This window comes from Pomacea canaliculata, linkage group LG13, assembly GCF_003073045.1.
Source record: "Pomacea canaliculata isolate SZHN2017 linkage group LG13, ASM307304v1, whole genome shotgun sequence".
Classification (NCBI taxonomy): Eukaryota; Metazoa; Mollusca; class Gastropoda; order Architaenioglossa; family Ampullariidae; genus Pomacea; species Pomacea canaliculata.
Window position 1 is genome coordinate 9,743,576 of NC_037602.1, and position 71,500 is coordinate 9,815,075.

General features: G+C 37.8%; 6 protein-coding genes across 11 annotated transcripts; 1 reads left to right on the forward strand and 5 right to left on the reverse strand.

Annotated features, from left to right (window-relative positions):
* The first annotated feature begins 10 nt into the window (after positions 1-10).
* Positions 11-4,621, forward strand: LOC112553872 (hepatoma-derived growth factor-related protein 2-like). Its single transcript, XM_025221344.1, has 4 exons — positions 11-571; positions 1,566-1,726; positions 2,674-2,797; positions 3,627-4,621. Exons 1-4 carry the CDS (start codon positions 437-439, stop codon positions 3,990-3,992), a joined length of 786 nt encoding a protein of 261 aa, XP_025077129.1. The 5' UTR covers positions 11-436; the 3' UTR covers positions 3,993-4,621.
* Positions 4,622-5,981: 1,360 nt separating this feature from the next.
* Positions 5,982-12,313, reverse strand: LOC112553870 (15-hydroxyprostaglandin dehydrogenase [NAD(+)]-like). Its single transcript, XM_025221343.1, has 7 exons — positions 12,152-12,313; positions 9,613-9,736; positions 9,388-9,494; positions 8,771-8,867; positions 7,297-7,373; positions 6,767-6,912; positions 5,982-6,579 (listed from the first exon to the last, which is right to left on the reverse strand). Exons 1-7 carry the CDS (start codon positions 12,242-12,244, stop codon positions 6,420-6,422), a joined length of 804 nt encoding a protein of 267 aa, XP_025077128.1. The 5' UTR covers positions 12,245-12,313; the 3' UTR covers positions 5,982-6,419.
* Positions 12,314-13,300: 987 nt separating this feature from the next.
* Positions 13,301-18,077, reverse strand: LOC112554675 (15-hydroxyprostaglandin dehydrogenase [NAD(+)]-like). The gene is made up of 7 exons (XM_025222617.1): positions 17,265-18,077; positions 16,645-16,768; positions 15,836-15,942; positions 15,305-15,401; positions 14,637-14,713; positions 14,246-14,397; positions 13,301-14,053 (listed from the first exon to the last, which is right to left on the reverse strand). Exons 1-7 carry the CDS (start codon positions 17,355-17,357, stop codon positions 13,894-13,896), a joined length of 810 nt encoding a protein of 269 aa, XP_025078402.1. The 5' UTR covers positions 17,358-18,077; the 3' UTR covers positions 13,301-13,893.
* Positions 18,078-34,496: 16,419 nt separating this feature from the next.
* Positions 34,497-51,660, reverse strand: LOC112554689 (15-hydroxyprostaglandin dehydrogenase [NAD(+)]-like). Of its 6 annotated transcripts, none has more exons than XR_003097291.1 (4): positions 51,629-51,660; positions 36,508-36,880; positions 36,048-36,171; positions 34,497-35,486 (listed from the first exon to the last, which is right to left on the reverse strand). XR_003097291.1 is itself a non-coding variant. In XM_025222641.1 (3 exons), exons 1-3 carry the CDS (start codon positions 51,039-51,041, stop codon positions 35,458-35,460), a joined length of 246 nt encoding a protein of 81 aa, XP_025078426.1. In that variant the 5' UTR covers positions 51,042-51,138; the 3' UTR covers positions 34,497-35,457. The 6 variants fall into 6 exon arrangements, 2 of the variants coding, with proteins under 2 accessions (XP_025078426.1, XP_025078425.1); XR_003097292.1 differs by lacking the exon at positions 51,629-51,660 and adding an exon at positions 37,337-37,564 and having other exon boundaries at positions 36,588-36,880; XR_003097289.1 differs by lacking the exon at positions 51,629-51,660 and adding an exon at positions 37,337-37,552.
* Positions 51,661-60,449: 8,789 nt separating this feature from the next.
* LOC112554195 (15-hydroxyprostaglandin dehydrogenase [NAD(+)]-like) lies at positions 60,450-62,499 on the reverse strand. The gene is made up of 4 exons (XM_025221840.1): positions 62,408-62,499; positions 61,949-62,025; positions 61,296-61,438; positions 60,450-60,946 (listed from the first exon to the last, which is right to left on the reverse strand). The coding sequence occupies exons 1-4, from the start codon at positions 62,463-62,465 to the stop codon at positions 60,787-60,789; spliced, it is 438 nt and encodes a 145-aa protein (XP_025077625.1). The 5' UTR covers positions 62,466-62,499; the 3' UTR covers positions 60,450-60,786.
* Positions 62,500-62,756: 257 nt separating this feature from the next.
* Positions 62,757-64,731, reverse strand: LOC112554519 (15-hydroxyprostaglandin dehydrogenase [NAD(+)]-like). The gene is made up of 3 exons (XM_025222313.1): positions 64,547-64,731; positions 64,087-64,210; positions 62,757-62,890 (listed from the first exon to the last, which is right to left on the reverse strand). The coding sequence occupies exons 1-3, from the start codon at positions 64,637-64,639 to the stop codon at positions 62,772-62,774; spliced, it is 336 nt and encodes a 111-aa protein (XP_025078098.1). The 5' UTR covers positions 64,640-64,731; the 3' UTR covers positions 62,757-62,771.
* Between the last annotated feature and the right edge of the window lie 6,769 nt (positions 64,732-71,500).

The window sequence follows — 71,500 nt, forward strand, 5'->3', positions numbered from 1 at the left end:
ATGTCCCACAACAGCCGCGGATATTACGTCGTTGTCGGGATCCTAGTACAATGCTGTAAAGATTAAATTGTGGAATCCAGAATGGTTCTTGCCGTGCAGAATATTATCAGAAAATCATTTAAATATTGATGAATATTTCTCACGTGTTTATTTAAGATTTTTTGACGAATAGTTCTTAGTAACGGAGAGAGACTACAGACTACAAAAGCTGATAAATGTGCAAATTTCAAATAAATTTTTTTTTACCTCGTCAAACTAACGTGTAAATTCTTGGTAATACCGAAAGTAACCAAGGTGAAGTATGTAATCACTTTAGATCAGTAATTTACAACGAATAAAGGTTTTAGTCGATAGAGGTGTAATGTACACATTCGACTAAGTGCAGTAGCATTATTTTTTTAAACCACAAGTATTAGGAGACGAAGGCAGCTTGGAGATGGAAAACGAGACAGAAAATGAAACTGTAAATAAAAGAAAGTGTATAGGTAAACGCAGTAGAATCTCATCATCCTCAGAAGAAGACGATGAGTGTAAAAAATCTCAAACTACTCCCAAGTCAAGCTCAAGACAGGTACAAAGTGTTTTCCTTTTGACCCAATGTAAAATTGTTCAGTATCTTGGACAAATGAGTGCAGATAGTTTATACCCCATGTAGACATGCCTGCTTATATAGGTTTCTATATTTTTTGATAAAGCAGGCAAGGTGTCACAAAGCTTCAAACAATACAACTTTATTGATCTGCAATGGCAGCAGACAAGATTTACAAATGCTCATACTTACAGTATACAGATGAGTACATAAATGTGTTGACTACAGGGAATAGAGTTCTTCATATATATATAAATGCACACAGCAACAATATATAGATGAGTACATAATTATATGTTGATCACAGGTAATAAAGTTCTTGATATCCGTACACAAGGTAAAGTTGGTGCATTGCATTAGGCCACTTAAGGCTGACACATCATGATCTGTGGAGTAGATCAGGTGTATGGCACATCGGATAAATTCCTTCTGCATACAGGTATCACATATCTGTGGCCATATTACAAGAGTGAGAACTCACATTCCAGTATATGATCAGGAATAGTAAGGATACTCGATATGAGATGCCTTTCTCAAGATTTGCTGATTTTAAGATTAACTATGAAACAAATAGTTACAAACTTACTCCATTGATGTGCAGAGGATAATGTGAGCATATTAAGAAAACCTGTGGAAGTGCAAGGCATTCTTAATATAACACTTTAATCCATAGTGTATACAGATGCATATATCAGTGTGTGTGCACATGAATATAATGGGCACAGATGTATATCAGTCTTCACATACACAATCATGGTCAGGAAGGCTGCATGTTCTTGAGGTTTTAGTTTTTGCATCACAAGAAATTTTACACAAAGAGTTGCAGGTCGTGCTTTTTTTTCTTTTGAGCAACAAATTAACGAAATCACTTGTTCTAAACAACAATGTAACTTTTGTTTTTACTGTATCTTAGTAGGAGCAAACTGTGGAAGTTGTAAATAATGATATTCGTTGCATTTTGTTTATTTATTGATAGAATATCAAACGACATTCAGCTCGCATCGAAGAGAAGAGAAAGAAGGTGTTTCGCATGCCAAAGAGGGACAAGATGTGGAATGCCATTTCTACGAGAACCTGTAAATCATCTGAGATATCTCGGCTTAAGCCACGGAAACTAATCAATGATTTCATGAAAGGGTGAGATATGTTTATTAATTTTCTTTGCAGAATTTCATTTGCCTGCATTGTAGATGTTTCACAGCCCTACTAATTGATATGTTTGCTATTTGTCTCTTCAAAGTATTTCGGTTTTGCTTATTAAGTAGATCAGAAGTGTGTTTGCATTAATTTTGAAAAACTTGTGCCAGTAGATGCTAATGTCCCTTCTTATTGCTGGCTATGGGAATGAGCTGTGTTATGGATCTTCATGTCAATATTTGATTTCAGCAGTATGATTTGACTTTTTTTTTTTTGCGGTGATATTTAATATACTGTTCTTCACCTACCAATAGGGCAAACTGACATGATCTATTTTTCACTCTCGTTTACTTCATTCACTCATGTTCACATCATTGATCTCAGTGAAGAGTGAGCTGATCAGCTTATGCTGCTGTCGACATTCTTCTCATCTTACTAACACTTTTTAACTCTTGTTTCTTGCTGATTTTTCCAGAATGTATTTCTTTAGTTATCACTCTTTACTAGCATCTTGCAGTAAAACTCTTAGCATTGTTCTTTGATTGATATCATTATCTATGATCATGATAAATTACTGTAATTTGTTTATGCGTACAGCACAATGCGCTTGTCTGATGACTGGGATATTGTGAGGTTCAAGTAACCATTATTACTATTACAATTGCATTTCTCCTGAGGTGTAAAAGACTGTTAGACATTTAGAATAATCTCTTTCTGAGATTTAATAAATGCCAGACATCATGTGGTACAAACGGTAAATGTTGGTTGTGGAATAACAAAATATGAACATTGCTATTGCTAGTCAGTTAAATAAGATGAATCTTCTCCCTTTATCCAATGTTGTAGTAACATTAGTCTTTAAATTTTAATTGATTGTACAGTTACATTTATCAAACAGTATGTATGAAGTTTGTAGGATCTGTATTTGGCTATTGATGTATTTACAGAACAAACCGTTACAACTATGATCCCGTAGAAACTGGATCAGAAGACAGTTCTGATGAAGAGTCTGACTCTGAGAGCTCATCTGAAACCACAAGCAAAAAGAAGAGCAAACCAGGACATCATGTTGTATGTTTCATAGAACTGATAACTTGTGGATCTTATTTTCACTTTGGGTTGTCAGACATTCATGGATAAATAGTAACCTCAGAGTGTTGTAAAACAGAGTTCATGACTAAAACACTTTTATAAATTTTGCATGTTTTAGTTTTCATTCTCTATTACTAAGGGACAGAATAAGATTTAAACTTGAAGCATTCTTAATGACTTATAAAGCTATATATGTGATGCGTTTTTTGTTTTGTTTTTTTTTTTTGATAATCAAATTTCAGATATGCATGGCATAAATAGCTAGTGAAGTCATAAAAAATTCCTCCTGACAACACATTTTAATTGGTAGTGCAAATGTACACACTAATCATGATAGAATTGATTACTTACACTTATGCCTTTTCCCAAATATGAATGAGTACCACACCATTGTAGTATTTTAAATACTGGTTTTAATTCATAATAAGGAAAAGTACCTTCAGGAATTCCTCTAAAACATTGAAAGCAGACATTTTTGTTACTTTTGAAATAATAAAAATTATTTTGTCATAGATTGTTGAACCTTGCTGTTGCTTCAGGTGGTCGTGATGTCTGTTATTTGTTACCTTTAGCACTCTAAATACTATGCTTCTATGAGCTAGATGAAACACTAAACTCACACTGAGTAAGATCCATTTATTAGCTAGATAAAGCACTAAATTCACACTGTGTAAGATCCTGTGCTTAGTTCCTGTCATGGAGTATATGAAACATGCTATTATTAAATGAAAAGCATTTTTTGCAATTGAAAAAATGATTTGCTCTTTGTGACACAGATGGAAACTATTTCATTTTTCTTTGGTGACAGGAAAAAGGACATCGTGTCAAAGGGAGAAAGCGACGCATCAAGGAAGCTAGTGAAACTAGTGATTCTGATGACGAGAAGGTGACTGTCTCTGAAAAAAATGTTGACCCACAGATGAAGACATTGACACCAATAACAAAAGAATGTGGAGTCAAGCACAGTGATAATGAAAACGGGCTAAGCCCCATGCAGAGTAAAATGAGAGGCCATATGGAGTGCTCTATTCCAGTTCTGAATCCTGTTGCAGAACATGGGTCTGCATCTCAGCATTCCAGCAGTGACACTGACACTGACAAAATAGTTTTAAAACCAGCAAAGGGAAAGCAGCACATTTTGGAGTCAGACAGTGAGGAAAGTATCACAAAGTGAAAAATAATAAATACAAAAGAGTTCATGTAGAATTAATACTGTATGGAGTTTATCAGGCATGCTTTGAGATGGCTGTTTTATCCAGACTGCTGTCAAAGGCACTTTACAAAGAGTCCTGGAAATATTACTTTTTAATCCATAGTGTATACAGATAGTAGAGCTATCATGGTTTGCATGTGGAAGTAGATCTAATAAAGTTGTAAGGCAGCACGGGCAAAATATTGTATGAAAAAACTAATATATTAATAAATCTAATGGTTGACAACTAGGTTGACGGCTGTACAAAATGGGAAAAAAAGTCATGTATTGTTAGGACTCTTTGTGTGTGTGTAATCTTTACACAATAAACTTATTCTAGGAAGTATTAAAAAGTACTATTTAGAAGGAGAAAGGGAAACTAAAAAAAGGTGCCCAAGAAAAGAGGCTATTTTATTATGAGACATTTTATATAATACCCCCAGTTTTTTAATATTTGTATTCAATCTGATTTAATTGTGATCATGCTTTTTCTCAGTTGGAGATAATTTAGCAGAAAATAGTTCAGATCTGTTATAAATGTAAAATTATTGAGCAGAATGAGACCTCTTTGTGTTGCTTTCATTGGTGCAGCCCCCTTACTCCCTGAAAATGTGCTTAATCATGAAAACATGTGCATGTGGGAAGTTCATTTTACAACCATGTTGCTGAGAAATGTGCATATGGATATGTATCTTGTCTCCAGCTTCACAAAGACTAAGTGCATTGCGTGTGTGTGTGTATTTGTGTATATGTGTCTGTACATATACAGTGTTTACCATCCATAAAATGTAAGAGATTTTCAGACTTCCACTTTAAATAGTTTGGGATTTGAGACTTTTGATGTTTTCATTTTGATGAAAAAAGCGCTTTATTTACTATATTATGATTTTATGCATAACTATCAATGATAGCTTATAATATGCAAATATAAAATATAAGCTTTTATGTCTGCTTTATTACAAGATGTCTTATGTAATGAAAATTCAGATCCGACTCTTTTGAATTTTTATTATACAATAACCAAATCGTTCAAGTTTTCAGAGCCGTGTTGGTAAATTTTCTTTACATGATTCAGGGCTTCTTTGCATGTTTTACACTCATTTCTAGATGATTTACACTTTTCTTTTAGAGGATTAGACAGTATATGAATTTGCATTTAGTTTATTTTTTTAGTTTTTGTACTTTTTTGCGACACACAATGTATGAATATATGTATCTAAGCCACAGTGATAAATTGGTGCTTATAGAAAAAAAAACTGTATAGGTATTGGTATATTGATCAATAGTTTGACAGAATGTATAAATGATAGCTAGTGCACATAGCTAGCTTGTTAACAATATTTTTTTGTCTGTTTGCTTTCCTGACTTGAATGTGTGCATATATAATTTTTATATATATAAATTTTTTTTTCAGGTAGTTCGCAAAAGGATTAAATGAAAGTAATCTTAATAACTGTAGCTTAGTGTAACAAATTCCAATCAACATGCAAGACACAGGGGTTCACCAAAGGGTGAAAGTTTAAGAGACAGATTGGGCTCAAAGACTAGCCTCATGTGTGCCTTCATTTCTCTTTCTCTCTCTCTTATGAACAAATGAGAATGAAGGTTGATATCAGTCTATCTTAAGAGAAGCAGTCTTTTAAAATTTTGTGATCACAATAAGCTTTAATTAAATTTAAAAAAAACTTTTTAAACTCAGCCTCTTAACTATAAATTTGTTCTGTGCCTAGTTACACAGGCATGAAATAAAGATACCAAAGCTGTTACTAATGTTACTATTTAGTTTAATACGTCGGTCAAATCCTACACCATAAGATGAATATGGTATTTACATTCAAAAAGCTCAAATAAACCCTCTGTCACGCTCATAATTGACTCCAGTAACAGTGGAACATACTGAAGTCTTGGTCTTAGAACAGTATCATGCATTTCGTTAATCGCACATTACCATTCAAGTATAACAGAGTCAGATTTTTTCATTCCATAATATGTATTTTTTTCATTTTTGTATGATGTGGATGCAAGGCACTTTAAATAATGAATCACATAAAAATAATGGGAATTTAATAGTCGAATCAGAATGTATTTATAAGAGAAAATCATTTACAACATCAAATACACCATATTTTGTAAAGTTTCTTGTTACAAAAACAAACAAAATACACAGCTTATAGGTATAGCATTCTGAATAGCAATAAACTTATATTTTTATATATAAACTATGTATGCATGCTGCAGAGCATTTTTGTATGTCAGTATATATGGATGAATAAATAAAACAAACTTGACTGAAAGATTTCAATCTACATTTGACACAAAAAGTACAACTCTCTCTTTGACTTCTTACAGAGAAGTTCTTCACGGTATTATACACGTCTGTCGGTAAACGTGGGACCTAGCAAAAGTTCCTCAGTACGTGTCCACCACCACGAGGTCAGAAACACCATCACGGTCTACAACCTGTCTTCGCCGGTAACGAGCCCCCTTCTCAAGGGACACTTCCAAGATGGCTCCGTTGTTATCTGGATCTCGCATTAGTTTCATGACTCCCTCTACTACCTGGGAAATTCTGTAACAAAGCAGACATAATGATTTTGTGTAAATTGATGGTGTGAATTGAACATATGTCCCTCTAATAACTAGTTTGTGTAACATTTTTGTAGTCACCGCAGCAATACAGCAATTGATTAGTCACACATGCTGAATAGAGATTCAGTGTCTGCTGCAGTTAGTGCATGACAGAGAACTTGACTTACTCCACAAAGCCCTGCTTTTGTAAAATCTCCGCAATGGTGTCTGTGTCCAGGTCACCCAGACGCTTCAAGTCTACCATTCCGCTTTGGAAGGTTGCAGGACACAGGCAGCACCACCGTACACCATGGTCTTTATGGTCAGGATTCATCTACAAAATAGACGTTCGGTAATCACGTGATCTGTCGTCACAAAAGTATATAATCTCAATTTCTTCTCGCTAAGCCCGCTTCTATCCCGCGAAACGATTGCAAAATGGCTTTCCCTGGAGTCACTCCTAGCTATGAATCATAACCTCTTTATATTTCCACCTTGCCTCTCACCCAAATTTTGCGTCGGTTTGAGAGTTTTGTCATAAAGAGTTTTTATTGTTTATGAGTCAAAGTGTATCTGACCACCAGTTCGGGGTGAGTATGAATATTACTGAAAGATATACCCATAATTGCTAATAATATTACAGCTGTTACTATATATATATAGAGAGAAAGATGTATATGTGTGTAGCTATATGTGCAAAGTTCATGTGCTGACTTACCGCCCAGCTGGTGGTGAAACCAATCACAGCATGTTTTGATGCAGTGTAGCTGGGACAAATGGATTTCGGGTATAATGCTATTACACCAAACACGCACGCACACGCGCGCACACACACACACATATTACTGATGAGTGAAAATAGTCAGAATGAACGATGAAAGACTGCCCCGTAAAATCTACAAAATGTTATTTGATTTAGATACAAAAGGAAAATCTAACTGGGTATCTAATATTAAAAGAAAGTTATTTTCATTGGGGTTTGGTTTTGTGTGGTTAAATCAAGGGGTACAATGTGAAAGAATGTTTATAAATAAATTTAAAGAACGACAAGTTTTGTGTAGATGGCAAGAGTGGGAGGACCACATCACTAGTAGTGAGAGATTTTCCTTTTATGCTACTTATGGGATTTCAGGAGCTGTCAAGAAATATTTACAATTAGACCTTGATTATTATTTGTTGACAATTCTTGCTAAATTTCGGATGGGTGTATCTAATATTGCTGTTCATTATTTTAGATATAGAAGATATAATCCACTTGACCTTTTATGTCCATTATGTAAATTAAGTGAGGAAGATGAAGTTCATTTTGTTTTGTGTTGTGAAGCCCTACATCATTTTAGAATAAGATACTTACATAAAAAATGGTATACTAGTCCAAATAAATTTAAAATGAGTTTGCTACTAGCCTCATCAAATGAAAAAGTTGTTAAAAATCTGGCATTGTTTCTCCTCCATGCCTTCCAGTTTAGAAAATCTACAATTGAAGGCAAATAAGCAATTATGAATGTATTTTCCTTCTTTTCGCAACCATGTACTGATGTATGAAATATTGTATTATTTTGATGTTACTCCCCCTTCAAAAAGGGCAATGGCCCATTGAATAAACTACTTATGAACTTATTACTGATGAGTTTGTGGACAGATGCAGCACTTCCAGACCAAAATACTGTAATTAGTTTCGGCTACTCGTAAGATTTAAAGGAAAACTTCAATATTTGATAAGAGGCTCTTCTTCCATGTGGTTTTAAGCAAATTATTATATATACAAACTTATATATATTGAAATATATACAAATATATATTTAATCATTCCTGGGTTTTTTTCGTGACTTTCTTTCTATCGGTACATAAAGCCTTAATGTGTCTTACCCTCTAGAGGGGCTAAAAAATTATCTAGCACAGTCGTAAATGAAGAATTTTTATTGTCATGATTAATTATCGAATCGTTGTACAGTCGATGTTTAAATAAAAAGCTCGAGACAAGGGAGGTAACCCACAAAAAAATCTTCTAGAAGGCAGTTGAAAGAGATGTTTGTGAACAGCATTAATTATAATTTTTGTGATTTCAAGAACAAAGCTAATAGTGAGGGCATACAGTGAAAAAAAAAAAGGTTCAAAAGTGGGTAAAAGACAAAAAAAAAGAAACTTAAATTCAGAGCAGTTTTAATTTTGCTTGAGAATCTAGAGTTCACCTGCCAGAGAGGCCACGTTAATGATGACTCCACCACGACCTCCGCGGTCACGGCGCATGTGCTCCAGAGCTAGCAGACTGCCCCGGATGTGTGACCCCTGTTTTGAAAATGGAGTTAAGTGTCATGAATACTACCGCGCTTTCTTTTTGTTTCTGAATACTTTGCATCAGCTGCATGAGGGATGAACTTGACTTGAATTCGGCTTGAAGCCGTGTGAAGTATAACATAGACATTACTCACTACGTAAATATTAATTATCTGTGGAAGTCGTAAATTGCTGCCACCATATACAGAAATAAAAAGGAACTAATTAACAAACGTTTTGCAAGTACACTGCCGACATTAAGATGTTGACGGTCAAATTGCTCGCCAAGACCTGACAGCCTACAATTTCGCATCAGTCCATCGATATATGTCCGTGCTGATATATTATTTCCTTTATATTGAATATATTCTTATTAACTACGGTATACATTTTGCGATTTCTTTACGGCAGTTATACTTTACTCAAAATCAACGAAGCCTTCTTGCATGACTTGGTTGATTGTTCCCCCTTTTGTTACCACTACAAAGTTTCATGAACGTGATGTACTGAGCGGATGCTCACATGTACATACCGCATTAACGGCCAGCACTTTCTCCCACTTGTCCTCCGCCATTATCCCGGCGTTGTTGACGCAGATCTCCACGGCTCCCAGCGTGGACACCGCCGCATCAAACGCCGCTATTCACCAAAAAGAAAGCAGTTCTAGCTTGTTACAACACACAGGAAACAACCAGAACGTTTTACAGGTTATCTAATATATTTACACATATGAAGATTTCGAATGTCGTCTACAAACCTTTGTGCTGCTCGCCATCAGAGACGTCGGCCGGCTGGAAGAAGACGACGTCGGCGCCATATTGTGTTTGTAGCTCGACCTGTGTGGCCTTCCCTCTCTCAACATCGACATCGACGAAGAACACCTATAGCAAGTTGCAGTTACAGATAAAACATTAAGACATAGTCACATGAATATTTTCTCATTTTTTTCAGTTTCCTCTCTCTTTATTTTTACTTGTTTTAAAACTCTAAGTATAGTCGGACTCAACTTAAAGATACAAGGACATCTATTAGTTATCATTTCACTTCTACAAAACGAAATAATCTTTGCACATATTTCAGAGCTTAATAACTGCCTGTTTACTAACAGTGGCGTAGGAAGATGTTCGGCGTTGGGGGGGCAAACTCCCTGCTGACAGTGAACGGCGTTCGCACTCGCACATTACGTAAAAAAGGATGGGTGGGGGAGTACTGCACGCACGCACGTACACAGCGGTAGCATCACAACACGCTGCTTTATTGTTAAAAGGCAAAGCAGCATTAAATAAGAAAAAACAAATTAAAGAATGACTCCCCGGCTAACGCATTCACAAGAAATGTGATAAACGTTATAATCATATAAATCATATTAATCAAGGTGGGCAAGTCAGTGTGCCAAAAAAACTGCGTCTTCGGTGATTTCTATTAATGAACTCCATTGCAATCTCGTCCAGATTAAGCAGATCAACCCTCTCTTTAAATACATGCATAATGAGACAGTTATTCAAGCGCGTTTGTGTCATGGAACTTCTCAGGTATGTTTTTGTTTGTTTTAAGGCAGAAAAACTGCGTGGAAAAACAAAGGTAAAGATTAATTAAGCCTACTCACCCAACGGCTTGTGACACGCTTTGTTCTATCTCACAACAAACGCGGGGAAATACGCTGGTTGCTGGAACCCTCTTCTAGACACCACGCCAGTTCCAGCGACAGTACACACAGCACGTGGCAAACCCCCGACTACTCCCTGAGACGGGCACAGGTCTCTCCACCACCGCAAAAACTCCTCTTCCGCCCCGCCGTCCTCCCAGTCCTGTGTGGCAGGTTTCTATAGGCTTCGAGAAACCTCCAGAACCTTTCCCTACCCACAGGGACCAGAGTCCGCGAGATAATCCACGTTACAAAGAGACACAGCCCTATACCTGAACTCGGTGTCCGCACACCCTGGGAAAATAGCCCCATCCACCCCAAAGAGAATCAAAGAGACCAGAGAGGAAGGGACGCAAGGCTACCCTATAATTAAGGGCCATAAACTGGCCAGACCACCGTGGCCAGGGGACGAAACTAGGGTGGGAATGGCCGCAGGGCCACCCCTTCCTCGCTCCGCTACCCGACGGTGCTGTGCCAGCGATGCGACACGTTCTATGGCCATCTACCAAAACACGGACACATATATACAAACCAAACAGTATAACACAGATAACTTATGTTGAGTACCAGCCACAGTCGTTGATGATAAAAGAGTGCCCTTGTGTAGTTTTAGAAATGTTACTTTTGCACTTCCCCCTGAGTCGTAGATAGCAATAATACCAGTCTCTCTGTCTCTAAAGAAAACTACCAATATAGGGACTCACAGTCTTTGCCTTACTTAGGTGAAGTCAAAGCCGTCAATTCGCACTAAACCGTTGGTGTCTAGTAAGATGAAAGTCCTCGTGCTTTGCTAGCTTTTCACAAAGTGTAAGGGTTCCTGTCTGATTGGCAAGACTGGGGTATTGGTATGCAACTCATTCGTTACTGGCTTTCTGTGTTCCCGATGGCCAGTGCGGCCCCTTTGGTTGTAAGCGATAGCAGATAATTTTAGGGTGACAGCGAATGGGTGGGGGATGTTTTATGTTGGTCAAAGGAAAACCGCCAAAGAAAAGGCGTCGCATTATGGGGGAGGGAGGAGGGAGACCACACTCGATGTACCGATGTACTGTCCGGCTGCTTTCTTTGCTCAGGCTTCAACACAGCCTGCAATTACATGGCAAACAATACCAACGGACTGTCCCCGATCTGATCGTCAGAGGTGTTAGAGCCTCCACTTGCCTCAGGGCCCGCTTTTGTGACGGTGATGACCGTCTCCTCTCTACGTTCCCCTACCTTTCTTCAGTTCTTTGCTCTTTGTGAGAATTACGTCTCAAATATTGGGGGGGCAAAAGGATATTCCTGCCCCCCCTGTATTTTCCTTGGGGGGGCGGCTGCCCCCGCTGCCCCCCTGGTTCCTACGCCACTGACTAAAACTTGTTGCATTTCAGCTGGTTTGAAGTGATATCCTAACTGACATGTATACATACGATGTATATAAGTTTAAAATGTTGCCCATTTCTATCCATATATCTAATTTCGTGACCTTATTAAATAAGAGACAAAGCGAGCTGCCTCGTAAAATGGGATATTGTTGTTTATATATATATAATTATCTTATTATCGCACACGTAAGTCATAGTGAAGCGAGGAAGGCATTACGTAGCACCAAAACGTGCCCGCACAATGTCTACATCCATAAAGATGTCTGTCATGAGTACCCTCACTTTCTTACCTTTGCTCCCAGCGACAGTAACTTTACCACGATACCACGCCCCAGGCCTTGTGCACCACCGGTAAGAAAGACACCTTTATCACGGGTGTCCATGACGATAACAATCACTGTATCTACTAGCTTTAAGCCCACAAATGTTGAGGCAACCCTGACTGGACTTCTGTGTCCCCAACATTAGTTGTAGGACGGACTACAGATGCTTGCGACTGCTTAATCTTGTTGACCTCGTGTGCATTTTGACCTTCTATTAGACCCAGCTGCAAAGTAAAGCTCTTAACAATGCATAAACCTCTTGAAAGTTGCTATGAAAGCTTTGCTCGAGAATAAATATAGCTTATCCCTCATGTCACGTGTCAGACTTAAACAAAAAATATAGCCGTCGGCTTGAAACGGGCGATACAAAACCCAGCATGATCTGCCCATCAAACAAAGTATTATTGCACTACAAAAGATATCCACTATTTTTCTGGAGTTTAACTGTTAAATAATAACTACGTAAAATTATGTAAAATTTGAACAGGTCGAAAATGACGGAAACGACGACGGATTTTGTTTTAATATCTAAATATCCGTTGTGCATAAATGCAACACCTCAAATTCTGCAAACTATAATCTGTGCTAACATTACTAGACAGGGTTAAGTGGCTCTTTGTGGTCCTATAAGCAGTCCTTCAGTAAGTGTTTACCATCCCGAGGCCACAAACACCGTCACGATTGGCGACCTGTCCGCCGATAACGCGCCCCCTTCTGATACGACACCTCCAAGATGGCGCCGTGATTGCTGTCCGGATCTTGCATGAGTTTCATTGCAGTGCTGCTCTTTCATTGTACCAGTTTGATTTTTACCGTGAACGTTGCTTTCGTTGTCAATAGACGATGCTTGCTATGTCATTGACAGCGATATACGGTTGATAACATCAAACGTTTCCTAATTCAATCTACGTTTGCCTTCTCACGGGGAGAAAAAAAAACATGAAAAAAAATCACCCAAACTGTTTTGCAACTAACACGAGAAAGAGTAAAGTGACTAGAGTAGCAGCAACATTAAACTACCTATGAGTAAAAATTACACCGGTACATAATTTTTTTCTGCAATGTAAGTTGTAAACTCCAAACATTTAACATGAAAATAAAACTTCGCACGCAGAATTTTTTATGTGGGCTTTTAATCGCGAAAAGTGTAATAAAACAAGGACCACTCTAATGCTTAATAAAATTGTAGAAAAGGAGGAAAATCTTTTTTTATAAAAAAAACTCTACCAGTGGTGTGCCTAACTAAATGAGAAAATGTAATCAGATTGGATTATTTGTGATCATCATTTACATATATGCATTAACAGTTTTGATTTTTGCCATCTGAGGCTATGCAAATATTGTGATCATGCATTAATTACAGCACATCTATATTGCTTTGTAACATCATTGGCTCAAAGAAGCTCCACGGTGGATCAACAGAGTAGATATTATGCATTGCAGGTATAAAAGTGTCTGCCAAGAGCCACAATTCTCAACGTCTACAAATGTCTGAAGTTCAATTTGATAAACGTTATTAAGGTTGTGAAATCGAACATGCCTATACCTGGAAATATTAACATTTCTATTAATTTACAGCATGTTTTTATAAAAAGCTCTACACATCAAACTAGTACACTTTGTAGCAGCTTACTCAGCATTTTGCAAGTACTTATGTCCTCCAGCATATCACATTTGAATATTATATGTAGACTATAAGAAGTGTCCCCTCAGTACGTGTCCACCACCACGAGGTCAGAAACACCATCACGGTCCACAATCTGTCGTCGCCGGTAACGAGCCCCCTTAGCAAGGGACACCTCCAAGATGGCGCCGTTGTTGTCTGGATCTTGTATCAGTTTTATGACGGCCTGTGCCACCTGGGAAACTCTGTGAAAGTAAAACATCACTGAATTTCGCAAAACCAGTGTGTCAGTACACCATCAAAAACACACATAATGCTGTTTGTTTTACACGATTCCGGTTTCACATGTTGCTTTGAATGATGGTCATTTAAGCAAAAAATGAAACTAATACCCACTAAAGAAAATAATTACTATACTCGAAGGAAAATCAACATACGGCATGACACCATGATCTTGCAAATATTGCTGAACGTCCTGTACGTGATACACGCGATTGCTGTTTAATGTTTCTTGAAGCAGTTCACTGTTGAAGATACCGGGGCACAGACAGCACCACCGCACTCCATGCTCCTTCTGATCAGGACTCATCTGGAACACGACTTTTTGAACTAACAACTTCGACTGGTCCGGATTTTTCACGAAAATAAGTAAGTATTGCAAAGGGAGTTTACTGTGACTACGTATCGTCCCATCGTCGACGGATTGCAACTTTTATTTGCTCAACGAGCAAAGCTTAGTGAAAAGTCTCATTTTAGCTCCTGTCTGTTGAAGTAATGCTCATCATCGGCTTCATCGCGAGCACACACACGTACGGCGTGAATACTCACAGCCCAGCTGGTGGTAAAGCCGACCACAGCATGCTTGGACGCAGCATATACTGGGGAAGTGGCCATCGGCATAAGACCTGATAATTATATATATATCACATATGACACACTTACAAAATATACCGATACACAAAACCCTCACACGCGCGCGCGCTATCGCATGCACGCACCAAGACCAACATAGGACGATTTGATATTTTCTCATTATTATGGCAAAGTTTATAAAATGTAGAATTAATAGGTTTGGTTAGACTGTAGACTGTTAATTAAGGGAATATACTCGAATAGATAGAAAGCATTTCATAGTATCCTCTCCGTCTCTCTTTAAAGGACATATATATAATCTGTCAGGAAACATCAACAGTAGGAACAGTTTTGCTGTGACCATGTGATTTGTGTTGTAATTAGTTTGTAATCCTTTAAGGATGTACAGTTAATACATACTGTCGTATGTAATTAGGCTTTTACAGAAGAAATAGTGTACAGCATTATCACATAGTCAATGTGTGTCCAGAAGACAGAAGCGCGTACATGTGAAAACTTAGTTGCCATGTGTGGGCCCTGTGTAAAACTCATGAAAGATGTTTTTGTCACTTCAGACGGCTATTGTTTCAATGTTTTAATTAGTTGCTTTCAGTGTGTGCAGGCAAGGATGACAGATTACTGACCGAGTAAAGACGCGACGTTAATGATGACACCACCACAACCTCCGAGGTCACGGCGCATGTGCTTCAGCGCTAGCAGACTGCCCCGGATGTATGCCCCCTGCAGTAAACAACCAAACCAAAACAATACAAAAACTTCGAAAGTCTTTCAAATGTGACCTAACTGTGGTGACAAACTGCACCAACTTAGAATAACACTATTTGCTACGGCAAAGACCACGTCAGTAAGAGTAGTTGCAGCATCATTGTACTTGTGAAGTAGTCTCTGCTGAACCTGCCACATGCTGCATGCTCTGGGGATATGGTTCGGATGGCTTACTACATTACAAAAATTACTGACACAAATGAGGGTGAAGTAACTGTATCATCTGAATTCGATTACAAATTTTTATGTTTGACGAAACATTTGAAATGCGCAGTGTTAGGCATCGTTGGTAACTGCAATGAATCTGCAACATCTGAGCTTTAGTACAAGTGTTAGCAGCAGCAGCAACAACAGTAAATTTGCTTTGTTTGTAATAATAATCTACACACCGTATTGACCTCCAGCACCTTCTCCCAGCTGTTTTCATCTGATATCCCGGCGTTGTTGACACAAATATCCACCACCCCCAGCTTGGACACAGCCGCCGCAAACGCCGCTGTTCACCGAATCGGAATAAACCCCATTAAAAATATAAATACATAAATCGTTAAAAATATAAAGATGTTAGAACATGTAGAAAACTGTGGATCCTCCTTTCCTCTCTCTCTTACACACACAAACAGCATGTCAGCTAAGGACAAAAAAAAAAAAAAAAGAGGAGGGTACATCAAAATTCACTTATTTTGGGGCCGAATTATCGCAAGGAAAATTGGTGAGATGGTAGAATAAACTATAGCCAGTGGTCGAATCAACTGAGATCTGTGGTCGAATCGACTATAAACTGTGGTCAGGGTCGAAACGATTGTCTGTCGTTATCAAATCGGCTGATGGCCGAAGCATAACCGTCCCCAGCGTCGCCGGATGCAAGCCCGCAGCCGCTGCAGCAGCCGGTACAAACACACAAACACACAACCAGTTACTCGGCCAGAGACGGCGCGCGACGTTCCTGTTGAACCTCAGCTGAGTGCAGACCGCACACCAATAAACGAAAACAATAAAACGGTACAAAACAAGCAACTTTATTATACACACATAATAATACTAATAAAATATTTTACACACACCTGCATACCCACACTTAAAAAAAGAGAAGAAAAAAAAACTGCCGTTTGCACAGCAGGCGAGAGTCAAAGATGGAAGTAAAAACAACTTTGGAGTCAGGAACTATCGCGCGACATTTGGAATATCGTTATCAAACCTTTGTGCTGCTCCTCATCCGAGACGTCGGCCTCCTGGAAAAAAACAACGTCGGCGCCATATTGTTTTTGTAGCTCGACCTCTGTGACCCTGCCTTGCTCAACGTTGACGTCACAGAACAGCACCTGGAGTCAGTAAAACTTGGCTATTTTTATACACTGAGTGCAAATCTTGACTTAATTTATTAAAATATCAAAAAACTATTGCTATGATATAAATTGATTTTTGAAAGCTAATACTTTTAGTTGGATTCTCCAGTGCTGGACTAGTTGCAAGCTATCAGAGACAGTTGGGGTAAAAATAGCTGATAATAAAGAAATGAAAGTAGCTTTACATTAAAACCTCTCTATTAAGAATTTCCAGAATCCATCTAAATCAGTTTGTAAATAAAGAAATTAACGTTTTCTTTGATTCCGCGAACCATGACTTCAAGCATCAGTAAATTCAAGTTTATTTAAATGTTAAAAATAAAGTTTTTAAAACCAGTACTTTTCACTTTCGTTTTTGTTCGATTATGCTTACTTACTCCGCCATTGTTGAGCTTGATTAAAAATTTATAAAGGAACTACTTTCGTTTCAGCACCGAGTTTAGAGAGTATTGTCAAGGACTGTAATACTTACCTTCGCTCCTAAGGACAGTAACTCTTCCACGATACCACGGCCCAAACCTCGTGCACCGCCTGTTAAAAACACACTCTTACCCCGGAGGTCCATGACTGCAGTATATCACATATATTTTACTTGTATTTTTACAAATCTTTTGCTGCCTATGAGCACACCGTTGCTATTTCCTAAGTATTTTGAGCAACACAGTCTAGAAATTCAAAGATAAATTAGTGAACAGTCACGATCCAGGTTTGCTTGAAAATGCGTGTTTACTCTTCAAAACAAGGTTGACTCAAGATGGCGACCTTGACATGCAGCCAGTCAGTTAGCTGACAGCGTCACAGTTTGTGAACATCAAAACAACACTCTTTGGAGGGTTGGAGGGACTGAATGGAGGTCATGTATCGCGGAATGAATCACACGTTATTTTGCAGTTTGCAATTTTCTCGCGCCATGTCATTTGACCTTTCATACCCCCTCTGAGCAATTCTCGGCACATTCTTTTGCCGTAAATAAGCTAGCACTAAAAGCTAGCGATGATAGTAGTTTGTACAATAATCGAGAGAGAGGAGAAAGCGCTGAAACGTATTCACAAACACGCACAAGCATGCTTTACACACCAACGTATACTGACTTACGATAGTCGCGGCAGTCAGATTTTTCCAGATACGGTAGTAAAGATAAAAGGGAATTTATCAAGCGCAATATCTCAGCCAAAGAAGACTCATTGCGCTGATCAAGACCACAGAAGCACAGTCAAGTATGCAAGTCCAACATTAATATCCAAATCGAAGTACAACCACAAAAACAAAATAAACAAAATCAGTGAGAGCCGATCCCTCAGCTGTTAGGCGAAGGGACAGAACTCTCATGTCTCAGGTCCTCCTGCTACTCTTTGCGGATGATGTAGTTACATAGCATTTTATTGCCGGCCACTGAAAACAACTTGATAAAGATCATGGGACCACCTGTAACTTTTTTAATACTATTAAAACAAAATCACGTAACACGTAATCACGTAATCACATTCTTGTTTCATCTCTGTGGCCTGACTTGTAGATTTAAAACATAATTCAAAGACACATAACTTGTGATCCAAAAACAATAATGTTGATATTATCACCAGTTCATGTCAAAAAAAAAAATAAAATAAAATAAAATAAATAAGAGGGGGTTGAAACTAAGGTAAGATGGTCAGCTTCAAAATTTTCTTTCCAAAGCACAACTCACCGAGTATGTTAGCTAATTTCTCAATGTTCCCTCTGCAAGCGATAAACTGATTCTTTTCACGAAGTCACAGCTTTACACACGTGATTATATAAAAATTACGATAAATTACACAATCTTAATAATAAGTTAATGTGTATGTGTAATAACTACAAAAATATATGTCTGCACAAATACCAAGTACAGTGGTACCTCGACATACGAGTTTAATTCGTTCCGTAACCTTGCTCGTATGTCAAATTGCTCGTATCTCAAAGCAATTTTCCCCATTGAAATTCATTGAAATGCCATTAATCCGTTCCAGCCCCCAAAACACCACCTCAGTTGTTTTTGTTAAGTGTTTTTGAATAAGAAAAAGTGTATTTACAAGAAGAAACATTTATTTATGAATAACAAATACATATTCTATAAAAAACATATTAAATTCTTCGTTTGTGGAAGTGTGTGGGATCTGCTTCAGCAAATCACCGTAAATCGCTCGTGCCTTCTCCCACATGATGCTTTGTGTTAAGGTTCCTCCTTGAAGCTGCTTCTCTGTCACCCACACAATCAATAGTTTCTCCATCTTTTCATGGAGAGAAGTCCGGAGCTTAGAAATTATTGTAACGCCCCTAGCTGGCGTTGTACCCTTTATCAACTCCTGTTTAAGCTCAGAACATATCATTGATGTGCTACACCCGTACATCCTCGCCAAGTCAATTACTCGCACACCTTGCTCATGTTTTTCTACGATTTCGCTCTTTAATTCAATAGACATCATCTTCTTCTTCGGACCCATGGTTACAAAAATAAATGGGATAATGTTTTGTTAATGTACAAAAAGCAAAAAAACGCGAACCCAACTTATCAAAAATGCTTCGAAAACGAGGGAAACAAGCACACAACACAGACTGAGGTCTAGTCTGAGGTGGGAGAAACTGTTAGACGCTGCACACGACCCCAACATCCGCCCCGCATGTTGGGGTCGTGTGCAGCGGTATAGTGTGCGATTCCTCGTATCTCAAATCTTGCTCTTATCTCGAAGCAAAATATCGCTCGCTCGGCGGCTCGTATCTCAAAACACTCGTATGTCAGGGCACTCGTATGTCGAGGTACCACTGTACTATTAAACACAAGCAACAACACAAATGACTCCAACGAAACAGGGGAGACAGTTGTAAGTATCTGAGCATTTTCATGTTAGCTACTTGTTAGTTCCCTTACCCTTTCAATACAAATAAAAGCTATTATAAATATTTTAACTTGAAATGGCCTTTTTGAGACAAATATTTAGCTCATTTTCCCGCCGGTACTTTCACCACCTTATGCATACTAAAGGAAATGTAGTAAAATCAACAAGAGCGCCAAAAACGTTTTAAAACATTCCTTCCACGATTTACAAACAGTAAACCCTTTTACTTAGGTTTTGCTTAATGACAACTTGTAAGACATAATTTTAGTGGGAGGTGTTTATGTGTGTGCGTTCGTGTCCGTGCAAGAATGGGTTCATTTTTTTTTTTAAGATATTGTAAAATCTTATTTTTATCTTCCTAAAAACATATATTTCACATCCTTCGTTGTGAAAGTACCTGTGTATTTACTTTTTCTCACACAAATTTTGTGAATATAGACATGAATTGAAACTTTTACAATTTACTGCCACAGTCATAATAAAGTAATCTTTAAAATATTATTGGGGTTTTAACAAAGTTTAAATAAGTGTAGCGGCTTCTACGTGTGTGAGTATGCGAGTGTTTTTGTTTTTTTTTTTTCTTAAGGGTGAGCCGGTACACATACATTGGAGTATAGTTTAGATTTTCATGCTATCATAGTAAACAAACTGCATCGTATCCTCCTGCTGGGCAGCATTTGACGGTTTTTTTTTTTCCGAATATGTCGTTAATGGATGGTTGAAAGTGTCTCTTGTCGCCATTATAAACAAACGCTGGCAGTCACTCTAATCCAGGTTATGTTCTGTTAGTCTCACCTGTACTTCCCAGCGCTTTGATGAACTTTAACTCTATCTCGGAGGTCAGTAGGATCCGTTGAGCTTTCTTTTTCTTCTTTTGTTGTTGTTGTTGTTTGTTGTTTCTGTTGTTGTTGCTGCTTTTAAGTAGTTCTTCACTTATGTTATTTAAGGTTTTGAATATCACGCTGCATGAGATTTAAGAGATGAAATGCTCTATGATGTTTAAAATGTGGGAGATAAGATTAATCGGTGAAAGTATTACTTTTAAAGTCAATTGAGCTTTTGTTAAGGTCATAAGTAACATTTTGTAAATTGGTGTCACACACAATTTTTGTTCAACAACTCGTTTTCGTCTTTATAGTCTCTCTCTCTCTTCTCTTTTGTTTCAGTACCTTAATATGGAGAATTTTATCTGAGTTTTCATAATTACATTTGTTTCAGTCGCTTATCCTACAGGTGTACAACTCGGCATCAAAACGTATCAGCCTACATCCCTGTCTCAACCTTTTGCAGGTTACACTTCACTGAAACTCATGATGTCAAACCAAAGTTTTGTAGGCGCTTACTGCTTTATGGTGAAAGTGGGCTGCCCTCTCTTACTGATCCTGGGTATCTTTGGAAGTATCATGACTATAATTGTATTTCGTCGGCTTAGAGGCTGCTCTCCAATGTCAACTTTCTACATGGCGCTAGCCCTCAGTGACCTGGTGTCGCTGACCTGTGGATGGACCTTACACTTCTGGATATATTATCAGTTTGATTTCTTCCTTCTTTGCCTGCATACAGCAATGTGTAAAATAACAGTTTTTGTAGCATCTGTGAGCTGTGCTTTGTCTTCGTGGTATCTGGTTGCCATGACGATACAAAGAGCGATGTCCGTCGTGTGGCCTCATCGTGTGAACGTCGTCATCTGCACGCGCAATGTTTCCGCGTGGTCACGGCGGTTATAGCACTGGTCATCATGGCGTCATATTCGCACGTCCTGTTAGGCTATTCCATGTCAACATGCAATAGTTCATCTTGCGAAGTCTGTATGTGTGGACCTGCCATTTCCGACTACATCCATCTTTACAGTTTAATCTGGCCCTTCATTGATCTAGTGGTCTCCTCGATTGCCGTTTATATTACTTATTGTTTCCAACATTGTTCTTGTAAGAAAAGTGCTGACCTCGGTTGAAAAAGCCCGTCAGAGCTTAGCTGTAGGTCAGTCGATGCACGTGACTGCACGTGAGAGGAAAGCCTCCTCAATGACAGTGACGTTGATTGTTTTGTCTTTCACATTCTTTGTAATGACCGGTCCTCATCGTGTACAGTTAATTATATCTCCTATTTTTTCTTTCAAAGCAATAGACATCTCTGCCAGCAATTTGATATTTTATGTAATATTCATATTGTTTAGTGCCAACGGTGCTGTCAACTTTTACCTGTATTGTCTAACAGGCACCAAGTTTAGGCAAGAAGTTGAGCGCATTTTGTTTGGTTCATTTATTTAAAATGCAGCAATCATAAACAAAAAAAAAAAATCATTTTTCTAAATGAAACTTGAGCAAAGTTGAATGTCTTTCACAATCTTTTTAATTGTCTTTTTCAAATTTAGTGCAATATAGCGTATTAGGTATGCTCAACTTTCTTTTTCGAAGTACACGCATACAATAGTAATCTTCACACCGATATCAGTGTATCAGTTACAACGCAGGGCAAAGGTTTTTAAATTATTTTGTGAAAGCAGTTTTAGAACCATTTATGGAAATTGCTTATAAGACAATTAAAAGTGTTGAAACTTTCCTTTAGAATATATATTTCAAATGTCTCTTCTAAATTAAACCACATCAGAACTGTTCAAAACTAGATTAATTCGTAAGGGTCATAATATTTATTAAAGTTATTAATGAATGGAACTTATAAGCACTATAACTTTGAGTATGGTAAGGTAATAAATTATACTAATCAGAAAATTCGTTTACAATTAAAAAGATAATGAAATTCAGTCTCATACATCCTCAGTGTTACAGTCTACAAAGCCTTTGTTACGAAATATTCTACCATTTTGCCTGAGCAAAATAGCGCAGACCATCTTTTAAAAAAGGTTTGATATTTACCTTTGCAGCTGGAAATCGCATGTGTCGATAAAACATTTTTAGTGACATAAAGGTGTGACGATGATAAAAAAATACTTCGGAAAAATTGTCCATAAGACCGTTCAGGTCTCCTTCTATATAAATGCAAAAGAACTAGTTGATATAAGTCAATTTGTAATCACTGCGTACTTGTGTGTTTTGTAGACGCTAGTAGAGGTGCCTACATGATTGTGGACGATTCTTCTTAACTCAAATCCGTTTCGATTCCCCTTTTGAAGCAGATTTTAACTGAGCAAATATCATCGTCCTTTTTCTGTATGTTGGTAACTATTTACCTATGTGCACACGCCTTCTCCAGACATAAAAAGTCTACTTAAAAAATTACATCAAGGTCTTTAATCGCAATAAAAGCGACTCTGAAGATGTTTTAGCAACATGCAGTCAAGGCGCAGGACTCCGTTACTCTCACCTGAGCATTCTCCCGTTAAACATTGCAACTTAAGGTAAGATGAATCTGACTAGTGATCCACATTAATAAAATACCAGTTGCTGACATGCGTGATTTTAATTTCTGTGCCAGTGCCACCTTCGTGATTTCAAAAGGTATGAGTTATACAGTTTACAGTGTACATGTTATTTAGAAACAGCTGATGTATAAGCATTGTGCACGAATCAACGTTTTAACTTAGTTAATAATTGTGTTAAATGTTGTGCTGATATTGAAATATTAGGCTGATTCTGAGTTTTTCCTATATACTACAATACAAAAAATGTTTATTCATTGTAAACAAGTGATGGTATACCACTGAATAATATTTATCGAACTGCTCTTTTGTGATTTATTATTTACGGTTTCAGTCTAATTATCGGCACCTGCAGACAACACAAGAGGACCAGTTTGCACCCGACAAGGAAACATGACTTCAGACGAAAGTTTCGACGACGCTGTTTATTTAATCACAAAAGTAACTTATCCCGTGTTGTTGATAGTCGGAAGCTTTGGCAATATTATGACTATTATCATGTTTTGTCGAATGTCCGACTACTGCGCAATATCAACCTATTGCATTGCACTGGCCATCTCCGATCTGTTGTATTGTATTTTTCATGGATAATTCACATCTGGCTACAGTATCAGTTCACTTCTTCATTCGGTGTGTCCACCCCATCATCTGCAAACTATTAGCTGTTACAGACTTTGCAAGTGGTTCTTTGGCAGCTTGGTTTATGGTTGCCATGACGATGCAGAGAGCTGTGTCAGTAGTGTGGCCTCATCGTGTGAACGTGTTCTGCACGCGCAATTTTTCCCGCATGGTTACGGTAGTTATACTCATTGTTATCATTGTATTAAATTCACACCTTTTGTACGGTGTTACTATATTTGTCACCAATTCAAACTGTTCTTTTTGCGACACTTGTACAATCGGCACTATCGATGATGAAGTCTACAAATACTTTTACTTTGACATTTGGCCCTGGGTTGATCTAATAGTTGGTTCACTGGCTCCGTTTGTGTTCCTGCTAGTGTCTAACATTGTTCTTGTAAGATCGGTGCTGATATCGGCGAGAAACGTACGTCACAGTCTAGCAGTCGGTCAGTCGATGCACGTCACTGCACGTGAGAAAAAAGCCTCTTCATTGTCGGTGACGTTGATAAGCTTATCTCTCACATTCCTCGTCCTCACTGGTCCTTGTCGTCTTTACTATGTTTTAAACCCTTTTCTTAATTTTAAATTAGCGAGGTTAGAATTCGGTATCAGCGAATTGATGTTCATTATATTGTCCTTAGTTGCTGTTCTAAACAGTTCTATAAACTTCTACATCTATTGTCTAAGTGGTTCGATGTTCAGAAAGGAAATCACGCGACTTTTTCGTGGTCCCTTTGATAACGTGCTGCGGCCATGACTAAGGATAAACTGGAACTGAAAAGTGTTAGTTGTTTTGCAAGGAGACTAGCAACACAAGATAACTGTCATTGAAATGCGTACGTAGGAATGACAGGTCCATATGATGCTTTACATTTCTTACATTCTGACAAATTAAAGAATATGCAAACTCATTCTTTGTGTATTGTTTTGGTAATTACAAATGGAATGACTTACTTTTTCTCTGTCTGGAATTTTGATAATGAATCTATAGCTGTTACACCAGTCATGTACCTCAAACGATATCTTTCATCGTTTCATTTCTATAATAGAATGGAGACGATCGAGAAACGTAGCTTGCACTAAATAAAGAGGTGTAAAAATGACATAAACGCAGAGCCTTTCAAAATGAAACAAGCAGCAATAACTTTAAAATGTGAAATACAATTTCACAAATAAAATAAAAAAGGTCTACATAATCTTTGTTTATCTTTACTCCTGACTTACTAAAATTGTCCTCAGCTTGTATAGACTGCACTATAAAAGGTCAGAGTAAAATAATTCACCACTGGCAAAAAGAATTAATCAAAAGGTTAATGTTTTGGATGCTACGCCACAAAGTAGAAACCAACATTTTTGGCACTTTTATTTTCAAACAACTCTTGATTCAGTATTTCTTCTACATCATCAATGGCTTTCTGCAATAGAGACCTGTAGTGACTCTTTCCAGTGAGGTTTTGTTCATCGGTCTGTGTTATTACCTCCCATAGGCGTGTAAGTTCGGTCTGGCGGCGTAATACAGTGAGGATTGGCAGACCTAGGTTCAGATCTCTCGCATGCTGGTTCTTTCTCTGCCTGTGGCATCTGTTCACAAGTCTGGCTGTTTTGCCGTGATATTTCGAACTCCCCTCTGTGACAATTTCACTGTAAATCTTTGTCTTTATTAATGTAGTTAATAAGTGACAGATTCAGGTCATAGTGGAGCCTTCGCTTATGGTTGACTGTCGTATACATACTTACGACTTAATAAGCTATAGCCAATCATTGTTGTTTGTAGTAAGAATACGAAATTATCCGCCGCAAATGTGCTGTGAGACGTGTCAGTGTGTGTGAGACCATGTGTGAGAGGATGACATCAGCCTGTTGTCCCACAAACAGCAACATACACAGAAAAAGCTCAATCGTTTGTCAGAAGAAGCAGCGATGACTGGCCTGACTATCAACATCAAGAAGACGGAGGTAATGCGGGTCAGCAACAACCTGCCAGACAAGACATAAAGAAGCCGAAGTGAGGCTGGGTTGGTCACACCTTGCAAAAGACAGCCGACAATTTAACAAATCTTTGGGCTGGAACCCACAAGGGAGGCGCAGGGTTGGGAGACCCAGACAGACGTGGAGAAGATGGTCCACAGAGAGGCGGATGCAGTTGCTATGACATGGTCCCAACTGCAAAGGGACGCCCAGAACCGGGTCCGATGGCGGGGAGTAATTGCGGCCCTGAGCTTCACTTAGGGTGATTAGGAACAAAAAGAAGAAGAAGGATATGCTCTTCTTTCGTTTTCGAAGTGCACGCATACAATGGTATACACAGATTTAGAACCGCTTTAGGCAACTGCTTATAAGTCACGTAAAAGTCTTGACACTTCCTTTAAATGTTCCAAACAAGATTAAAATAAGGTTTTGAGAGATGACCGCTACTGCGACTGTGAGTATAGCATCATGATAAATTACGCTAGTCAGAAAATTGTTTACATTTAGAAAGATAAGAAAATTCAGTCTCTTACATACTCAGCGTTACAGTCTACAAAGCCTTTCATTTCTATGGATCAGTTTCTTATATTTATTCACTGGAAAGTAGTTATTCAATGTCCTTAATTTTACTAGAAAGAGATAACCCTGAGAGGAATTTTTTGTAAATAAGGTTTTCGGTAAAAGATACTTCTCAACATTCTATAATTTTATATATATATATTTATTTTAAGTCACACTCCTCTCTGTTGTAGTCTATACTGGTCTTGAAGGGGATTATCTATTTTCTTGCTAAACCAATTACCTGATATATTTATGCTTCTCTGGTTTATCCATACTCCACTTAGGCCAGGATCTTGTACGATTTGATTTATAACAAAGAGTAACATTTAACAAAATTTTTTAGCCAGGTAATGAAAGTATATTTAATGTAACCTAATGTACCAGTACATAAAAACATAAGTGTTACAGCGAGAGTTTGATAACGTTCTCCATGAAAATTTCAAAGCTCTCTTACCTACGGCCAAATAAGATATAACAGTAAAGCCTGCTACCTTTATTATCCGAAGTCTTGTTAGAAAAGACAACATATTTTTTCATCATTTTTTCGTTACGAAATATTCTACAATTTTGCCAAAGCAAAAGAAGCGCAGACTATCTTTTAAAAAAGGTTTGATATTTACCTTTGCAGCTGGCAATCGCATGTTTTCAATAAAACATTTTAGTGACATAAAGTGTGTGACAATGATAAAAAAATACTTCGGTAAAATTGTCCATAAGAACGTCCGGTATCCTTCTATATAAATACAAAAGAACAAGTTGATATTAGTCAATTTGTAGTCACTGCGTACGTGTGTCTGTGTGGGTTGTACAGATGCTCGTAGAGGTGCCTACATGATTGGGAGGATTCTTCTTAACTCAAATCACGTTTCGATTCCCTATTGAAACAGTTTTTAACTGAGCAAATATCAGCGTCCTTTTTCTGTAAAAGGGTCACTATTTACCTATGTGTACACGCCCTCCTCAGACATAAAAAGTCTACTTAAAACATTACATCATGGGTCCTTAATTGCAATAAAAACGATTCTGTAAGATGTTTTAACAACATGCAGTCAAGGCGCAGGACTCCGTTACTCTCACCTGAACTTTCTCACTTATACTTTGCCGCCTAGGTCGCGTGATTTTAATTTTTGTGCCAGTGCCACCTTCGTGATTTCAAAAGGTATGAGTTATACAGTTTACAGTGTACATGTTATTTAGGAACAGCTGATGTATAATACTGTCCACGAATCAACGTTTTAACTTAGTTAATAATTGTATTAAAGGGATACTCAAGGCTTGTGATAAGCCTGTGTCGACGGTTAAACGTTTCAAAACTATATTTAGTTACAATTACAGAGCACGAGAGCAATACTTGAGAAATAAAGGATTCGTTTCTCACTTAATTACCGCTTATTGTCTGTATCGCACTATGTCGGTTGCCGATGTTTATACAAATTGAAAAAATCCAGTGAAATCGACCTTTGTGTCCTTCCGCAGTGTAACCACGATAGCTTCCCGAGATTGTCAAGCAGACGAGTCTCCTTGAGATGTCAGAGTCTTCTTGTGACGTCAGAGTCTTATTGTGACGTCAGTCTCTGACAGAAAGTGTCTGTATCTGTGTCATTGCGAAGATTTTACGTCATCTGTTTATTCGTATGACGCACTCTGTGTGTAAGGATTGTAAGCTCTGTCTTTCGGAAACTGATGAAAAGAAAATTTTGAATCTTTTCCATCTTTTCGTGGTGCAGCACATTCTGGAGGCATGGTTCTCACTATGGAAACCACACGTCATAGGGTCACGTGACGGAGAACGAGACTTCGTGGAAGCAAAAAAGAGTCCCCTGTAATTTCTCTTATTAAACACAACATTCTACTAAAAACCTTCAACGTTTTCCACATAAACACACATATAAATAGACGAGATTCAAATTTATCCTACATTTACGCGATTCTAAGCGATTTTATTTTGCCTTTAGAATCCCTTTAAATGTTGTGCTGGTATTGAAATATGAGGTTGATTTCAAGTTTTCCCTATAAGCAATGCTACAATCTAAGCAAAGATTTTTATTCATTGTAAATTAGTATTAGTATACCACTGACTCATATTATCGAAGCAATATTTTACATTTATCCTATTTTTTCTACTTCTTTTAGATTAAAGATTTTCCTATAGATGTTTTTCTTTAAAACGTTTTCTTTAGAAATTTCTAAAAAAAAATTTTGGATAATTTATTATTTACTGTTTCAGTCGCATTATCGGCACCTGCAGACAACACAAAGAGGACCAGTTTGCTTGCACCTGACAAGAAAACATGACTTCAGACGAAAGTTTCGAAGACGCTGTTCATTTAATCACGAAAGTATCTTATCCCGTGTTGTTGATAGTCGGAAGTTTTGGCAATATTATGACTATTATTATATTTTATCGAATGTCTGACTACTGCGCAATATCAACCTATTGCATTGCACTGGGCATCTCCAGATCTGTTGTATTTGTATTTTTCATGGATATTTCACACCTGGCTACAGTATCAGTTCCATTTCTTTGTCCTGTGTGTCCATCCCATAATCTGCAAACTATTATCTGTTACAGACTTTGCAAGCGGTTCTTTGGCATCGTGGTATATGGTTGCCATGACGATGCAGAGAGCTTTATCAGTCGTGTGGCCTCATCGTGTGAACGTGTTGTGCACGCGCAGTTTTTCCCGCGTAGTCACGTAGTTATATTCATTGTTATTCTTGTATTAAATTCACACTTTTTGTACGGTGTTACTATATTTGTCACCAATGTAAACTGTTCTTTTTGCGACACCTGTACAATCGGCACTATCGATGATGAAACGTACAAATACTTTTACTTTCACATTTGGCCTGGATTGATCTGATAGTTGGTTCACTGGCTCCATTTGTGTTTCTGATGGTGTCTAACATTGTTCTTGTGAGATCGGTGCTGATATCGGCGAGAAACGTACGTCACAGTCTAGCAGTCGGTCAGTCGATGCACGTCACTGCACGTGAGAAAAAAGCTTCTTCATTGTCGGTTACGTTGATAATCTTATCCCTCACATTTCTCGTCCTCACTGGTCCTGGTCGTGTTCACTTTGTTGTACACCCTTTTATTAATTTTAAATTAGCGAGGTTAGAAGTTTGGTATCAGCGAATTGATGTTCTGTATATTGTCCCTGCTTGTTGTTTTAAACAGTTCAATAAACTTCTACATATACTGTCTAAGTGGTTCAATGTTCAGAAAGGAAGTCATGCGACTTTTTTGTGGTCCAATTGATAAAACGCTGCGGTCATGACTAAGGAAAACTAAAACTGAAAAAATACCAGCCGTTTGGCAAGGAGACTAGCAACAGAAGACAACTGTCAATGAAATGCGTACGTAGGAATGACATGTCCATATGATGCTTTAATTTTCTTATATTCAAATTCTGACAAATTAAAGCATGTGCAAACTCATTCTTTGTGTATTGTTTTGGTAATTGCAAATGGAATGACTTTTTCTCTGTCTGGAATTTTGATAATGAATCTATAGCTGTTAAACCAGTCATGTACCTTCAACGATATCTTTCATCGTTTCATTTTTATAATGAAAGTGAGACGAGCGAGAAATAGAAACGTGGAACTTATCTTGCACCAACTAAAACGGTGTAAAAATGGCATAAATGCTGAGCCTTTCAAAATGAAACAAGCAGGAATAAAAGAATAAAGGGATGCAAAGTGTAATGTAGTAAGGTTAGAGTATAAAGAGGACAAAATTTTGCCAAACGAAAAAACAAAGACGTTTTTGATTGTAATGTTCAAACAAACTGAACTTTAAAATTTGAAATACAATTTAACAAATAAAGTAAAATAGTTCTACAGATGGTCCACAGTGAGGCTGAGACCCAGTTGAGAGACCCAGACAGACTTGGAGGAGATCAGTCCAAAGCGAGGCGGAGACAGATGGGATGACATGGTCCCAACGGGAAAGAGACGCTAAGAACCGGGTCCGATGGAGGGTGTCGCTGTGGTCTTATGCTTCAGGGGGGGGGGGGGGGGGGATGTTATGAGGAACAAGAGGAAGGATATGCTCTTCTTTTTTTTTTCGAAGTACACGCATACAATGGTAATCTTACACAGATTAGAAACCGCTTTGGGAAGCTGCATACGTCAGTCAGAAGTCTTAAAACTTTACTTCAGAATATTTTTTTTAAGTTCTTCTAAATTTAAACCACATCAGAAATGTTCAAAACTAGATTTAAAACAAAATGTTAAAAGATAACCACAGTTTAATTCGTAGGGGTCGTTTTATTTACTAAAGCTAGCAATGAATGCAGCTTAGAGGAACTAAGACTGAGTATTGTAAGGTGATAAATTACGCTAGTCAAAAAATTGTTTACAAATAAAAAGATAAGGGAATTCAGTCTCATACATACTCAGTGTTACACTCTACAAAGCCTTTCATTTGTATGGATCTCGGTTTCCTACATTTATTTACTAGAAAGTAGTTATTCAATGTCCTTAACTTTATTACAAGGAGATAATAATGAGTAGATTTTTTTTTGTTTTTCGTGGAAAGGTACTTTTGAAAAATCTACTATTTTAGTATCTTTATTTGAAGGTGTAGACCACTCTGAATATACTGGTCTTGAAGGGACATATCTATTTTCTTCTTAAACCAATTACCTGATGCATTTTTGCTTCTCTGGTTTATTCATACTTTACTTAAGCCAGGATTTTGTAGTGTTACTTTTTAGAAAAAAAAAACTAAAAAAATGGTAACCAGATAATGAAAGTATTTTAACGTAACCTATTTAAGCATACTTAAAAAAAGAGTGTTACAGCGAGAGTTTGATAACATTCTCAATGAAAACGTATCCGATTTCTTTCACCTAAGGCCAAATACGAAATACCAGTAAGGCCTGGTACCTTTATTATCCACAGACTTGTTGCAAAAGACAATTTTTTTCCTCTTCGCCTCCACCCAACTGAGCACGTTTTGATAAAAGAGAGAACAGCTTCACTCTCTTGTGTTAATTATAACGGTCAGTTGCGTCATCCAAAAGTTTCACGATGGGATGTCAAGTAGACCTCTTCACTTTGTTACGAAAAAGTCTACAATTTTGCCTAAACAAACCAGCGCAGACCATCTCTTAAAAGAGGTTTGACATTTATGTCTGCCTCTCGCCATTGCATGTGCTAATAAAAGCATTTTGAGTGACATAAAAGTTGTGCACAATAATTAAAAAAATACTTCGGTTAAAATTGTCCATTAAGAACGTATGGTTTCCTTCTATAGAAATAAAAAGAAAAACTAGTTGATATTAGTCTATATATAGTCGATGCGTACGTTGTGTGTGTGTGTTCGTAGGAGTGCATATACGATTGCCTGCAATTCTTTTAAAAATTCACGCTTGTATTCCCCTTTCTAAGCAGTTTTTAACTGAGCAAATATTAGCATCCTTTTTCTGTAAAAGGGCCACTATTTACCTATGTGCACACGCCTTTCCTATACATAAAAAACTTTTGACATTGCATCATGGGTCCTAAGTCGCAATAAAAGCGAGTCTGGAAGATGTTTTATCAACCTGCAGTCAAAGCACAGGACTTCTGTTACTCTCACCTTGAGCATTCTACCTTAATATTCTACCGTTTACAGTGCCGCCTAGGTAAGATGAATCTGTCGAGTGATTTGCAGTTTTAGAACACCAGTTGCTGATATCCGTGATTTGAAAACTTAATTTCTGTGCCAGTGCAACCTTCGTGATTTCAAAAGGTGTGAGTTACTACAGTTTACAATTTTCATTTAGAAACAACTGATGTATAAACATTGTCCATGAATCAACGTTTCAACTTAGTTAATAATTGTATTAAATGTTGTGCTGTTGTTGAAATATGAGGTTTAGCATTTTGCCAGTGACTTATATTATATCGAAATTTCCTGGTGCATATCGACGACAGTCTTTCCAAGTCAGTTATAATGAAGGCCCTCTCTTCCAGGACTGGGCAATTGTTTTACTGTTTTCGATGTAGCAAATAGCCCCACGCCCAACCCTCCTCCTTTTTCAACCGTCCTTAGGGCAGTGATACCAGTGAACTGGAATGCAGAGTCACGCAGGGCTCGCCTGATCAAGCCGAAGTAGTCTTTTGCATTTATTCTATTTTTTCTAACTTTTTTAGACTAAAGATTTTCATATGGATGTTTTTCTTTAAAAAGTTTTCTTCGGAAATTAAAAAAAAGATAATTATTTACGTTTCAGTCGCATTATCGGCACCTACATACAACACAAAGAGGACCAGTTTGCACCTGACAAGAAAACATGACTTCAGAAGAAAGTTTCGAAGACGCTGTTCATTTAATCATGAAAGTAGCTTATCCCGTGTTGTTAATAGTCGGAAGCTTTGGAAATATTATGACCATTATCATATTCTATCGAATGTCCGACTACTGCGCAATATCAACCTATTGCATTGCACTGGCCATCTCCGATCTGCTGTACATGTTTTTTTCATGGATAAATCACACCTGGCTACAGTATCAGTTCCACTTCTTTATTCTGTGTGTCCACCCCATCATAATCAAACTATTATCTGTCACAGACCTTGTGAGCGGTACTTTGGCATCGTGGTATATGGTTGCCATGACGATGCAGAGAGCTTTGTCAGTCGTGTGGCCTCATCGTGTAACGTGATCTGCACGCGCAATGTTTCCCGCGTGGTCACAGTAGTTATACTCATTGTTATTGTTGTATTAAATTCCCACATGTTGTACGGTGCTACTATATTTGTCACCAATAAACTGTTCTTCTTGCGACACCTGTACATTCGGCACTATCGATGATGAAATGTACAGACACTTTTCACTTTCACATTTGGCCCTGGGTTGATCTGATAGTTGGTTCACTGGCTCCATTTGTGTTTCTGCTGGTGTCTAACATTGTTCTTGTGAGATCGGTGCTGATATCAGCGAGAAACGTACGTCACAGTCTAGCAGTCGGTCAGTCGATGCACGTCACTGCACGTGAGAAAAAAGCCTCTTCATTGTCTGTGACGTTGATAATCTTATCCCTCACATTTCTGGTCCTCACTGGTCCTTGTCGTGTTCACTTTATTTTAAACCCTTTTGTTAATTATAAATTAGCGAAGTTAGAATTCGGTATCAGCGAATTGATGTACTCTATAGTCAACATACTTGTTGTTTTAAACAGTTCTATAAACTTCTACATCTACTGTCTATGCGGTGCAAAGTTCAGAAAGTGAAGTCAGGCTATTTTTTGGTGGTCTATTTGATAAAACGCTGCGGTTATTGACTAAGGAAAACTGAAACTGCAAAAATACCAGCTTCTTGGCAAGGAGACAAGCAACATAATACAACTGTCAATGAAATGAGTTCTTATTAATGACAGGTCTATATTTTTATATTGACAATTCTGGCATATTGAAGATACTTCAAAGAACATGGAACCTGCATTCTTTGTGTATACGTTTGGTTATTGCAATTGGGCCGACTTACTTTTAATATTTCTTTTGTCTGGAAGTTTGATCATCTAACCATAGCTGTTACACCAATGGAATGATACCTTCAATTGTTTCATTTCTCTAAAGAATTTAATTAGCATCAAAACCAACACAGAAGTTTTTTGTTGCAAAGGTGGTCTAAGTCGTAGTAGATGCATGGTCGGTGGCTGGCGGCAAACTGTTTGTGAAGTTAGTAGATCTTTCTGTGCGGGGGATAAAAGGTGGCAATGTCAGTCACATCGACAAATGCTGATAGGAATGAACCATGAGGAAATAGTTCTACGACAAGGGGAAGGGAGTGAAAGGAAACACAGCTTCAAGTAAAAAAAAAAAAACAACAAACTGACAGCAACAACAACAGAACTGAAGAAATTCACTTCATCAACAACCAACACACGGAAGAGAAGGGCACCGTGTGACTTCTATCTCCATCTTTGACCCCACTCGATCACTCTACGCCCTCAGCAACAAAGGACCTGCTACGACAAGAACCGAATCAAGAAGTTCAGCAGTTGGCAAACGATGGCAGCAGTCATGTGACCAACATCACCTATTGGATGTTTCATTAGTGACTTCACTGTGTTTCAGTATTCCCTGAACTGTGACAATCGTGGACTATTCTGTATTAATCCGCCCTCGTATAACTACTTTTAGCTGGTAAGTGTTTTTTTATTGTTGTTGTTTGTGTGTGTTTTTTGGGGAAGGGGACTATTTAGTGCAAAAATTTTGGTTTAAATGGTGTTCGTTTCTTGCAAACACTTTGAGACAATACAAGATGAAGCCGTTCTTGTCACATAACCGCTGTGTACAAGGGAGAGGACGGAAGGGGAGTGAAGAAAAGCTGTGAATATTTTAATAGGTGCAATGGCTACATAAAACTCTGGGGAAAAAGTATATTATTGCACATGGGAATAGAAGATGATGTCTGCGGCCTTTTAAGAGATGAAAAAGAAAATATTCAACATATATTTTGGACTTGTAAATGAACTAATGATTTTTGGAGAAACTTACAAAATTGTATATTAGACAAATGTACAAATGCTCTAAAGATAGCTATCAGTGAACATTTGTTTGGATGCAGTAAAAACTGTGAGATAGATGTTGTACTTGATTTAATTTTACTGCTAGCAAAAACATACAAATATATGGTAGATTAAAAAAAAGGCAATCCCTCAGTTAGAACCCTTTATCTGAACATTAAAACAGATATACAATTGAAAAATGTAATACATGATTAGAAATAAACGAAGACAAGTTTGCTAAGCACTGGCCACCATATTAACAACTTATTAACTAGACTGAATATTGACTATATGTATAAATGACTTTATGATTACATAAAATTACATGTGTTGATATTACATACATTAATATTGTTGCGCTGTCAGCCTATTACACATGGGATGCAAGGTGTCTATATGATGATTGCTTGATTTGTGTGAGGTGTGAAAAGAATACACACTTTGTCTCTGTTGTGTAAAATATTACATTGCTGGCTTGGTAGATGGATGTATTCTTAAAATGACTGTTAATCTATGTGCATATGTTTGCTGTTATGTTGTTATATTGTAAAATATTGCTTTTTATGTGCTATATCTGTGAGAGATAATAAATGATAAAAAGAATTACAAGAGTTTTGAGTAGGTTTTACGAGCCCCTCAGTCCTCAGTACGTGTCCACCTCTTCGACATCGGAAACATCATCGCGATCAACAACCTGTCGTCGCCTGTAACGAGCCCCCTTCTCATGGGACACCTCCAAGATGGCGCCGTTGTTGTCTGGATCTCGTATCAGTTTCATAACGGCCTGTACCACCTGGGAAACTCTGTGAAACATAAACAGATTATTACACAATACTGATTAAAAATATAATGCTGTCTAATCGTTCGAACTGTGTTGTGCTATTTGTCTAAATCCTACAAAATACTACTTGTGTCAGGTAATCTCAAAGAATTCTACACATTTGAATTACAACCTAAAAAAATACTACAAACTACATCCTAAGAGTCATTACTCTTAACATCACTCTGAACTTTGTGACATAATAGCTTCGTGCGTGCAACCTGAGAGAGAGATTAGTCAGCGAGCAGGAGCTAAGGAGCATGTATGCGTGTGTGTGTGTGTGGGGATAACAAACATATTTGGGGTCAAAAACCGTGCTTAGCAGCAGCGAGGTGGTCTTCGTTTACACTTTACACTGTGTAGTCTCGACTTTTTTGTTGGGTGGCTCAAGAGTAACACACGAACTGTGATAACCTACAAACATCGCCTGAAACAAATCATTCTTATGTACATATCGAGATCCCCTCTCCAAAATCCTGCAATCATTTCTCACTCATGAAAATTTAGTTCTCCTACAACCATAGATGAGTGCCTGTGTACAAACCTTTGTGCTGTTCGTCATCCGAGACATCGGCCGGCTGGAAGAAGACGACATCGGCGCCATATTGTGTTCGTAGTTCAGACTCAGTGGCTCTCCCTCTCTCCACATCGACATCACAGAACAACACCTGGCATCGATATAACACGTAACAAAAATTTATGAAAGCTATACAATCTAGTAGAGTAACCTTTATATTTATAACACCTTCTGAGTCATTTAATTTCGTCCCTGTATGTGGGTTAGGTCAATAAAGTCGCGAAACAGCAGGGCTCACCAGACTGACAGCAATAGCAAGCTAGTAATTATAGGCATGTTACAATACATCATAACAAACATATTAACATGAAATCCATAGCAAGGCAGTCGTAGAGATTCTAAAGCATAAAAATGGTTCGCAGTGACAAGAAATGTTTTCTGTGTCTCCGGTCCGTTACTAAATTTACAGTCACTGAATGTTTCTGACCTTTGCTCCCAGGGACAAAAGCTCCTCCACGATACCTCGGCCTAAGCCTTGTGCCCCGCCTGTCAGAAACACGCCTTTACCTCGAGGGTCCATGAATGTAGTTTACAAAGGTAGAGCCAAGACTGTGGACAAGACACCTGTTGGATGCAGCCTCGTGTCTCCAACCTGTCTACATTATCTCTCTTCCTCCAGCTTGCTTGTGATTGTTAATTGTTAATATATCTTGATACCACGAGAAGACACCGGTCTACAAATCACGTAGTCTTACACGAAGTGACTTCCCTTGGTTTATTAGTGAGTAATCGTGCTCCTGCAAACGTTTTGTTTGTTTGTTTTAAACGCCGTTCCGGCAGCTAAGACTATGTCACGGCTTCTGCAAACGGGAAAGAAAGAACTGATAATGAACTGTGCACAGTTAATTGCCCTCACTCTCTTTCATTTCTCTAGTCCAGTATTCTCACGCTGTTCACACAGATATCTACAGTTCTATAAATAAAGCACGAAATGGGAAAAGGTCCACGACTGATGTTTATTGCAACTTACAGGTATTCAGCGAATATATATTAAATATACATATCACGGATAATCTGAACTATTGTCATATTTATAAGATAAGATGGCGGCCAGTAGAGTTTATCAATGGAAGCGCACGTGGAATGAATGAGTTATGGTGATGATTGGTTTGCTTTCACACTTCGTGTACCTACAGCCAGACCGCAAGAGTGAGAACTCACGCGAGAACACGTGATCAGAAATAGGATGCGCGACGCCTCCCCGAGGATTTGGAACAATGGAACAATTAAATTAATATTCGGTTGGAAAAGCTCACCTCTTAACACGGACGTGTACAGGTGGACTGCTGTCTGTCTGCCAAGTCCAACCATTAGCCTCTTGCGAAGTTCTTCGCTGTTAGATGAAATCGCCGGTAGTGTGACAAGGACATAGACTTCCTTCTTCTCACGTGATGAGTCATGTGATAATTTCTTCGTGAATGCTGTTCTCCTTATTGCTCTGCAAATTCTACTTGATAATACTCCGTTTTAACTCACGCAGAGCAATTTAATGATTTTACAAATCTCATATTTAGTCTTTCGTTGCATGGGGCCCAAAACAAATTGCAAACGAGATCAGAATCATCTAATATTGGACTCATCAACACGAAGCAGACGACATGAGAAGATGAAGTGATTGTCCCCCGAGTCAACCTCACTAATGATGTCGCTAAGTTGCTAATAAGCTCAAGATCGACCAAGTACGAGTAAGAGCTATATATTAAATACTCCCACACTGATGTGCACAAAATACGAATTATACAAGAAAAAGAAAGCAGTTTAGTAGCATACGACATAAAGGTCTGTTTTGTGAATCATCTTTCGTGCTGTGTCGGTAAAAGCCCGTGACAGCAGTATTAACAGGAAAGAACAAAATAAAGAGAGAACTTGCAAGAACAACAAACATGGAAAACAGATCAAAGTTCAAATACACTTTAAAATGTTTAATTGTCTGTGTGGTTTACAACACAAAGCAATGAAAGAAAGGGGCATTCTGATGCAATCACTTTACGAAAACAAAATTTTCTATTGTTATACTGCCAAACAGAAGTGTTGTTACACTGAACGATAAGAAAACTCCATTTCATAGCAAAGTGCATAAGTATTGACTCATAAAATCGGTCTGCTCTTATTTTCAAAGACTAAGAGAAAAAGATACAAACGTTAGTGCGAGATGAAAGAAACGGAGAAAGAAACTGATTTTTATCCACAAGGGGTAGTTTCATATAGTACTCACACTAACAATAGACATTCATATACATCTTCAAATAACATTTCTCTCCTCTCTCTCTCACATATTTCCAGCAACTGCAGTTGGTGACTGTAGGTGACGTCAGGCTAGTACAAGATGACGGCCAGTAGAGTTTATCACGTGCATGGCACGTGAATGAACTGCGGAAACGATTAGTTCTACATACAACGAGTACCTACAGCCAGACCGCAGGTGTGAAAACTCACATAATAACATATCCGGTGGGTTTACAAGGCGTAAGTATTTACACTTTTACAGTTCTTTATAAAGGATTACTGGAATAAATTTCTTAAAAGCATTTAGGAAAGGTATGTATTGTTAATGCTCATGATTTGTGTTGTAATTTCGACACTAAAAGATTGAGAATACTCAACGCTTCTTTTTTAAATTTATTGCCGGTCAGACAATACAGGTAGAAGTTGACAAAACTGTTTGCAGAAGACAATGTTAACAGTACAACTGAAACACTTGTGCTCACAATGCTCTCCGTGGCACTGAAGTCACGATAAGTGTAACAATATACTATATTATACACACACAGAGGGCCAATCAGAAGAAAAAATGTCCCAGACAAGACAATCAGCCTCACGGACAAAGAGAAAGCTTTACCTTCCCGTGTAGCTGCGTGCATGGACTGACCGACTGATAGTTTCTGGCGAACTTTTTTCGCCGATATCATCACAGATCTTACGAGAACAATGTTGAACACAAGCAACAGCACAAACGGAACAAGTGACTGAAGTAGTAGATCCATCACTGCGGAAAATGTGAAAGTGGAAATAGAAGTATTCTGAATCGGAAAAGTACCAGCTGCAGACATTGCAAGATAAATTACTGCATGTCGACACAGACACATTGATTCCGTACAACATGTGTGAATAAAACACACTGATGATGACAGCGATGCCAGTTACGACGAGGCGGGAAACATTGCGCGTGCAGAGCACGTTCACACGATGAGGCCACACGACGGACATCGCTGTTTGAATTGTCATGGCAACCAGGTACCAGGAGGATAAAGTGTTACTGGTAAATATTAAAAATAAGCCTATTTTAAATGTTGAGACATGCAAACACAGAAGGTAGATGTTGAATTGGTACGGTAGCCAGTATTGTATCACTACACCAAATACACCACAGCAAGGTCCGCTATGGCCAGCGCGATGAAATATGAGGACATGGCTGAGTTATTTTTCAGTCGACAAAATACAATTATGGTCATGACATAACCAAACGTTCCAAATACAACAAAGAGAGGACAGGTAGCTTTTATTATTAGAACCACAACTTCCTCAAAAGACAGCACTGAAATCATTGCTAGGTATCCTGTTCATACAAGAAGTCACATAACACAACATAGGCTGGAAACTGAGTATTTAGTCATTTGATGGCTTCTGTCACATTCCACAACTGGTGGCACTCTTACTGAAACTGGAAAAAATATCAAATAAATTCTGACCTCGAAGTCGTGTTGAAATAAATAAATAAATTAATTAAATAAAATTGTAGCTTTAACAATTTTTCGTACCAGAAATATTCCGTCTTCACGATAATAAAAGTTAAATGAGATTTTCTTGCGTTTATTGGACAGTTTTCAAAACTAAAGTTATCGTGATTGGTAAAAATGGTTTTCCTTGATATACATCGACGCATATTTACAATATTTTTGTCTAATTCCAATTTGTGCACCAGCTTTGCTTCTTATTTTACTAGACTATAACAACTTTGCCTTGTTAGACAAGTTTGATTCTACGATATTAATTTCTTTAAAACATCAATTAAAAAACCCAACAAAAATTTACACAAATCGACAACATAAATTGTGTTTAACAATCTAACAGGAAGAATAAGATTTAGTTAATAAGAAGTTATATTAATTTCAAAGGTTCCACCTGCATTTATGAAGCTAACTGTTTGAGGATATTTCCGTACTTTACGATGTAAAACAAAATAAAACGACCAGAATGACAGACATTACAAACATTTTAAAATTTGCTTCATCCAATTGATAACGAAATATTTCGTGGAAATGCCAAGATAAAAATTGTCAACCTACCTGACTGTGAGTTGAGATGGTCTAAGCGATGTTAACAATTTTTCTGGAGGTAACACGGAGAACAATTATTTCTTTAGCCACGCCCATTGGACGTCACGTAGCCACGTGACTCATGCTGTCCCTGAGGCTGCACTGACTCCTCCAACAAATCTTGTAAAAATCATTAATATGATTTTGAAATTTGCGAGTTTTTTTCATCGGTCTGTGTTATTACCTCCTAGGTGTGTAATGCGGTCTGGTGGCGCAATACAGTGAGGATTGGCTGTCCTGGGTTCAGATCTCACGCACGCTGTTACTTTGTCCGCAACTGGCATCTGTTAACAGGTCTCGCTGCTTTGCTATGATAGTTTGAATTCCCCTCTGTGCCCATTTCTCTATGAATTTTTATACTAAGTGACAGATTCTCATCATAGAATAGTCTGCGTTTATTGTTGACTTTCGTATACATACCTACGACTTAATAGCTATAGTCAATCATTGTTGTTTGTTGTGAGAATACGAAATTATCCGGCGTAAATGTGCTGTGAGATGTGTCAGTGTGTGTAACCATGTGTGAAAGGATGACATCAGAAAAATATGCTCTTTTTTTCTTTTTCGAAGTACACACGTATAATGGTAATCTTCCACAGATTTTAAATCACTTTAGGAACTCGCTTATAGGTCACGTAAAAGTCTCCAAACTTTCCTTCAGAATATCTTTTTTTTTTTAATTTCTACTAAATTTAAACCACATCAGAAATGTTCGAAACTATATTTAAAAAAGATTTTAAGAGATAACGGGGGTTTAACCAGGGTTGTCCATGGGACATATTTTTCTATCCCGTCCCATCCCATCCCATGGCAATTTATGCCTGTCCCATCCCGTCCCATCCCACGGGACGTTTCCCATGGGATTCCCATGGTATTAACAATCCTATGGACAACACAGAAAACCACTTTTCGGCTTTTGTTCTATAATTCCTGCTACTTCACATACAATAGATGATTCAGAGGAAAGATTTAAATCCTTGATGAATGAAATAACAGTAAATTTATTTTGCAATATCAAGTATCGACTACCATGGGAAATACAAGTGTGTGCTGTCCCGTCCCATCCCATCCCATGGGACGTTTCCCATGGGATTCCCATGGGATTCCCATGGGATTCCCATTCCTATGGACAACACTGGGTTTAACTTATATGGGTCGTCTTAGCGCGGAGTCAGCATGTTCAACTTCTTCAAAGAACGACTCAAATATTAACCGATCAAAAGATTTGTCTGCAAAAGTTTAGGAGTAAACAGACCCGGTCGGTCATCTTGACACTAATCTTTGAACCCGCTTTTCTCAAAATGGCTGCCACCGTACTTTCACACTTCAACCGTTTATAACTCACTCAATGTTAAGGCTGGAAGAACAACTTTTGTATCAAAAGAAAGTTCAGAACGTCTACACTTTAAAATATGCAATTTGGCAAATGTGAAATTCGTGACTTAAGACTCATTTCTTCGTGGAGTGTCACAAATTCCCTGATGCATTTATGTTTCTCTGGTTTATCCATACTTTACTTAAGACAGGATTTTGTAGTGTCACTTTTTTGAAAAAAGAATCAAATTAAAAAAATTGGTAACCAGATAATGAAAGTATATTTAATGTAACCTATTTTAGCAGTACGGAAAAACAAGTGTTACAGCGAGAGTTTGATAACAGGCTCAATGAAAACGTCCGATTTCTTTCTTCTAAGGCCAAATACGAATACAAATACCAAGAAGGCCTGGTACCTTTATTATCCACAGTCTTGTTGGAAAAGACAATTTTTTTCCTCTTCGCCTCCACCCAGCTGCTACCTGGGGAACGTTTTGATAAAAGAGCGAAGCAGCTTCACTCTCATGTGTTAATTATAACGGTCAGCTGCGTCATCCAATAGTTTCAATATGGGATGTCAAATAGACCTCTTGACTTTGTTACAAAATAATCTACAATTTTCCTAAGCAAGCCAGCGCAGACCATCTTATAAAAGGAGTTTGATATTTATGTCTGCCGTCGCAATGCATGCGCCAATAAAACATTTCTAGTGACATAAAGGTTTGCGCACTATAATAAGAAAAATACATCGGTAAAATTGTCCATAAGAATGTCAGGTTTCCTTCTATAGAAATAAAAAGAAAACCTAGTTGATATTAGTCCATATGTAGTCGCTCAGTTCGTGTGCGTGTGTGTGTTCGTAGCAGTGCATACATGATTGTCTGCAATTCTTCTTAAAAATTCACATTTGGATTCCACTTTCTAAGCAGTTTTTTAACAGAGCAAATATTAGGATCCTTTTTTTCTGTTAAAAGGGTCACTATTTACCTATGTGCACACGCCTTTCCTATACATAAAAAGTGTCTTTTGAACATTGCATCATGGGTCCTCAGTCGTTATAAAAGCGAGTCTGGAAGATGTTTTATCAACATGCAGTCTCTCACCTGAGCATTCTACCTTAATATTCTGCCGTTCACAGTGCCGCCAAGGTAAGATGAATCTGTCGAATGATCTGCAGTCTTAGAACACCAGTTGCTGATATTCGTGATTTGAAAACTTAATTTCTGTGCCTGTGTCTCCTTCGTGATTTCAAAAGATGTGAGTTCTACAGTTTACAGTTTTCATTTAGAAACAACTGATGTATAAACATTGTCCATGAATCAACGTTTCAACTTAGTTGATAATTGTATTAAATGTTGTGCTGTTGTTGAAATATGAGGTTTATTCCTAATTTTCCTTATAAGCAATTCTATAATGCTAAGAGTTTTATTTAGTGTAAATTAGTATTAGCATGCCAGTGACTAATATATATCGTAGTAGTATTTTGATTTCATTCTATTGTTTTCTAACTTTTTTTTTTTTTTGACTAAAGATTTTCATATGGATGTTTTTCTTTAAAAAGTAATCTTTGAAAATTAAAAAAATGATAATTTATTTTTTACGGTTGCAGTCTATTTATCGGCACCTACTTACAACAACAAAGAGGTCAGTTTGCACCTGACAAGAAAACATGACTTCAGAAGAAAGTTTCGAAGACGCTGTTCATTTAATCATGAAAGTAGCTTATCCCGTGTTGTTGATAGTCGGAAGTTTTGGAAATATTATGACTATTATTATATTCTATCGAATGTCCGACTACTGCGCAATATCAACATATTGCATTGCACTGGCCATCTCCGATCTGCTGTACATGTTTTTTTCATGGATAAATCACACCTGCTTCAATATCAGTTCACTTCTTTATTGTGTGTGTCCACCCCATCATAACAAACTATTATCTATCACAGACCTTGTTGAGCAGTTCTTTGTCATCGTGGTATGGTTGCCATGACGATGCAGAGAGCTTTTATCAGTCGTGTGCCTCATCGTGTGAACTGTGTTCTGCACGCGCAATGTTTCCCGCGTGGTCACGGTAGTTATACTCATTGTTATTGTTGTATTAAATTCCCACATGTTCTACGGTGTTTACGTATATTGTTAACCAATGAAAACTGTTCTTCTTGCGACACCTGTACATTCGCACTATCGATGATGAAACGTACAGGGACACTTTCACTTCACATTTGGCCCTGGATTGATCTGATAGTTGGTTCACTGCTCCATTTGTGTTCCTGCTGGTGTTCTAACATTGTTCTTGTGAGATCGGTGCTGATATCAGTGAGAAACGTTACGTCACAGTCTAGCAGTCGGTCAGTCGATGCACGTCACTGCACGTGAGAAAAAAGCCTCTTCATTGTCGGTGACGTTGATTATCCTATGTCCCTCACATTTTTGTCCCTCACTGGTCCTTGTCTGTTCACTTTATTTAAACCCTTTGTTTAATTATAAATTAGCGAAGTTGTAGAATTGGTTATCAGCGAAGTTTGATTTACTTTATAGTCATCCTATTTTGCTTTTTGTAAACAGTTCTAAAACTTCTTACATCTGACGTCGATGCGCGTGCAAAGTTCAGAAAGGAAGTCAGGCTATTTTTTGTGGTCTATTGATAAAACCATCAGTCATGACTATGAAAAACTGGTGAAATGAAAAAATAGCAACTGTTTGGCAAGGAACTAGCAACATAATACAACTGCAATGAAATGTAGTACATATGAATGACAGGTTCAAACTTTTTATTTACATGCTGGCAAATTTAAAGATACTTCAAAGCAAAAAATATGGGGCCTGCATTTTCTTTATGTGTATACTTTTTGGTTTATTGCAATTGGACCGACGTTTTAATTTCTTTAGTCTGTAAGTTTGATCACGAAATCATAGCTGTTACACCAGTCGAATGATACCTTCCATTGTTTCATTTTTCCTAAAGAAATTTAATTAGCATCAAAAACCCAAAACAGAAACGTTTTGTTGCAAAGGTGGTCAGAAGTCGTAGTAGTGGCATGTGTCGATTGCTGCTGCAACCTGTTTATGAAGTTAGTAATTAGTAGAATCTTTCTGCGGGAATAAAGGTGGCACATGTCATACATCGAAGCCAATGCTAATATGTAATGAACCATGAGGAAAATAGTTCGACGACAAGGGAAGGAGTTGAAAGAAACAGCTTCAAGTAAAAACAAAACAACATACAAACAACAAAACATGACAGCAAACATACAATAGAACTGAGGAAATTCAATTTCTCAACAAACCACACACGAAGAGAAGGGCACTGTGTTTACTTTCTATCTCCCATCTTTGACCCCACTCTCACTCTACGCCCTCAGCATCGTAAAGGACCTTGCTACGACAAGAAATCCGACTCAAGAAGCTCAGCAGTTGGCAACTATGGCAGTCATGACCAGAATTATCTGTTGGATTATTTTATTTATGTACTTCACTGTGTTTTTCAGTGTTCCTAACTGTGATCAATCGGACTATCCTGTATTAATCCGCAATCACATAGCTACTATATTATCTTGGTAAGTGCGTGTTTTCTTGTTTTTGTTTGGTTTTCGTGGTTTTTTTTTTTGTTTTTTTTGTTTTTTTTTGTTTTTTTTTTTTGGTGGGGGGCGGAGGGTTACTTTTCAGTGCACAAGTTTGGTTTAATGTGGTTCGTTTCTCTTTGCCACACTGAGATCAATACAGGTGGAAGCCGTTTTTGTCACATAAACGGTGTGTACAAGGGAGAGGACGGAAGGGGAGTGAAGAAAAGATGCGATGATGTGAAAATTTAATACGGCCATAGCGCGGTTGTGTGTGTGTTGTCTCCAACAGTAAAGACACTTTATGCCTGTGTCCTGTCAAAGGCAACTTAAACATATTGATTATGTTAGACAAAGGCATTTTAAATTTAAATTCTTTAGGTCTCGTAGGAGATTAAAAAACAACCTGTTAAACATTTCTTAATTAAAGCCTGGTGCTCACCCAACTATATGTAGACTTATATTAGCATTTTTTAGTACATTTTTTAATATTTTGCTTGTTTATTATTACTATTGTAAAGCAAGCACTTCTGTTTATGATTAGATGCTATCAAAGCCAATATAGATATATGAGTAATTTTAGAAAAAAACACAGTTTTAAAAGAAATTATAATTCTTAAGAAATTCAAAAAACAACTAGCTAAATATTACCCACTTTAAGACTTTTTTCCATTAACAACATTTACAGCAAACACACACACACCACACACACGAGTGTATCTACTCAATGAGGTTTTTTTTTGACAAGTTAATTGCTTGTAGACAGGTGTTTGTAAAGACCTACACATAAGTTACAGCCACTTCATAGACACATTCATCACCAGGGCTAAACACCAGATCACTACTCATGGCAAAAATGATGACTCTATTGTCACACTACCAATCCCATTATAGACAGAATGAATAAAAGGATTTATCTTCTTCTACATATAACACAAGATATAACATATCTAAGAAACATTTGATCAATACAGGAAAGAGCAAGAGTATAATATGGTAAAATGATATCTAACACACGCATGCAAAATTGCTGTTTGAAATGGGATGAAAGGATAAACAGAAATGTTGGTTGGTGTGTTATATTTAGATCAATGGCTAATATGAAAGATATTAAATTAAAATGGCTTCAAATTAGAGTGCTACATAGAACTCTGGGGACAAAAGTTATATTATTGCACATGGGACTAGAAGATCATGATGTCTGCGGCCTTTTAAGAGATGAAAAAGAAAATATTCAACATATGTTTTGGAATTTTAAATGGGCTAATGATTTTTGGAGAAACTTACAAAATTGTATATTAGACAAATGTACAAATGCTCTAAAGATAGCTATCAGTGAACATTTGTTTGGATGCAGTAAAAACTTTGAGATAGATGTTGTACTTGATTTAATTTTATTGCTAGCAAAAACATAAAAATATTCTTTTTACATTAAAAAAACCATCCCCCAGTTAGAACCATTTATCCGAATGTTGAAACACAGATATGCAATCGAAAAAATTAATGCATGATTAGAAATAAGCGAAGACAAGTTTGCTAAACAGTTGCCACCATATAAACAACTTGTTAACTAGACTAATATAGACTAAATACTGACTAAATGTGTAGATCACTTTATGATTACATAAAATTACATGTGTTGATATTACATACATTAATATTGTTGCGCTGTCAGCCTATTACACATGGGATGCAAGGTGTCTTCTATGATGATTGCTTGATTTGTGTGATGCGTGAAAAGAATACACACTCTGTCTCTGTTGTGTAAAATATTACATTGCTGGCTTGGTAGATGGATGTATTCTTAAAATGACTGTTAATCTATGTGCATGTTATGTTGTTTATATTGTAAAATATTGCTATTTTATGTGCTATTCATCTGTGAGAGATAATAAATGATAAAAAGAATTACAAGAGTTTTGAGTAGGTTTTACGAGCCCCTCAGTACTCAGTACGTGTCCACCACTTCGACATCGGAAACATCATCGCGGTCAACAACCTGTCGTCGCCGGTAACGAGCCCCCTTCTCATGGGACACCTCCAAGATGGCGCCGTTGTTGTCTGTATCTCGTATCAGTTTCATAACGGCCTGTACCACCTCAGAAACTCTGTGAAACATAAACAGATTATTACACAATACTGATTAAAAATATAATGCTGTCTAATCGTTCGACTGTGTTATGCTATTTGTCTAAATCCTACAAAATACTACTTGTGTCAGGTAACCTCAAAGAATTCTACACATTTGAATTATAACCTAAAAAAATACTACAAACTACATCCTAAACAATCCCACACATCTAACCTACACTGAAAAAAAATGTCACACATCTCACGTGAATCTCAGAGAGAGTAAAGATTGCTTGTATGTTCCTGTTATTCGTCCAAAGACATAATTTTAACAAAAAGAATTTTTTATGAACAACTGACATCTAACAGTATAATGGCGGTGACTTACGGCATAGATCCGTGCTTTTCTACATACTGCTTGGCTAGTTCTGGTTGATAGGTAATATCCTTGTTAGAAGCCAATGAGGTCTGAATGGCGTCTGGACACAGACAGCACCAGCGGACACCATGGTTTCTCTGGTCAGGACCCATCTACAAAATGTCTTAGTCATTACTCTTAACATCACTCTTTTAGCTTTTAGCTATGTTTACAGGGAGGGTTGTGTGTACACTCATTTATTACACATCTGAAATTATAATTATACTTTAGGGATGGTGTCCACACACAAAAGAATCAACAAACATACTTGTGTTTCTAAAGACTTACTAGGAACAGTGCTGTCTTGTTTATTATGATCGCCTGTCTTGCATTAAAATAATCTAAACATGTTTCACATCCCTACTGTACACTTAGCTTCTTTATATCTGAAATTATATGCAAAAAAAGAAGTTAAAATAAAACCTTATTGACTCGATCAACCGACATTTATGGTAAGATTTAAGCTTACATCTTAAACATTGTAATCAGTCACTAGATGCCACTCTCTCTTTCTCTTCTTTAAGAGTTTAATTATCTTTATTCTCTTGTGGATAGAGACAAAATGAAGAAGATGGAAGAGAGAAAGAATAGAACAATGTATCAGTTTGTGGGGCATCTGACCAAGGACTAAGATTCATGATGACTCACAGCCCAGCTGGTGGTGAAGCCGACCAAAGCATGCTTGGACGCACAGTAGATCGGTAAAAACGAATATATATGGATTCCTGCACACACACACACACACACACACACAAACGCGCGCATGAAAATTAATATAATTATCCTTATCAACTTTATCCTCAAATTATCTTTATCACATTTTATCACCCTCTCTATCCTCATGCGCATGACATACAACAAGTGCGTGGGTGTGTAGATCGACCTAGCAAAGTGACTGGTCATCCAACAAAGGACAAGTCATCACAACCTGCATCCCTGTCATGTCCAGCCACATGACTGCCTTCATCTCAATGGCGTCTAGTGAATTATTTACAGTTTTACAAAGCAGTGAGTTATACACACTAACTCTAACTACTAATCTTGATAGGTGTGAACACGTGTTAATGTTTATCAAAGTGTAGATATCTCATAAATCTCCTACTCACCTGCACGAGATGCCACGTTAAGGATGACGCCACCACGACCTCCGCGGTCACGGCGCATGTGCTCCAGGGCTAAGAAACTACCCCGGATACATGCCTCCTGGGACAAAAAAGTGCTATGTGTTTGTGACAATTTAAGTGAGAAACAAATCAGTAAAAGGAGACTAGACATTATCTGGGCTCTATCACTAACATTGTGATTGTTCCAAACTAGTCCTTCAATCTCAAATATAATTTGTTTGTCGTCTATAGACCGTTGATTGAAGTTGTTGAGAGAAAAATGTGGACGTGTTTACTGATGGCTAGCTGATAATTTCTTTAAGTAAGCCAACCATCTAAAATTCTTGTATTTTTGCCATGAAAGTCCTCATATACAAACCACGTTGACAGCCAGCACTTTTTCCCAGTTTTTCTCGTCGACAATCCCAGCATTGTTGACACAGAGCTCAACGGCTCCAAACTGTGACACTGCCGCCCTAAACGCCGCTGTTAACCACAACACTACAACATGTCACATGACACAAACAACACGTTGCAATTTATCTACTGACTTTATTTCACATTATGGGAATCGGAGGAAATACATATTTGGCTATCACTGTCGTGTGTCAACCTGCAGTGCTCCAATCTAGGCCAACGAGGGGTTGATAAAGGACGATGGATGGGTCAAACACATGACCTAGGTGAAGAGGTCGGGGTCTGTATTGAAGTGTCGTGAGCGTCAGAACGAGGGTCAAGACGACCCGTGAGGGTAAGACACAAAGAGGAAATGTTATTGCTGTTGTTTTTGTTGATATCACGCAGTCAAGTCCCCTCTACACGACATCAATCAACATACAACAACATTGAGTGCACAGTGCTTTCATAAGAGAGGTTCTTCAAGGGTGGCTAAATATTGATATACTACAACGAGGACGAGGTATACCCTTCTGTGATAAAAAGACGAGGTATATATTATCTGTTTATAATGCTTTACTTTTTTCGCAGGGAAGGTTTTACTTTTGTAGGGTCGTGTGCATATCTGGGACTGACTGTCCTGCAAGTTAGAGTGGGTTGGGCTTTCTTGGCTGGAGTGCCAGTCGCCTCTGCGAAAAGTAGAGCGTTTGTCATCGTGTGTTGGAAGACCAATACTGGAACCTCTTGCCGGCATGAGATGAGTAGAATACTGATATTATTTTCATCAGACTGTGCATCGCGATGAACAAAGCAAGCTCTCTGTTGAGTAGGCCAAGTCCTGTACATTTACTCTGAACCCTAGTCGAGCCTATGATCTTTGTGACATAATAGCTTCGTGGAGTGCAACATGAGGAGAGAGAGATTAGTCATCGCGCAGGAACTAAAGTGTGTATGTGTGTGTGGGGGGGTGGGATAACAAAAATATGTTGGAGTCAAAAACCGTGCTTAGCAGCAGCGTGGTGGTCTTCATATACACTTTGTCTACGTTTAGTCTCCAATTTTTTGTGGGGTGGGCCAAGAGTGACACATGACTGTGATAACCTACAAACATCGCCTGAAACAAATCATTCTAATGAACATATCGAGATCCCCTCTCCAAAATCCTGCAATCGTACATGATTTCTCACTCATTAGTTCTGCTAAAACCATAGATGAGTGTCTGTGTACAAACCTTTGTGCTGCTCGTCATCCGAGACATCGGCCGGCTGGAAGCAGACGACATCGGCGCCATATTGTGTTTGTAGTTCAGACTCAGTGGCCCTCCCTCTCTCCACATCGACATCACAGAACAACACCTGGCAGCGATATAACACGTAACAAAAATGTATGAAAGGTATACAATCTAGTAGAGTAACCTTTTTATTTATAATACCTTCTGAGTCATTTAATTTCGTCCCTGTATGTGGGTTCGGTCAATAAAGTCGTGAAACAGCAGGGCTCACCAGATTGACAGCAATAACAAGCTAGTAATTATAGGCATGTTACAATACATCATAACAAACATATTCACATGAAATCCATGGCAAGGCAGTCGGTAGAAATTCTGAAGCATACAGACAGTTATCAGTGACAAGAAAAGATTCTCTGTCTCCGGTCCGTTACTAAATTTACAGTCACTGAATGTTTCTGACCTTTGCTCCAAAAGACAAAAGCTCCTCCACGATACCTCGGCCCAAGCCTTGTGCCCCGCCTGTCAGAAACACGCCCTTACCTCGAGGGTCCATGAACGTAGTTTACAAAGGTAGAGCAAAGACTGTGGACAAGACACCTGTTGAATGCAACCTCGTGTCGCCTGACTGTAACCTTCTACTTTATCTCTCTTCCTCCAGCTTGCATGTGATTGGATAACTGTTTATATCTTCATACCATGTAGACACCGGTCTACACATGACGTAGTTTTGCATGAAGTGACGTCCCTTGGTTTATTAGTGAGTCATCGTGGCTCCTGCAAACGTTTTGTTTGTTTGTTTTAAACGTCGTTCCAGCAGCTAAGGCTATGTCATGGCTTCTGCAAACGGGAAAGAAAGAACACTTTCTTTCATTTCTCTAGTCCAGTATTCTCACACTGTTCACATAGACATCTACAGTTCTATAAATGAAGCACAAAATGGGAAAAGGTTCAGGAATGATGTTTATTGCAACTTACAGGTATTCAGCGAATATATATTAAATATACATATCACGGATAATCTGAACTATTGTCATATTTATAAGATAAGATGGCGGCCAGTAGAGTTTATCAATGGAAGCGCACCTGGAATGAATGAGTTATGGTGATGATTGGTTTTGCTTACAGACATCGTGTACCTACAGCCAGACCGCAAGAGTGAGAACTCACGCGCCAACACGTGATCAGAAATAGGATGCGCGACGCCTTCCTGAGGATTCGGAACAATAGAACAATTAAATTGATATTCGGTTGGAAAAGCTCACCTCTTAACATGGACGTGTATAGGTGGACTGCTGTCTGTCTGCCAAGACCAACCCTTAGCTTCTTGCGATGTTCTCGATGTTAGATGAAACCGCCGGTAGTGTGACAGACACACAGACTACCTTCTTCTCACGTGATATGAGTCACGTGATAGTTTCTTCGCGAATGCTGTTCTCTTCGCTAAGACCACGCAAAGCAATTTATTGATTCTAGAAATCTCGTATTTAGTCTTTCGTTGCATGGGGCCCAAAACAAATTGCAAACGAGATCAGAATCATCTAATATTGGACTCATCAACACGAAGCAGACGACATGAGAAGATGAAGTGATTGTCACGTGAGTCAACCTCGCTAGTGATGTTGCTAAGTTGCTAATAAGGTCACGATCGACCAAGTACGAGTAAGAACTAAATATCAAATACTCCCACGCCGATGTGCACAGAATAGGAATTGTACAAGAAAAAGAAAACAATTTAGTAGCAGACGACACGAAGGTCTGTTGGTGAATCATCTTTCGTGCTGTGTCGGTAAAAGCCCGTGACAGCAATATTTACAGGAAGGAACAAAATAAAGAGAGAACTTGCAAGAACAACAAACATGGAAAACAGATCAAAGTTCAAATACACTTTAAAATATTTAATTGTCTGTGTGGTTCACAACACGAAGCAATAAAAGAAAGCGACATTCTTATGCAATCACTTTACGAAAACAAAATTTTCTTTGGTTATACTGCCAAACAGAAGTGTTGTTACACTGAACGATAAGAAAACTCTATTTCATAGCAAAGTGCATAAGTACTGACTCATAAAATCGGTCTGCTTTTATTTTCAAACACTAAGAGAAAAAGATACAAACAATAAATTTCTTAAAAGCATATAGGAAAGGTATGTATTGTTAATGATCATATTTTGTTTTGTAATTTCGACACTAAAAGACTGAGAATACACAAAGCTTCTTTTTTAAATTTATTCCCGGTCAAACAATACAGGTAGAAGTTGACAGAACTGTTTACAGAAAACAATGTTAACAGTACACCTGAAATATTTGTGCTCACAATGCTCTCCGTGGCACTGAAGTCACGATAAGTGTAACAATATACTATATTATACACACACAGAGGGCCGTCAGAAGAAAAAATGTCAGAGACAAGACAATCAGCCTCACGGACAAAGACAAAGCTTTACCTTCCCGTGCAGCTGCGTGCATGGACTGACCGACTGATAGTTTCTGGCGAATATTTTTCACCGATATCAGCACAGATCTTACGAGAACAATGTTGGACACAAGCAACAGCACAAACGGAACAAGTGATCGAATTAGTAGATCCATCACTGGGAAAACGTGAAAGTGGAAATAGAAGTATTCTGAATCGGAAAAGTACCAGCTGCAGACATTGCAAGATACATTACTACATGTCGACACAGACACGTTGATGCCGTACAACATGTGTGAATAAAGCGCACTGATGATAAGAGCGATGCCAGTTACGACGAGGCAGGAAACTTTACGCGTGCAGACCACGCTCACACGATGAAGCCACACGACGGACATTGCTCTCAGAATTGTCATGGCAACCAGGTACCAGGAGGATAAAGTGTTACTGGTAAATATTAAAAATAAGCCTATTTTGGATGTTGAGACATGCAAACACAGAAGGTAGATGTTAAATTGGTACGGTAGCCAGTATTGTATCACTACACCAACATACACCACAGCAAGGTCCGCGATGGCCAGCGCGATGAAATATGAGGACATTGCTGAGTTATCTTTCAGTCGACAAAATACAATTATGGTCATGACATTACCAAATGTTCCAAATACAACAAAGAGAGGACAGGTAGCTTTTATTATTAGAACCACAACTTCCTCAAAAGCCTGCACTGAAATCATCGCTAGGTATCCTGTTCATACAAGAAGTCACATAACACAACATAGGCTGGAAACTGAGTATTTAGTCATTTGATGGCTTCTGTCACATTCCACAACTGGTGGCACTCTTACTGAAACTGAAAAAAATATCAAATAAATTCTGACCTCATGTTGAAATAAATAAATAAATAAATAAATAAATAAATTAATTAAATAAAATTGTAGCTTTAACAATTTTTCGTACCAGAAATATTCCGTCTTCACGATAATAAAAGTTAAATGAGATTTTCTTGCGTTTACTGGACAGTTTTCAAAACCAAAGTTATCGTGATTGGTAAAAATGGTTTCCCTTGATATACATCGACGGATATTTACAATATTTTTGTCTAATTCCAATTTGTGCACCAGCTTTGCTTCTTATTTTACTAGACTATAACAACTTTGCCTTGTTAGACAAGTTTGATTCTACGATATTAATTTCTTTAAAACATCAATTAAAAAACCCAACAAAAATTTACAAAAATCGACAACATAAATTGTGTTTAACAATCTAACAGGAAGAATAAGATTTAGTCAATAAGAAGTTATATTAATTTTAAAGGTTCCACCTGCATTTATGAAGCTAACTGTTTGAGGATATTTCCGTACTTTACGATGTAAAACAAAATAAAACGACCAGAATGACAGACATTACAAACATTTTAAAATTTGCTTCATCCAATTGATAACGAAATATTTCGTGGAAATGCCAAGATAAAAATTGTCAACCTACCTGACTGTGAGTTGAGATGGTCTAAGCGATGTTAACAATTTTTCTGGAGGTAACACGGAGAACAATTATTTCTTTAGCCCCGCCCATTGGACGTCACGTAGCCACGTGACTCATGCTGTCCCTGAGGCTGCACTGACTCCTCCAACAAATCTTGTAAAAATCATTAATATGATTTTGAAATTTGCGAGTTTTTTTTCATCGGTCTGTGTTATTACCTCCCCTAGGTGTGTAATGCGGTCTGGTGGCGCAATACAGTGAGGATTGGCTGTCCTGGGTTCAGATCTCACGCACGCTGTTTCTTTGTCCGCAAGTGGCATCTGTTAACAGGTCTCGCTGTTTTGCTATGATAGTTTGAATTCCCCTCTGTGCCCATTTCTCTGTGAATTTTTATACTAAGTGACAGATTCTCATCATAGAATAGTCTGCGTTTATTGTTGACTTTCGTATACATACCTACGACTTAATAAGCTATAGTCAATCATTGTTGTTTGTTGTGAGAATACGAAATTATCCGGCGTAAATGTGCTGTGAGATGTGTCAGTGTGTGTAACCATGTGTGAAAGGATGACATCAGAAAAATATGCTCTTTTTTTCTTTTTCGAAGTACACACGTATAATGGTAATCTTCCACAGATTTTAAATCACTTTAGGAACTCGCTTATAGGTCACGTAAAAGTCTCCAAACTTTCCCTCAGAATATCTTTTTTTTTTTTAATTCTACTAAATTTAAACCACATCAGAAATGTTCGAAACTATATTTAAAAAAGATTTTAAGAGATAACGGGGGTTTAACTTATATGGGTCGTCTTAGCGCGGAGTCAGCATGTTCAACTTCTTCAAAGAACGACTCAAATATTAACAGATCAAAAGATTTGTCTGCAAAAGTTTAGGAGTAAACAGACCCGGTCGGTCATCTTGACACTAATCTTTGAACCCGCTTTTCTCAAAATGGCTGCCACCGTACTTTCACACTTCAACCGTTTATAACTCACTCAATTTTAAGGCTGGAAGAACAACTTTTGTATCAAAAGAAAGTTCAGAACGTCTACATTTTAAAATATGCAATTTGGCAAATGTGAAATTCGTGACTTAAGACTCATTTCATCGTGGAGAGTCACAAATTTCCTGATGCATTTATGTTTCTCTGGTTTATCCATACTTTACTTAAGACAGGATTTTGTAGTGTCACTTTTTTGAAAAAAGAATAAAATTAAAAAAAAATTGGTAACCAGATAATGAAAGTATATTTAATGTAACCTATTTTAGCAGTACGTAAAAACAAGTGTTACAGCGAGAGTTTGATAACATTCTCAATGAAAACGTATGATTTCTTTCTTCTAAGGCCAAATACGAATACAAATACTAGTAAGGCCTCGTACCTTTATTATCCACAGTCTTGTTGCAAAAGACAATTTTTTTTCCTCTTCGCCTCCACCCAGCTGCTACCTGGGGAACGTTTTGATAAAAGAGCGAACAGCTTCACTCTCATGTGTTAATTATAACGGTCAGCTGCGTCATCCAATAGTTTCAATATGGGATGTCAAATAGACCTCTTCACTTTGTTACAAAATAATCTACAATTTTCCTAAGCAAGCCAGCGCAGACCATCTTATAAAAGGAGTTTGATATTTATGTCTGCCGCTCGCAATTGCATGCGCCAATAAAACATTTCTAGTGACATAAAGGTTTGCGCACTATAATAAGAAAAAGACATCGGTAAAATTGTCCATAAGAATGTCAGGTTTCCTTCTATAGAAATAAAAAGAAAACCTAGTTGATATTAGTCCATATGTAGTCGCTGCGTTCGTGTGCGTGTGTGTGTTCGTAGGAGTGCATACATGATTGTCTGCAATTCTTCTTAAAAATTCACATTTGGATTCCACTTTCTAAGCAGTTTTTAACAGAGCAAATATTAGCATCCTTTTTCTGTAAAAGGGTCACTATTTACCTATGTGCACACGCCTTTCCTATACATAAAAAGTGTCTTTTGAACATTGCATCATGGGTCCTAAGTCGCAATAAAAGCGAGTCTGGAAGATGATTTCATCAACATGCAGTCAAAGCGCAGGACTCCGTTACTCTCACCTGAACATTCTACCTTAATATTCTACCGTTTACAGTGCCGCCAAAGTAAGCTGAATCTGTCGAATGATCTGCAGTTTTAGAACACCAGTTGCTGATATTCTTGATTTGAAAACTTAATTTCTGTGCCAGTGTCTCCTTCGTGATTTCAAAAGATGTGAGTTCTACAGTTTACAGTTTTCATTTAGAAACAACTGATGTATAAACATTGTCCATGAATCAACGTTTCCACTTAGTTGATAATTGTATTAAATGATGTTGAAATATGAGGTTTATTCCTAATTTTCCTATAAGCAATTCTATAATGCTAAGAGTTTTATTTAGTGTAAATTAGTATTAGCATGCCAGTGACTAATATATATCGAAGTAGTCTTTTGATTTTATTCTATTTTTTTCTAACTTTTTTTTTTTTGACTAAAGATTTTCATATGGATATTTTTCTTTAAAAAGTAATCTTTAAAAATTAAAAAAATGATAATTTATTTTTTACGGTTGCAGTCGTATTATCGGCACCTACATACAACACAAAGAGGTCAAGTTTGCATCTGACAAGAAAACATGACTTCAGAAGAAAGTTTCGAAGACGCTGTTCATTTAATCATGAAAGTAGCTTATCCCGTGTTGTTGATAGTCGGAAGCTTTGGAAATATTATGACCATTATTATATTCTATCGAATGTCCGACTACTGCGCAATATCAACCTATTGCATTGCACTAGCCATCTCCGATCTGCTGTACATGTTTTTTTCATGGATAAATCACACCTGGCTTCAATATCAGTTCCACTTCTTTATTGTGTGTGTCCACCCCATCATAACCAAACTATTATCTATCACAGACCTTGTGAGCAGTTCTTTGTCATCGTGGTATATGGTTGCCATGACGATGCAGAGAGCTTTGTCAGTCGTGTGGCCTCATCGTGTGAACGTGTTCTGCACGCGCAATGTTTCCCGCGTGGTCACGGTAGTTATACTCATTGTTATTGTTGTATTAAATTCCCACATGTTCTACGGTGTTACTATATTTGTAACCAATGAAAACTGTTCTTCTTGCGACACCTGTACATTCGGCACTATCGATGATGAAATGTACAGACACTTTCATTTTCACATTTGGCCCTGGGTTGATCTGATAGTTGGTTCACTGGCTCCATTTGTGTTCCTGCTGGTGTCTAACATTGTTCTTGTGAGATCGGTGCTGATATCGGCGAGAAACGTACGTCACAGTCTAGCAGTCGGTCAGTCGATGCACGTCACTGCACGTGAGAAAAAAGCCTCTTCATTGTCGGTGACGTTGATATCCTTGTCCCTCACATTCCTGGTCCTCACTGGTCCTTGTCGTGTTCACTTTATTTTAAACCCTTTTGTTAATTATAAATTAGCGAAGTTAGAATTTGGTATCAGCGAATTGATTTACTTTATAGTCATCCTACTTGCTGTTGTAAACAGTTCTATAAACTTCTACATATACTGTCTATGCGGTGCGAAGTTCAGAAAGGAAGTCAGGCTATTTTTTTTGTGGTCTATTTGATAAAACGCTGCGGTCATGACTATGAAAAACTGGAAATGAAAAAATAGCAGCTGTTTGGCAAGGAGACTAGCAACATAATACAACTGTCAATGAAATGAGTACATATGAATGACAGGTTCAAACTTTTGTATTTACAATTCTGGCAAATTAAAGATACTTCAAAGCATATGGGGCCTGCATTCTTTGTGTATACTTTTGGTTATTGCAATTGGACCGACTTTTAATTTTTCTTTAGTCTGGAAGTTTGATCACGAAATCATAGCTGTTACACCAGTCGAATGATACCTTCCATTGTTTCATTTCTCCAAAGAATTTAATTAGCATCAAAACCAACACAGAAGTTTTTGTTGCAAAGGTGGTCTAAGTCGTAGTAGTGGCATGGTCGATGGCTGGCGGCAAACTGTTTATGAAGTTAGTAGATCTTTCTGTGCGGGGAATAAAAGGTGGCAATGTCAGTCACATCGACCAAATGCTAATAGGAATGAACCATGAGGAAATAGTCTCGACGACAAGGGGAAAGGAGTGAAAGGAAACAGCTTCAAGTAAAAAAAAAAAACAAACATGACAGCAACAACAACAGAACTGAATAAATTCACTTCATCAGCAACCAACACACGGAAGAGAAGGGCAACGTGTGACTTCTATCTCCATCTTTGACCCCACTACTCACTCTACGCCCTCAGCAACAAAGGACCTGCTACGACAAGAACTCAAGACGCTCAGAAGTTGGCGAACGATGGCAGCAGTCATGTGACCAACATCGCCTATTGGATATTTCATTAGTGACTTCACTGTGTTTCAGTGGTCCCTGAACTGTGACAATCGTGGACTGTTCTGTATTAATCCGCCCTCACATAGCTACTATTAGCTGGTAAGTGCTTTTTTTGTTTTTGTTTTTGTGTGGTTTTTGGGGGGAAGGGGGGACTTTTTAGTGCACAAAATTTTGGTTTAAATGGTGTTCGTTTCCTTCCAAACACTTTGAGACAATACAGGATGAAGACGTTCTTGTCACATAAACGGTGTGTACAAGGGGGAAGACGGAAGGGGAGTGAAAAAAAGCTGCGGAGATGTGAATATTTCAATAGGTGCATAGCGCTGCTTGCGTGATGTGTTCTCCCACAGTACAGACACTTTATGCCTGTGTCCTCTGAAAGCCATCTTAAACATAATGATTATTTTAGAAAAAGGCATTTTAAATTGAAATTCTATAGGTCTTGTAAGAGATTAAAAAAGAACCTGTTAAACATTTCTTAATTAAGGCCTGGTTCACACCCAACTATATGTAGACTTTTATTAGCATTTTTAAGTAGATTTTTTTTAGCTTTTTCTTGTTTATTATCATTATTCTTGTAAAGCAAGCACTTCTGTTTATGATTAGGTGCTATCAAAGCAAATATAGATATATGAGTAATTTTAGAAAAACACCCAAAGTTTTAAAAGAAATTATAATTCTTAAGAAATTCAAAATACAGCTAGCTAAATATTACCCACTTTAAGACTTTTTTCCATTAACAACATTTACAGCAAAAACACACACACACACCACACACGAGTGTATCTACTCAATGAGTTTTTTTTTGGACAAGGTAATTGCTTGTAGATAGGTGTTTGTAAAGACCTACACATAAGTTACAGCCACTTCATAGACACATTCATCACCAGGGCTAAAACACCAGATCACTACTCATGGCAAAAATGATGACTGTATTAAGTCACACTACCAATCCCATTATAAACAGAATGAATAAAACAGATTTTTCTTCTTCTACATATAACACAAGATATAACATATCTAAGAAAAATTTGATCAATACAGGAAGGAGCAAGAGTATAATATGGTAAAATAATATCTAACACACGCATGCCAAATTGCTGTTTGAAATGGGATGAAAGGATAAGCAGAAATGTTGGTGTGTTATATTTAGATCAATGGCAAGTATGAAAGAAATTAAATTAAAAAGACTTCAAATTAGAGTGCCACTTAGAATTCTGGGGACAAAAGTTATATTATTGCATATGGGACTAGAAGATAATGATGTCTGCGGCCTTTTAAGAGATGAAAAAGTAAATATTCAACATATATTTTGGACTTGTAAATTTGCTAATGATTTTTGGAGAAACTTACAAAATTGTACAAATGTACAAATTCTCTAAAGATAACTATCAGTGAACATATGGTTGTGTTTGGATGCAGTAAAAACTTTGAGATAGATGTTGTACTTGATTTAATTTTACTGCTAGCAAAAACATACAAATATTCTTTTTACATTAAAAAAAAACATCCCCCAGTTAGAACCATTTATCCAAATGTTGAAACACAGATATGCAATTAAAAAATTAATGCATGAAATAAACGAAGACATGTTTGCTAAACACTGGCCACCATATACACAACTTGTTGACTAGACTAATATAGACTAAATACTGACTAAATGTATAAATGACTTTATGATTACATAAATTACATGTGTTGATATTACATACATTAATATTGTTGCGCTGTCAGCCTATTACACATGAGATCCAAGGTGCCTTCTATGATGATTGCTTGATTTGTGTGAGGTGTGAAAAGAATACATACTTTGTCTCTGTTGTGTAAAATATTACATTGCTGGCTTGGCAGATGGACGTATTCTTAAAATGACTGTTAATCTATGTGCATATGTTTGCTTTTATGTTGTTATATTGTAAAATATTGCTTTTTATGTGTTATGTATCTGTGAGAGATAATAAATTATAAAAAGAATAACAAGAATTTTGAGTAGGTTTTACGAGCCCCTCAGTCCTCAGTACGTGTCCACCACTTCGACATCGGAAACATCATCGCGGTCAACAACCTGTCGTCGCAGGTAACGAGCCCCCTTCTCATGGGACACCTCCAAGATGGCGCAGTTGTTGTCTGGATCTCGTATCAGTTTCATAACGGCCTGTACCACCTGGGAAATTCTGTGAAACATAAACAGATTATTACACGATACTGATTAAAAATATAATGCTGTCTAATCGTTCGACTGTGTTGTGCTATTCGTCTAAATCCTACAAAATACTACTTGTGTCAGGTAACCTCAAAGAATTCTACACATTTGAATTATCACCTAAAAAAATACTACACACTACATCCTAAAGAATCCCAAACATCTTACCTACAATACAAAACATGTCACACATCTCACGTGAATCTCAGAGAGAGTAAAGATTGCTTGTATGTTCCTGTTATTCGTCCAAAGAATTAATTTTAACAAAAAGAATTTTTTATGAACAACTGACATCTAACAGTATAATGGCGGTGACTTACGGCATAGCTCCGTGCTTTTGTACATACTGCTTGGCTAGTTCTGGGTGAGAGGTAAGATCCTTGTTAGAAGCCGCTGAGGTCTGAATGGCGTCTGGACACAGACAGCACCAGCGGACACCATGGTTTCTCTGGTCAGGACCCATCTACAAAATGTCTTAGTCATTACTCTTAACATCACTTTTAGCTTTTAGCTATGTTTACAGGGAGGGTTGTGTATACACTAATTTATTACACATCTGAAATTATAATTATACTTTAGGGATGGTGTCCACATATAAAAGAATCAACAAACATACTTGTGTTTCTAAAGACTTACTAGGAACAGTGCTGTCTTTTTTTATGATTGCCTGTCTTGCATTAAAATAATCTAAACATGTTTCACATCCCAACTGTAAGCTTAGCTTCTTTATATCTGAAATTATATGCAAAGGAAGCTAAAATAAAACCTTATTGGCTCGATCACCCGACATTTATGGTAAGATTTAAGCTTACATCTTAAACCTTGTAATCAGTCGCTAGATGCCACTCTCTTTTTCTTCTTCAAGAGTTTAATTATCTTGATTCTCTCGTGGATAGAGACAAAATGAAGAAGATGGAAGAGAGAAAGAATAGAACGGGGCTCTGACCACAGACTAAGATTCATGATGACTCACAGCCAAGCTGGTGGTGAAGCCGACCACAGCATGCTTGGACGCAGAGTAGGTCGGTAAAAACGAATATATATGGGTTCCTGCACACACACACACACACACGCACGTAGGCTCGCGTATTCCCATTAATAAAATTATACTTATCAACTTTATCCTCATATTTTCGTTATCACGTTTTATCCTCCTCTCCACCCTAATACCCATGGCATACAAGAAGTGTGCGGCTGTATAGATCGACCTAGGAAAGTGACTAGTCATCCAACAGACAAAGGACATCATACAACCTGCATCACTCAAATGTCCAGCCACATGACTGCCTTCATCTCAATGGCGTCTAGTGAATTATTTACAGTTTTACGAGGCAGTGAGTTATACACACTAACTCTAACTACTAATCTTGATAGGTGTGAACACGTGTTAATGTTTATCAAAGTGTAGATATCTCATAAATCTCCTACTCACCTGCACGAGATGCCACGTTAATGATGACACCACCACGACCTCCGCGGTCACGGCGCATGTGCTCCAGGGCTAAGAAACTACCCCGGATACATGCCTCCTGGGACAAAAAAGTGCTATGTGTTTGTGACAATTTAAGTGAGAAGCAAATCAGTAAAAGGAGACTAGACATTATCTGGGCTCTATCACTAACATTGTGATTGTTCCAAACTAGTCCTTCAATCTCAAATATAATTTGCTTGTCGTCTGTCGACCGTTGATTGAAGTTGTTGAGAGAAAAATGTGGACGTGTTTACTGATGGCTAGCTGATAATTTCTTTAAGTAAGCCAACCATCTAAAATTCTTGTATTTTTGCCATGAAAGTCCTCATATACAAACCACGTTGACAGCCAGCACTTTTTCCCAGTTTTTCTCGTCGACAATCCCAGCATTGTTGACACAGAGCTCAACGGCTCCAAACTGTGACACTGCCGCCCTAAACGCCGCTGTTAACCACAACACAACAACATGTCATATGACACAAACAACACGTTGCAATTTATCTACTGACTTTATTTCACATTATGGGAATCGGAGGAAATACATATTTGACTATCACTGTCGTGTGTCACAACCTGCAGTGCTCCAATCTAGGCCAACGAGGGGTTGATAAAGTGCCTGCTGTTACCTATATTACCTGCTGTTACCTTAAGGTAGGTAGTACTGCTATGTTCGGGACGATGGATGGGTCAAACACATGACCTAGGTGAAGAGGATGGGGTCTGTCTTGAAGTGTCGTGAGCGTCAGAACGTGGGTCAAGACGACCCATGAGGGTATGACACAAAGAGGAAATGTTATCGCTGTTGTTTTTGTTGATATCACGCAGTCAAGTCCCCTCTACACGACATCAATCAACATACAACGACATTGAGTGCACATTGCTTTTATAAGAGAGGTTCTGCAAGGGTGGCTAAATATTGATATACTACAACGAGGACGAGGTATAACCTTCTGTGATAAAAGACGAGGTATATATTATCTGTTTATAATGCTTTACTTTTTTCGCAGGGAAGGTTTTACTTTTGTAGGGTCGTGTGCATATCTAGCCCTGTCCTGCAAGTTAGAGTTTGGGTTGGGGTTTCTTGGCTGGAGTGCCAGTCGCCTCTGCAAATAGTGGAGCGTCTGTCATCGTGTGTTGGAAGACTAATACTGGAACCTCTCGCAGGCATGAGGTGAGTAGAATACTGATATTATTTTCATCAGACTGTGCATCGCGATGAACAAAGCAAGCTCTCTGTTGAGTTGGCCAAGTCTTGTACATTTACTCTGAACCCTAGTCGAGCCTCTGATCTTTGTGACATAATAGCTTCGTGGCTAGCAACATGAGGGCAGAGAGATTAGCTATCGAGCAGGAACTAAAGTGTGTGTGTGTGTGGGGATAACAAAAATATGTTGGGGTCAAAAACCGTGCTTAGCAGCAGCGAGTTGGTCTTCTTGTACACTGGCTTTCTCTATGTGTAGTCTCGACTTTTTTGTGGGGTGGGCCAAGAGTGACACACGACTGTGATAACCTACAAACATCGCCCGAAACAAATCATTCTAATGTACATATCGAGATCCCCTCTCCAAAATCCTGCAATCGTACATGATTTCTCACTCATTAGTTCTGCTAAAACCATAGATGAGTGGTTGTGTACAAACCTTTGTGCTGTTCGTCATCCGAGACGTCGGCCGGCTGGAAGAAGACGACATCGGCGCCATATTGTGTTTGTAGTTCAGACTCAGTGGCCCTCCCTCTCTCCACATCGACATCACAGAACAACACCTGGCAGCGATATAACACGTAACAACGATGTATGAAAGCTATACAATCTAGTAGAGTAACCTTTATATTTATAACACCTTCTGAGTCATTTAATTTCGTCCCTGTATGTGGGTTAGGTGAATAAAGTCGTGAAACAGCAGGGCTCACTAGACTGACAGCAATAACAAGCTAGTAATTATAAGCATGTTACAATACATCATAACAAACATATTCACATGAAATCCATGGCAAGGCAGTCGGTAGAAATTCTGAAGCATACAGACAGTTATCAATGACAAGAAAAGATTCTCTGTCTCCGGTCCGTTACTAAATTTACAGTCACTGAATGTTTCTGACCTTTGCTCCCAGGGACAAAAGCTCTTCCACGATACCTCGGCCCAAGCCTTGTGCCCCGCCTGTCAGAAACACGCCCTTACCTCGAGGGTCCATGAACGTAGTTTACAAAGGTAGAGCCAAGACTGTGGACAAGACACCTGTTGGATGCAACCTCGTGTCGCCAGACTGTAACCTTCTACTTTATCTCTCTTCCTCCAGCTTGCATGTGATTGGATAACTGTTTATATCTTCATACCATGTAGACACCGGTCTACACATGACGTAGTTTTGCATGAAGTGACGTCCCTTGGTTTATTAGTGAGTCATCGTCACTCCTGCAAACGTTTTGTTTGTTTGTTTTAAACGCCGTTCCAGCAGCTAAGGCTATGTCATGGCTTCTGCAAACGGGAAAGAAAGAACTGATAATGAACTGTGCACAGTTAATTGCCCACACTTTCTTTCATTTCTCTAGTCCAGTATTCTCACACTGCTCACATAGACATCTACAGTTCTATAAATGAAGCACAAAATGGGAAAAGGTTCACGAATGATATTTATTGCAACTTACAGGTATTCAGCGAATATATATTAAATATACATATCACGGATAATATGAACTATTGTCATATTTATAAGATAAGATGGCGGCCAGTAGAGTTTATCAATGGAAGCGCACGTGGAATGAATGAGTTATGGCGATGATTGGTTTTGCTTACAGACATCGTGTACCTACAGCCAGACCGCAAGAATGAGAACTCACGCGCCAACACGTGATCAGAAATAGATAGGATGCATGACGCCTTCCTGAGGATTCGGAACAATGGAACAATTAAATTAATATTCGGTTGGAAAAGCTCACCTCTTAACACGGACGTCTATAAGTGGACTGCTGTCTGTCTGCCAAGACCAACCCTTAGCTTCTTGCGATGTTCTCGATGTTAGATGAAACCGCCGGTAGTGTGACAGACACACAGACTACCTTCTTCTCACGTGATGAGTCATGTGATAGTTTCTTCACGAATGCTGTTCTCTTCGCTAAGACCACGCAAAGCAATTTATTGATTCTAGAAATCTCGTATTTAGTCTTTCGTTGCATGGGGCCCAAAACAAATTGCAAACGAGATAAGAATCATCTAATATTGGACTCATCGACACGAAGCAGACGACATGAGAAGATGAAGTGATTGTCACGTGAGTCAACCTCGCTAATGATGTTGCTAATAAGCTCACGATCGACCAAGTACGAGTAAGAACTAAATATTAAATACTCCCACGCCGATGTGCACAGAATATGAATTGTACAAGAAAAAGAAAACAATTTAGTAGCATACGACATGAAGGTCTGTTTTGTAAATCATCTTTCGTGCTGTGTCGGTAAAAGCCCGTGACAACAATATTTACAGGAAGAAACACAATAAACTAAAGAGAGAACTTGCAAGAACAACAAACAAGGAAAGCTGATCAAAGTTCAAACAGACTTTAAAATGTTTAATTGTCTATGTGGTTCACAACACGAAGCAATGAAAGAAAGGGACATTCTTATGCAATCACTTTACGAAAACAAAATTTTCTTTGGTTATACTGCCAAACAGAAGTGTTGTTACACTGAAAGATAAGAAAACTCCATTTCATAGCAAAGTTCATAAGTATTGACTCATAAAATCGGTCTGCTCTTATTTTCAAACACTAAGAGAAAAAGATACAAACAATAAATTTCTTAAAAGCATATAGGAAAGGTATGTATTGTTAATGATCATATTTTGTTTTGTAATTTCGACACTAAAAGACTGAGAATACACAAAGCTTCTTTTTTAAATTTATTCCCGGTCAAACAATACAGGTAGAAGTTGACAGAACTGTTTACAGAAAACAATGTTAACAGTACACCTGAAATATTTGTGCTCACAATGCTCTCCGTGGCACTGAAGTCACGGTAAGTGTAACAATATACTATATTATACACACACAGAGGGCCAGTCAGAAGAAAAAATGTGACAGACAAGACAATCAGCCTCACGGACAAAGACAAAGCTTTACCTTCCCGTGCAGCTGCGTGCATGGACTGACCGACTGATAGTTTCTGGCGAATATTTTTCACCGATATCAGCACAGATCTTACGAGAACAATGTTGGACACAAGCAACAGCACAAACGGAACAAGTGATTGAATTAGCAGATCCATCACTACGGAAATGTAAAAGTAGAAGTATTCTGCATCGGGAAAGTACAAGCTGCAGACATTGCAAGATAAATTACTGCATGTCGACACAGACACGTTGATGCCGTACAACATGTGTGAATAAAAGCGCACTGATGATAAGAGCGATGCCAGTTATGACGAGGCGGGAAACTTTGCGCGTGCAGACCACGCTCACACGATGAGGCCACACGACGGACATCGCTCTTTGAATTGTCATGGCAACCAGGTACCAGGAGGATAAAGCAGTACTGGTAAATATTAAAACGATCCTATTTTGCTTATTGAGACATGTAAACACAGAACGTAGATGTTAAATTGATACGGTAGCCAGTGTTGTATGACTACACCAAAACACACACAGCAAGGTCCGCGATGGCCAGGGCGATGAAATATGAGGACATTGCTGAGTTATCTTTCAGTCGACAAAATACAATTATGGTCATGACATTACCAAACGTGCCAAATACAACAAAGAGAGGACAGGTAGCTTTTATCATTAGAACAACAGCTTCCTGAAAACTCTGCACTGAAATCATTGCTAAGTGTCATGTGGATACAAGAAGTCACAAGATGTAACAGACTGGAGACTAAGTTTTAGTCATTTGATGGCTTCTGTCACATTCAACAAATGGTGGCACTCTCACTGAAACTGAAAAAAATATCAAATGAATTCTGACTTAGAAGTATCGTTGTAATAAATAAATAAATAAATAAATAAATAAATAAATTGTAGCTTTCAGAATTTTTCATACCAGAAATATTCCTTCTTCACGATAATAAAGGAGATTTTCTGGCGTTTACTAGACAGTTTTCAAAATCAAAGTTATCGGGAAATTTGTGAAGGTACAATAGTCTTGTCTAATTCCAATTTTTGCATCACCTTTGCTTCTTATTTTACTGGGCTATAACGACTTTGCCTTGTTAGACAATTTTAATTCTACGATATTAATTTCTTTAAAAGACCAATAAAAACCCAACAAAAATTTTAAATGATGTACAAAATAAATTGTGTGTGATAATATAAGAATAACAATAAGAATAAGATTTATTTAATTAGTAGTTATATTAATTTTAAAGGTTCCACCTGTATTTATGAAGCTGTAACTTTTTGAGAATATTTCTATAGTTCACGGTATAAAACAAAATAAAACGACCAAAATGACAGACACTAAGAACTTTTTTAAATCGGTTCATCCAAATGATAACGAAATATTTCAGGGAAATGCCAAGATAAAAATTGTCAACCTACCTGACTGATGGTCGGAGCGATGTTAATAATTTTCTCGATGTACCACTGTGAACAATTATTTCTTTAGCCCCGCCCATTTGACATCACATAGTCACGTGACTCATGCTGTCCCTGAGGCTGCACTGACTCTCCAACAAATCTTGTAAAAATCAGTAATAGGATTTTGAACTTTGCGAAGACAACATCTTATCTAGCAAATCCTGTGAAAATATCACACACACACACACACGTCTATACACACATACACGAGAGCACACACATCTTAATGACATTAATGATATTACTACAAATAATCAAGTTTTGTTTATAAGCCAGTACACAATTTTAGAAGATTTTACTTTTGTGTACATTTCTCTGTTGTACACTTGGCCTTTCAGAAAAATGTATTTGCACTCAGTAACCAAACCGCACGCACGTGATGTTGTGTGCGTGGACCGAAACTTTTATCTTGGGACGAAAATTTTGCGTTGAAAGATCGTTTTTGAGCGACCTTTACAAATGTATACTCTTCCCGATCATAAAAGTGATATGTAAATTCAGCGTTGAGAAAAAAAATTTTGGTAGGTGTTTTCCATTAAAAAAATTCGTTGTTTTCTTTTGTCTTTTGTTTCTTTGTATATATCTCTTTCTCTCTCTCTATATATATATAATTTGTACATGCAACTTTTGTGTCTCTTACAAAAGTATGTCAACATTAGCAAATACACTTTTAAAACTTATGTTAAAAGATAATCGTTCATCGTTTTACAGAGGACTCAATGAGTTTATCGAGGGAGAGAGTGAAGACATAGATGCGTGAATATCATCTACCTCTTTTCAAGCGAATGATATTGTTCTACAGAAACTAACTTTGAGGTGTGTAAATGATGGTTACATCTCAGTTAAATGTCACAAGGCAATAAATCATTCCCTTCTCTAATGTTCTGAGCTTTGCTTCCCCCGGCACGGTGGCACCAGTGATGTGAACCTTTGAAGGCACGGAGCTCTGATGTAGACATCCAGTTAAAAGGACAACCATTGTGTGGACTATTGCTATAGGAGTAATGCTTAAGGAGGAGGTGCATTTTCAGTGCAGAAAACGGATTCAATTGTAGGTAGGTCACGGAGATGGAAAGGTAGTGAGCTCCAGTTAGTAGTGTGTTTAAATAAATATATTTGAGTTTACTTTTTTTTTTTTCACAAACTGTGCCATATTTAAGAAACAAAATAAACCACTAAAAAGGTGTGAGTGGTTAGACCAGACTGTAACTAATAGGAGAATCCAAATCAGCACAATGAGTCCCGCTCATACTGACATGCATAATCAGTAATTATATATTTTATGTGATTAAAAATGTAAGACTGTATTTCAGTACCAGCGACAAGGAATGCGCATCAAACCTCATATCAAAATGGCGTTGTTTCATGATTGGTAACTAAACACTGAACATCATTCTCTCACAAGGTGGTCCGATACATTTCAGACTTATTATAACTTTATTATAATGTATCTATAGTTATCATTTCAAAACAATATGACAGAAAGCTAATTACAGACGGCATCATCAAAGTTATGTCCATTTACCAGGAAGATAACTGTAACACAAAACAAAAGGCCACTGAGAAGTCCCTCAGAATAAAACAGGTTTGTAGATTAATAAAGCAGAAAAATTTGGATAAGGTCGGCAAAATCGAGCATCTTACTACTACTCATTTACAATGGTGAGAGAGACTATCTAATTTTAAGGTTCAAATTTATAATGGATAAGTGAAGCACATTTTATTATGTTTATGTATTTTGGGAGGTTTTTTTTTCAAAGCGTTCTCTATCAGATGTTTTGAGATCCTATTATTTATTTGAGTACAAAATACACAAAATTCGTGCAGCGACTTTTCTAAATTTTGCGCCAGTCAGGCAATACAGGTAGAAGTTGAGAACGCTGTTTACATTACGCAGAGTGTTCAGTAAATAAAAAACAGAATATAAAAAAGAACCGTTGATTGGCTCTCCAACGTTGAGGTAAGGGTATGCAACCATTTGCACACGAACAGGGGCTGTCAATACAAAGAATGTTACGGACATAACAATCAAGGTGACGGACAAGGAGGAGACCTTCTTCTCACGAGAAGTGACATTAGCAGACTGTGAAGCCGATAGTCTCTGACGTGTGTTTTCTGCCGAGGTAAGCACCGCTCTTACAAGAACAATGTTGGACACAAGCAGCAGTACAAATGGAACAAGTGAACCGATCACGAGGTCTACATAAGAGAAATAAGAGAAAAAGAAATGTTCGTAGTCTGGGGTGGCGGGATAGCATAGACAGACGTTGCATGATAAGTCAATGCACAGAGACGCAGAGACGTTAGGTGCAAGAGACATGCCGTACAAAATATGGGAATATGATGCGATGATGACCAGTGTGATGCAAGTGGTGACCAAGCAGGTAACACTGCGCGTGCAGATCACCTTCACACGATGAGGCCACACGACTGATACCGCTCGCTGCATCGTTCATGGCAACCAGGTACCATGATGACAAAGCACTGCTTCGTATAGTCTACAGCAATTACCATTTTGCAGATGACGGTGTTCACACAATAAACATTCAAGTCCCATTGTGAAAGTAGCCATTGTTGTGATGCATTTGCCGAAATACAGAAAGATAAGATCGGAGATGGCCAGCGCGACCAGGTAGGTTGACATTGCCGACTGATCCTTTCATTCGAAGGAAGACAGTGATGGTCATGATGTTGCCGAACGTTCCAAAGAGCAAAAGTAGAGGACATACTACTTTCAACATCAGGAATAAATTCTTGATCCAACTCTGCTGGGACATCATTTTGTTGTGTGATGATGTGAAAAATCCGACTAATCGTTATTTCAGACTTCTGTTCAGTGTGGACAGCTGCAGGCCATCTGACTACAAACAAATTTCAAGTGGATTTTAGTCGATACTGTGTTCTATAAAAACGTTAAAACTTCTGCTATTGTGAATGTTTTGGATTATTTTCATTAAGAACCACAAATACAGAGACGAAGACGACATATATTTACTTATATCCTTTGTTTTTTTGCGATCTTGCGTTTCATGTGCTTATTTCTGATTGACAGTTGTTTTCAAATCGGATCAGCTTTATTAGTGTTTTGGTAATATTCATTGATCATTAAATAGACACCTTTTTTTATATACTTTACTTTCAAAAATTTCACAAATATCACATAAACAGGAAATAATTCCACGCTACCAAGTATCTAAAAATTAAAGTGTAAATATCCTATTGTAAGAAATTGCAATACTATAATCAAAATATAATGGAAGAATAACAGCAGTGCAAATAAAGAAAGAACTATGTAGAAGAGGTACAAATAGGTTTAAGATTTTAAAATTCACGAAAACAGAAAAAATTACATTATTTCTAAACATTTTGCTAGCATATATAATAAATATTTCGGGGACATTTCTTTTCTTGATTAAAATTGTTCGAAAAGGATTTCAGAAATGTCATATGCTGCAGATACTATTTAAGTACAAATTAAAAATAGGAA

Bases quoted from the DNA above. Each gene is read 5' to 3' on its own strand.
- LOC112553872 (XM_025221344.1), top strand. From the start codon at position 437: ATGGAAAACGAGACAGAAAATGAAACTGTAAATAAAAGAAAGTGTATA. The intron at 572-1,565 runs GTACAAAGTGTT...ATTTATTGATAG, and splicing joins CCAAGTCAAGCTCAAGACAG to AATATCAAACGACATTCAGC. The intron at 1,727-2,673 runs GTGAGATATGTT...ATGTATTTACAG, and splicing joins ATCAATGATTTCATGAAAGG to AACAAACCGTTACAACTATG.
- LOC112553870 (XM_025221343.1), bottom strand. From the start codon at position 12,244: ATGGACACCCGTGATAAAGGTGTCTTTCTTACCGGTGGTGCACAAGGC. The intron at 9,737-12,151 runs GTAAGAAAGTGA...AACTTGCTATAG, and splicing joins TACTGTCGCTGGGAGCAAAG to GTGTTCTTCGTCGATGTCGA. The intron at 6,580-6,766 runs GTAAGTCAAGTT...GCTTTGTTACAG, and splicing joins CAAAAGCAGGGCTTTGTGGA to AATTTCCCAGGTAGTAGAGG.
- LOC112554675 (XM_025222617.1), bottom strand. From the start codon at position 17,357: ATGGACCTCCGGGGTAAGAGTGTGTTTTTAACAGGCGGTGCACGAGGT. The intron at 14,714-15,304 runs GTCAGTAATCTG...TATAATTATCAG, and splicing joins TAACGTCGCGTCTTTACTCG to GTCTTATGCCGATGGCCACT. The intron at 14,054-14,245 runs GTATGTTGATTT...TTACTTTCACAG, and splicing joins CAAGATCATGGTGTCATGCC to AGTTTCCCAGGTGGCACAGG.
- LOC112554689 (XM_025222640.1), bottom strand. From the start codon at position 51,041: ATGGACCCTCGAGGTAAGGGCGTGTTTCTGACAGGCGGGGCACAAGGC. The intron at 50,613-50,948 runs GTCAGAAACATT...TATCGCTGCCAG, and splicing joins TTTTGTCTTTTGGAGCAAAG to GTGTTGTTCTGTGATGTCGA. The intron at 49,348-50,488 runs GTTTGTACACAG...TGTGGTTAACAG, and splicing joins GGATGACGAGCAGCACAAAG to CGGCGTTTAGGGCGGCAGTG.
- LOC112554195 (XM_025221840.1), bottom strand. From the start codon at position 62,465: ATGCGCCGTGACCGCGGAGGTCGTGGTGGTGTCATCATTAACGTGGCA. The intron at 61,439-61,948 runs GTGAGTCATCAT...GACATTTTGTAG, and splicing joins GCTTCACCACCAGCTTGGCT to ATGGGTCCTGACCAGAGAAA. The intron at 60,947-61,295 runs GTAAGTCACCGC...TATGTTTCACAG, and splicing joins CAAAAGCACGGAGCTATGCC to AATTTCCCAGGTGGTACAGG.
- LOC112554519 (XM_025222313.1), bottom strand. From the start codon at position 64,639: ATGGACCCTCGAGGTAAGGGCGTGTTTCTGACAGGCGGGGCACAAGGC. The intron at 64,211-64,546 runs GTCAGAAACATT...TATCGCTGCCAG, and splicing joins TTTTGTCCCTGGGAGCAAAG to GTGTTGTTCTGTGATGTCGA. The intron at 62,891-64,086 runs GTTTGTACACAA...TGTGGTTAACAG, and splicing joins GGATGACGAACAGCACAAAG to CGGCGTTTAGGGCGGCAGTG.